Source organism: Aphelocoma coerulescens, chromosome 5 (genome assembly GCF_041296385.1).
Source record: "Aphelocoma coerulescens isolate FSJ_1873_10779 chromosome 5, UR_Acoe_1.0, whole genome shotgun sequence".
Classification (NCBI taxonomy): domain Eukaryota; kingdom Metazoa; phylum Chordata; class Aves; order Passeriformes; family Corvidae; genus Aphelocoma; species Aphelocoma coerulescens.
Window position 1 is genome coordinate 15742609 of NC_091019.1, and position 60948 is coordinate 15803556.

General features: G+C 46.3%; 1 protein-coding gene and 3 long non-coding RNA genes across 6 annotated transcripts; 2 read left to right on the forward strand and 2 right to left on the reverse strand.

Moving 5' to 3' along the window:
* The first annotated feature begins 5492 nt into the window (after positions 1 to 5492).
* Positions 5493 to 7256, forward strand: LOC138110745 (uncharacterized). The gene is made up of 3 exons (XR_011151035.1): positions 5493 to 5584; positions 6272 to 6362; positions 7172 to 7256. It is a non-coding gene; the product is annotated as an uncharacterized lncRNA (long non-coding RNA).
* A 23173-nt stretch (positions 7257 to 30429) lies between these two features.
* On the forward strand, positions 30430 to 46469 carry RIC3 (RIC3 acetylcholine receptor chaperone). Of its 2 annotated transcripts, none has more exons than XM_069016810.1 (6): positions 30430 to 30564; positions 36407 to 36630; positions 37194 to 37272; positions 39378 to 39471; positions 44706 to 44854; positions 45974 to 46469. In XM_069016810.1, the coding sequence occupies exons 1-6, from the start codon at positions 30435 to 30437 to the stop codon at positions 46459 to 46461; spliced, it is 1164 nt and encodes a 387-aa protein (XP_068872911.1). In that variant the 5' UTR covers positions 30430 to 30434; the 3' UTR covers positions 46462 to 46469. The 2 variants fall into 2 exon arrangements, with proteins under 2 accessions (XP_068872911.1, XP_068872912.1); XM_069016811.1 differs by having other exon boundaries at positions 44709 to 44854.
* LOC138111294 (uncharacterized) lies at positions 40951 to 46240 on the reverse strand. Its single transcript, XR_011151312.1, has 4 exons — positions 46155 to 46240; positions 43372 to 43416; positions 42008 to 42129; positions 40951 to 41414 (listed from the first exon to the last, which is right to left on the reverse strand). It is a non-coding gene; the product is annotated as an uncharacterized lncRNA (long non-coding RNA).
* A 1714-nt stretch (positions 46470 to 48183) lies between the features above and the next one.
* Positions 48184 to 50780, reverse strand: LOC138111293 (uncharacterized). 2 transcript variants are annotated; one of them, XR_011151311.1, is made up of 4 exons: positions 50683 to 50780; positions 50503 to 50577; positions 49910 to 49967; positions 48184 to 48242 (listed from the first exon to the last, which is right to left on the reverse strand). It is a non-coding gene; the product is annotated as an uncharacterized lncRNA (long non-coding RNA). The 2 variants fall into 2 exon arrangements; XR_011151310.1 differs by lacking the exon at positions 48184 to 48242 and adding an exon at positions 49285 to 49303.
* Positions 50781 to 60948: the final 10168 nt, after the last annotated feature.

Genomic DNA, 60948 nt, shown 5'->3' on the forward strand with positions numbered 1-60948 from the left:
TGGCAAATTACAGAACAGTCACCCTAGCAGCTCAACCACTCAGCTATTTTCTGTAGTGGCACTGCCATCTCCTGGAAAAACTGGAATTGTGCTTCCAAATTTTTCACCTTGAAAGAAACTTTTCAAGAGCAAGAGAGAGGTTAAGCACAAAAGCCAGCAAGCTCTTAAATTTGATGCTTTAGGTGTGGCTGAGACACCTGGTGTTGGTGTAGAAATGGCTGCACAGCTCTTTGTTATCAGGGGATTTTGCTGAGGAACAAGAATGGATGTGATGTGTGGAGAGTTGTGGGCTACTCCTGTCAAAAGGAGATGGTGGGAATGACAAGGTGCTCCAGTGGCTTGGTGTTTCTTTACAAAGCATAACCCTAAACACAAACTGGGTTGCCCACCAAGCAATTTTGCAGGATCACTTAATGAGTCCAGCAATCAGTTACCCAGGAACAGCTGCTTTCTGACCATGGGATTTTATCAGTAAAGAGGTTTCCATCTCAGCCTTCGTCTGAACGGAGAAGGCATCGTAGATTTTTGTCTGCTTTCTTGGCCTCTCCTGAGACACTGACCATCCTACCATCTTACTAAGCAGTGGTTCTGGCTGTGCTAAAGGATTTCCCCCACCTCCAGACATGCTTCCCATGCTTCTAGGTGCTGGGTTAGTTTTCTTAATCAAATTTTACATTTGTCCATGCCTTGTTTTCAGGATATTTTCTATCAAAACCAAGTAGGTTTTTATTACTCAAATTCCACTTCCAATTACTGTCCCTCTTCTGTGTAGAAGCTGTGTGTGAGCTATTCATGTTTTATCACCCACACTCAGCTGTAACGGTGACCCATTACTCCCACAGCTGCCTCAGCTGGGCCCATTCCCATCTCCACCGTGCTGGAATGCAGGTACATGGCTGCTCGGCCAGCCAGCCACACAGTGCAGCTCCAGCTGCACAGTTCCTGCTCCCACCACGCTCTGTATGCTGCAGGGATGCTGACCTCAGAGACATCCCAAAATTGCACAGCCTTTCACTAATCCTTTGGATTCAGAGTTTTTTTGCTGCCTGTGATGCATGTAAGATATCAGAGCTGCTGCAGAGGAAGTCGCTAGCACTCCGTTGCCCGGCCTGCTCATTTCTCACCGTGCTGTGGTGAATTGCTCTCTGAAATGATCCTGTGGATAACGGGATTTTGGAAAGTGGCAACCACTTTTTTGACTATGGTCAAACCAAAAGTCATGTATGGCCTTCCTTTTATTAGAAACACCTGATCTCCTCTACAAGATTTTTACATCACACTTTGTCATAGACCTTTCGCTTAGACAAGAGCAGTTTTCTTTTAGGCAAGAAAACTTTTTGCGTGGTTTTACGGGACATGTGTGTGCCAAGTTGGTTACTTGGCAGCCTCTTTCTGCAGCTGCACCACTGACAGATGAGGCACATTTGCATGTTTGCACAGAGAAGAGAGGCAACAGACTCGTCTCCATCCCTGAATACATCCCTTCCCTTCAGCCAGCAATACTTTTCTCTCATGCTTAGAACAATGTTTGATATTAGTTTCACAATAAGCCTATCTGGAGACCACATCAGCAGTGCAGAGATTTTACCCAAGACAGATTGTGAAACCACCCTGCTTCTGGTTTTCTAAGTATTCCGATAAGCATCTGCCAAGTTTCCTCAGTCACAAGCTACTGTGTGTGTAGCTTCAGCTGGCCTCGTAAACAGGGCCAGGAATCCCTACAGCACTTCAAAAATTTATTTCTGAAGAGCTCAGATTTTTCTAGTGAGTTGTTGTGCTCTCAGCTCTTTTGTATTGAGTAGTCAATAATGGCCTCGAAGCAGAAACACCAACCAGAAGGTTCTTCAGGTCTGGAAAAACAGCAGTCCACGCTGCTGGCCACCACAGCGCTCCCTTTCCTCAGCTCCCACAGCATTTCTGCAGCACTGCCAGGCCTAAAAATGCGCTTTCTGTCATAGCAGCAGAACCTCCCCGCAGTGCCATGTCTGTGTGTCTCAGGTACAGGACACTTACCTGCCAGTGCACTGGGGTTTTGCCACTAAAGGTACACTGAAAGGCTCAATAGTGCCTCCATGTTTAATTTCAGCCTGGAATCTTCAAGCTTAGCGATGGCTACCAGATAATATCCTGATTTCTTGATCCAATGGTTCAGCTTGCACAAAGATATCACCTTGATAAAACAAACTGATGGGAAATGGCACGCTTTTCAATATTCTCAGCATCAACATTTTTTCATATGGCAAATGTTTGTCATAAGCTGAAAGCTAAAGTTTGAGACCACTTGCAGTTCTTAGATAAAACTTGAGGCTTTCTTGGTACTTCTGATGCTGTTTTGAACTTATGCACTCATTTTATGATCAGCTTTTCCTGGTACCTTTTTTTAATTGAAATGCTTCTTTCAATCAGTGCTAATTTCACTCCAAAATTAATGATTTTTTCACAGTACATAAGTGACTCTCTTAGCAAAGAGGCTTCTATCAGGTGTTCTACATACAGGTTGTTGCTGAAACATAGTATTTCAATCATAGCACCATCTCCACGCTCTTTTCCTTCAGTCACTGCTACCTCACATGCCCAACAGGGGCAGATACACATTTATTCACCCTGACCCAAAATGCAGCACAGCATTACCACCTGCTCTCTTTGTTCATCAGCTGATTGCCTGCCCAAGGGGGCTGCAAGAGGGCTGAGCTCAGCAGGAGCTCTCTGGGCGCAAAGAACAGCTTCCTGTGGAAAACATCTGGGCACAAAGAATGGCTTCCCATGGAAAATGTGATGCTGGTGCTTCTGGTCTGTCAGCTCCATCAGACTCCTGAGGCACAGCAGCTGGGTCCATGGGAGAGGCCCAGAGAGCATTCACAGGGACACAGGCACCGATTTTCTACCAGACACTGCCACAGCCATCCTGCAAGGGGGTCTCGCTGTGGCACACACCAGGCTGCAGGGACAAAACCCAAAAGACTCTTCTGGCAATCAGATCATCCCCAAGCTGACACTGAGATCAGTCAAATACAGGTATGTCAAAACCAGTAGGGTCTCTTTGCACTAGGTGATGATTTGGCCCATTCCATGTAATCTATCTTTTTTTTCTAATCTTTCTTGTAGATGTAGATGATGATCCTTCTTAGAAAACAATGATTTGTTCCTCTATGAAATACATGTCTGTCTTTAGTCATAGGAGAACACACCATTGGCAAGTAGAGCCCACAAAACAGCTGACTGATTTTCCTTGAAGGCCTTTCTCTCTTGTCTGGCTTCCAGTAAAGCAAAGGCCCTGAAAGGTGCTGCAGCAGCTTTATAGCAGACATAAATGTTTATGTCACAGGGATCTGAAGGCAGCAACGTCAATCCACTTCTCCACTCTTTCCTGTGCAACTCCTAACTTGTTCTCCTTGGCTTCCCACAGTAAAAAATGCTCCCTCGAGGCAGTGTGGACTCAAAATAATTTTCCCCTTTGAACAGTGGCAGTCCTGCCAGTCGCTCTGCATGGAAAGTGCCTTTACAAGAGTACATTAGGAATGTTGATCCCAATTACAAACTCAGGAGATAATCCAAACTGGAGTTCTGCTGATGCCAGTGAGAATTTACATGCACCCCAAGCACGCTGGGGTCCATCCAGGTGTCCCCCAAAGACAGGGGAACTCATTGTACATGACTGTGCCTACAGCTTCAAGCAGAGACAGGCTTTGGGAGGCTGGCACCTTCCCCTGTACAACATCTTATCTAAGGCACACCGTGCATCACAACCAGCACAATGAACTCTCCCTAAATTATCTGTACCTGAGCCACAATGAAATCAATTCAGCATGAAGAACTTTTGTTTCTAAGCAAAGCGGAAGTTTAGCCTGGTAACGGGTAAAACTGCAGTTTAACTGGCCCAAAAGGTGGCTGGCATGTAGTAAAGAGGCCATGTTCTCTGGTTCCTACTGTACTAAATGCATCCTCTAGCTGAAAGAAAACAGTGATTATCAGAAAGTCAATTGTCATTCTGCCTCTTTAGAAAAATTCCCATTAAAGATAAAGCCAATTTTAATTAGATTAAGTATCCAATTACTGTAATTACATTTTTAAAAAATTCACATCATGAGGATGACCCTTTTAAAAAGGGTTACAAGAATAATTAGTGTATTCATATTAACCAAAATGTATTGGATAATATTTATACCCAGAAGGCAAAGTACATTACACATATTTCACCTTTGGGGAAAGCTTGCAAATGTTTTGGCAGTGGTATGAATATTTATAGGGAAGAGCGTGCTTTAGCAAGATTATATGAGAAAGCATTTATATGCTCACAAATTTTTACCCAAGGGTAAAGTATACATAAAATGTAGTGCAGAGATTATGGATATGCAAAGTACAATTTAAGCGTGGAATTTATATCAGTTTGTTTAATTAATTGGAGCAGAATACTACTCCCTTTATTTATTTATTTTTTTTTGCTGGTGACAGAATGGCCACAGAATTCATCTGAGCTTTCTTTCTGCTGATCAATAACACCAGAAAGGTGCCAGGAAAGGGTGCTCCCTCTGCAAGGCATCACCTTGCCCATGGGTTAAAGCATGCCCTTTAGTGTATTCCTGATCTCTCTGTGCCAGCAATCCCATCTGCTGCCGGATGCTACCTGAACACCTCACTACAGAGCTGGAAAACACACGGGCAGCCTCCAGTCAGCACTGCTCATTTAGGAGCACATCCTCCAGCTCTCACTGAGGGCAAGGCTTGAAGAGATGCCAAATAGGTTTGCTCACACACAGAGGACGAGAAACCACATCCTTGCTGCAGGCTGCCCCAGAAGGCACAGAGGATGTGACCCATTTTTGCTGCTGAGGTGCAGCACCAGCTCAGCACGAGGATGGCAGCTGTGCCAGCTCTTGTGCTGGGCACGAAGTTCCTGCTGCGGACCAGAGAGCTCAACACACCACGGAGACCTTCCCAGAGAACTCTGCCTGCACAGCCTAGCCAGCGATTTTTGCCTGCTCTGCAGCTAATCAATGGCTTTGGGAATTGCCAAGGAATTACATTCTGCCTCAGAAAACAAGCTCTCAGGCTCTTAAGTGGTGCTAGTGTTTACCTACTACTGCAGCATTTGGCCCTTTACTACTAAGATACTCCGCAGTGAGAACACTTGCAGCATGCACATAAGCACCTCCCTAATTTAGGTGAGAGGAGCTGTGATAGCCCAGCTTTTGACAAGACCTAGACAAATGAGGAAGCTCTTGTGTCATTTGTTAGCTTGATTAAGTTAAGGAATTTCTTCCTGATTTACATTTATATCAGAGATTGTTCATTTTTATAGCAATTTATATGTGGCCAGTCAAGAATGAGCAGACAAAAAAAAAGAGAAAAAGACAGGGTTTAAATGATTCGTTCAAGTTCTTTTGCATTAATTTTCTCTTCACAGAATTATCAGCAATCATTCTAGAGCACTCATGCCTTTCCTGTTTTTCAGAACAGCTGAATATTGCCTTACATAATCCAGAGTCTGGTATTCCTTCGGCTGTAAACTGTGGCTCGTGTAGATCCTTACCTACACATGTGGAAAAGGTTCTGCCTTCTGAAGATGATCCTTCCTTTATAAAAGGTAAAATTTAAAATAAGTTGCAAGTACTTGTGCAAAGGGATGGTTGCTTCAATGCTGATATTGCCAGCGTGGATAGCAGCATGAATGTTTACAATTTCCTCAACTCTCACTGTCATTTGGCTGGGTTTTGAGCTTTCTTGCAAAATAAAATAGCCCAAGAACATCCTTAAGGGAAAAGCATAAAAACAAGGGAAAACCCACCTCTGATTCATACTGGCTAAATTGCCTTTAAAGCTTTGTCCCACAGTAAGGAGACACTGGGCAAGTCAGTAAGCATGTGATGTGATAGCAGAGAGACAGGCAGGTGGGAAAACACGAGGATTAAATAAATAGGAATAAAATGAAATGAGTGTCTAACATTCCTGTCCAGAAGTTCAAAGTAAGTAATTTGTTGGAGATGTCTATTATTACCTGCTGAATATCTATTACACTGGCTGGAGGGTATTTTGCTACTGAAGTGTTGTTTCTGAATATTATAAATTGCCAGAGAACAACAATGTATCTTTCATGACAGAATGAAGGAATTATTTGCTGTTAGTGAACTGATGACACATTTCTGATCAAGGCAGTACTCCTTTTGATGCCACTACCTGTTAACTTGGCCTCTGGAGGCATCAAGAGCTGCTCACAAGTTTAGAAAAGAGGCTCAAACATTGAAACAACAGCTCTCACAATTCTTATTTCCAGGAACAGTGCAGGGACTCGCAGAAATCTACTGTGAGCAGCCGGAGACCTGGTGAATGAGCGATGGGTGAAGGAGCCGTGGCCAACCAGCCAGGTTGGTTTGTAAGGCTTGGTGGGGCCTGACCAAGGACTGCTGTCTCCCCAGGGTCGAGGTGCTCACTGAGAAGGATTTCTGGAATTGTCTGTCCAGTTCCAGCTGTTCAGACAGTGGATATCTCTTTTGAAGTCATTTAAGAGCCTGTGGCATTCTGCTGCCGTAGTGGTCTGCAGCGTTAGTCAAAGCAATTCTGCTCTCAGCTCAAGTCTAATTAAGGGTAGCTCTTGCGTAAAGTGAGTTAAATTCAGTAGTCACAGCCCAGACCCCATGGAAAATAGTCTAATTCAACTACAGTAATACAGTGTAATATAAATATAATGGAAATACAAAACCATATAATTTAATTTGACATGACTGGCAGTTTTTTGCTTAAGTCGGTGAAAATGAACAAGTACAAACACTGAACTTCCCTCTTCGATCTTTTATTGTTAGTGTAGAGGGAGCTGGTTTCAGGATGACTTTGCACAGCAGCACCCTAAACAAATGCACTGACAGGATGCATATTTCACACCCTCTGTCGAAACTATACGCACATTTTTAATTTTTGAATGTTCTAGATAGTTGGAGTAAATTGAATTAATTTTAAATATGGCCTGGACTATTCCACATCTTTCCCGTGTGCCCAAAGGAATGGGAACTGGGCCAGGGAGAATGGGAACCACATGGCCATGGATGCTCCAAGCTTTGGGTACCCTACGCTCACCTGCCCCGTCCTGCCACCACTGCCTCCAGCAAAGACCAGCTGAGATCGTGCAGAGCAGTGAAAAACAGGGCACAGTGTAGATTTTTTTCTTCTCTTCCCCTAGAAATTTCAAAGTGCTACAAGCAAGGAGGGACCAGAGCCTGAGAAACAGTTATGGAGGACAAGGAAGAATCACAGAATGGCATCGGTTGGAAGGGATCTTGAAGACCAAGATTTTACAAGCGCCCTGCCCTGAGTACTGAGAGGAAAGCTGATGTCTTTACAAAGAATGTGATGGGTGAAGGTATGGTGTTAACGTCTTTGAAATGGGGTTTAATGTCCCTACTGACTCTGGGCAGCAGGTTTGTGGCAGACCCGCACAGCTTGGCTCCTGAGACAGACACGGGTCTGCACAAGCCTGAACTTCTGCGCTTTGGGGTAAAACAGTAGGTTCCAGGGGGATAGATGGGGTGGGCGGTGCGGGAAGGCTGTACCTTCCCTGTACCCCAGCCCGTGGGGCAAGGAAGAGGGCACCACGCGGCCGGGAGCTCAGGATAGAAGGAAGCTGTGCCCTCTGAAACGTCGGGAGAGAGAAAACCCCGCGGCGTGTGCCCAGTGGAGTCTCCCTTTATTCGAATGAAGTTGCAGGGCTCCTCTGTCTCCTTTTTGGACATAAACCTCTGGCGTTTGTGGATGTTCCTGACAGCTGGGGGCTCGGTCCGGGATCCTTCTGGGATCGTCTGGGTCTGGCCCGCGGCAAGAGGAGCCAGAGGCGCGCCTTACCCGGTTCAGGTGAGCAGCTCCCTTCGGCGCTGGCCGGCACCGGGCGATTGACCGGGTACCCGAGACTGTCCAGGAGACAGACGAGAGGCGGACCGGGGCGGGCCGTGGAGAGTCCGTAGGAAAGGACAGGGATGCCCAGAGAGGGCAGTGAGGCAAAGTCGAGAAAGGCCTCGGCAAATCTCAGCGGTGAGTGCAACTTTGCGGAGTAAAACATGGCAGGACGCCCAGGGTGGGCAGCAGAGGAAAGTCGAACAAGGGTCTCGACTATAGGCATGGCGATCCCAAAACACCTCCGAAGGGTCCTCTGGGAGGATGTGCAAACCATCTCAACATTGTCCCAGAGGCAGGTATGGACGGGAACACCCAGAGGGGGCAATAAGAGGCGCCGAGAAAGGGTCTCGGCAACCCACGCCCAGAGCGGGCAGTATGGTGTTGGTTTGGGAAAGCGCTGCTTGAAGGGGAGTGTGCAGGAATATGGTTAAGGCAAACAGCAGCCGGAGGTGATGTGGTACGGAGGCTTCAAAATCTGCAGTCTGATACAGGGATCGGCTTTGGTCTTTTGTATTCCCGGCTTCCAGGAGAGGCAAATACAGGGAGGTGGTGTTCCTACAACCCCAGCCCTCCCCGGGCCATTATGGGAGCCAGGCTGGAGGGCTCGGGGTCGTGCACTTACTACTCAGGACATTAAGGGGGTTCCTCTGCGGTGAGGAGTGCCGAGGCCAGGTGTGGAAATGCAGGACCGGCAGCACAGGCTGGGGAGCTGCGGGGCAGGTGCGGGACCGAGCCGAGGCTGTGGGGCAGCCGGGGCTCCGCGCCGGGCGGTGCCCAACGCCGCCGCCCCCGCGGGCAGGGCCTGCGGAGACCCCCGGCCCCACGGGGCTGCAGCACGGCCCGGCCGCCTGCCCGTCCCTGCAGCACCGGCGGCTGCGCCCGCCCGTCGGGAGCTGGTGCTTTACAGAGCTTGGGGTGCGGGAGAGCGGCCCGGGGCCCTGGACGGGTGTGCTGGGCGGGGAGCATCTAAACTGCGGCTGGACGGGGAGCGGCTCTGGTGTACGGTGTGTGGTGAGGAGGGTGAGCACAAGGAGGAGGAGGAAGGAATATCTGGGAAATGCGGATTGGACGTGGAAGAATTAGGATCTTCTTTTACTGATTTTGTTTGGGTCACTGGAGAAAGGAGTGATTTTGAGCTGTGGGAGAATGAGTATCTACAGGCCGTAGCAGGGGTGGCTAGAGGAAGGGCAGAATAAATCCCGGGATGAACTGGTTAGAAAGATAAGCGTATGTAAGAAGGGATGAGGAAAAGGCAAAGGTGAAGGCAGAGGTATTACAGCCCCGGAGGAATAAACTACAGGGCCCAGGGGGGCTCCCGGGACAGAGGGGACAGGTTTGGCCACAAGGACGTGGCAGAGGCATTCCCTCCTCAGCAGGAGAGAGCCAACCCAAACAGCGGCTGGGAAGGAATCAGTGTGCTATCTGCAGGGCAGAGGGACTCTGGAATTGGGAATGTCTGCCGAAACGACTGGCTGCTCAGGAGGAGGAGGAAGTCCAGAGGATAATGGAGATGGATTGTTAGGGGTGTCAGGGGCTCCCATTATACCAGGGACCCACCACACTGGAGCCCTTGCTAACTTTTAAGGTTGGTCCAGATCAAGAGGAGGTGTGTCTCCTGATAGACACAGGGGCCTCTCGATCCACTTTGAATTTTATCCCTAAGGGGAAAAAATTGTCAAAAAGATCTTTGATTATTTAAGGGGTGAATGGAAAGGATGAGCAGGTGAGTTTTATTCAACCACTACTAGTGAATGTGTATGTGTTAATTTGTGTTTTGCCAGTGAAATCAGCTGGCAAAGGAACTGGAGAACTGGAGAAGCCAGCAGCTAAGAACTGCTGCATCCAGCCAGCAGCCAAGAATCGCTGCATCTAACAGCTGCATCCAACTCACTGTAAGTTTGTTCTGTGAACACTGACGACATGTGCCTCATGCCATGTTACTGAAACAGGCTAATGCTGTTCTGCAGACATTTGCTGGCAGCCCTGGTATGTCTCTGTTTCCCACACTAACTAACAATGTATCTGACTGTTGGCAGACCATCAAAGAGGCCTATTCCAGCAGACCAGACCTGAAGGATGTGCCAGCACAAGATCCAGGCTGGGAGCTGTATACAGACAAGAGCGGCTTCCTGTGAGATGGCAAGAGCCGCAGTGGTAGCCACGGACCAGATAAATGACACCAATGCTTTGCCATCAGATGTATCACCACAAAAAGCTGAACAGATTGCATCAATGAGAGATCTAGAACTGAGCAAAGTCATCTGGAAGGAAAGAGGATGGCCTGTTCAAGGTAATGGAATTGAACACACTGAACAGATCCGTGCATGCTGCAGAGTATTTGGAAGCCTAGAGGAACAGCCTGTAGGCATTGCAAAGTTCAGCAAAACAGGAAAACAACTCCTGAATTAGAGAATCATTCTGCTGATGAAATAGTAAAAGGGGCTGCAGAAAAAGGCGTCTTAACAGTGGTGCCACAGAGGGGAACTGATTTGTTAAGGTTTTCCCCAGGTGTTATCAGAAGGGCCATCAGTTTTCTAGCAGAGGAGCTGAAATCAAAGCAAGTGAATGGACTGCTCCAGCAGAGGGACAGATTGTAATCCCACTGCAGCAAGAACATGAAGGCACACAGAGGGGAACAGAGAACCTTTTGAAACATCTGAAGAAGGTAGTAATAGAAAGGGAAATGACTGATATTGTGCAGTCTGTAAAAAGCAAATGTAAAACCTGCTACAGAAACAAGCCAAACATGAGCAAAAGAGTTGTGCTAGAAATAACAGAGGCAGGCGATTTCCTGGAGATTATTGGCAAATCGATTCTGCTGAGTTACCAAGCAGAGAAGGAAACAGGTATGTGTTAGTTGACACCTTTAGTGGATGGTCTGAAGCTTACTCCTGTAACACCAACACAGCAAGGGAGGTGGTGAAAATTTTACTCAGTCATGTAATTCCAAAGTTTGGGGTTCCTTTAGGTGTGGGGGCCGGTGGGCTGGTGGTACAAGGGACAAAGAGAGTCCACTGGTGAGACAGTCTCTAGTATCAGAGATGCTCCCCAGGTTAGGGTGACCGAAAAGGCTTCCCCCAGCATGCTTTGCCCTGCTATGTTAATGTACCCCAGTTCTGCTTCCCTGGTTGGCCCCCCCACCCCTTGTTACCTTATATGTCCCTGCCCTAGAAAGTTCTCCACTCCAAGTTCCCCACACTGGCCCTTGCCCCTCGCCACGCCCTCAGAGCTTCCCCATTGGCTCCCATTCCCTAGCCTGCCTTTGTACCGCCCCTGCGCCCTCAGACCATTGGTCCCTGATGCTCTCTCCGCTCCCCTAGATAACCCTGAGCCCTCCGTTGTTCTCTGTCTTCATCCCTGGAGCCTTTCAGGAGTGTGGCTGCGTTAAAGTCATCCAATGGAACCCCATATGGAGACCCTTTCTGGCTCTTTACTGTCAGTTCATTCCTGGAGCTATCCCCGCATGTGTGTGTGGACGTGTGTGCAAGTGTGGTGGCTGCACTGAGCGGCTTCCTCCTGGAGATGCTTTTGGGAAGGTCATGGCGCTTTACCATCGAACACCGCATCACAACATTTGGGGTTGGTCCCACAGTGATTGGGGAAATGAGTCAACTTGTGGGGATTGTTTGGGATCTGTAAATTCCCTATACACGCCAGACCAGTGCTAAGGTGGAATGTATGAATAGAACTCTCAAAAACACAGATTAGTAAAATTTGTCAGAAACACCCATGACGTGGGTTCAGGCCTGTAGCCTTACTGAGAGGCCACATGCCACCAAGGTGAAGAGACAATCCAAGCCCTTCTGAAATATTGCATGGCAGGCCATGTTACATTGGGTCTGCTACGGGAGAAATGCATGGGAGGGGAACATTGACTTACTGAGGTATTTAACAGCTTTTCAGTTCCACTTTGCAGAAGCTCCAAAGATTCATCGTGTTGGCCAGACAGGTAAGAATGGATACACCGCTCATCTGTTCCAGCCCAGAGACTGAGTGTATGCTCAACAGAGACACAGTGACCCTTACAAGCTCAGAGGACCATTCCAAGTCCTGACTACGCTCACCAAAACCAGAGGTGCTGGCACAGAACCCTGAATTCACTGCTCCAGAGTTAAGAAGACCTCTGCTCCTACAACAACTGGAAAACAGAGACTGACACAAATCAGGATGATGTGGTTTACATTATTCTTTTGTGCCTGTTATCTGCACAGTTGGTAACCATGGCTCAGATCTGACCCCAAAATTTGCATGTCACTTTCGCCCAAAATGGATCCAAAAGCTCTTCATAAGAACAACTTGTCAGAGTAATATCGAATATGTGAGAATCTGGCCCGGTAAGTTTTGCCCCTAGGTAAAGATTGGGCCTGTGCCTGTGGGGCTGTAATTCCAAACGTAAGATTTGATTACTGAACATATTGAAAAGGAAAAGATGCCATTTTGGCCTTACAAGAAGCAGCCTGTGATTTGTGTGGTATATTTTTACAAAACAGAATGACTTAATTTCCTACTAGCTGCAAAACCATTAACACTGGTTGTTGTTCTTATGCAGATCAGAGGAAAACACTTAATAAAAACTGGGTTGAAATGGAAAAGGAAACTCAAATTCTACACCAGGTAGCTCTCAAAGGACCTCACTGAACCTTGAATATACCTTCAGCACACTCACTTCATGGTTACCAAACTGGGCCCGGATAAAAAAAGTGTTCCTAGAAGCAGTAGTTAGAGTTGACATCTGTATGATGGCCAGTGGGATAACTAGTTGTATAAACTGGTGGTGTGGTTAAATATGGAGTAGAGACTGGACAAAGCAGAGTCTTGTTAGTCTCTAAAAAAGGGGGGAACGATGCTGTTTTGGTTTTCACCTCTTTTTCTTTTAGAGATTCTCTATATTCTTTACACATGTATTTGTAACTCTGTAATCTGTTATTGTAGCTTAGCTTCAGTACTTTCCTAGGCAGAAAAACAAAACACATTCTGAGGCCCCTACGCTGTCTTAGCTCCCCTTAGAAGCCGAGGCTGAAAACCAGCTAGTAGCAAGGGGGGGGACTCCAGAAAAGGGTTGAACCACAAAGGGGAATTGCCTCACCACCTGTACTCAGAATTGCTGCTTTTTTTCAATTATGCTCGTTTACCAAACCTATAAAGCTGTGTGCACCCCTGTGGGGGTGGGCTCTTGTGGACATTTTCCCATGACTGCCCCTGCAGGCCTTCAATAAGGATCCATTTTTATATTAGCTCCTATACTACTATAATACTGGAAGTGTGTGTTGTTTCATTTCTGGGTTGAAAAAGGCATCACAGGCAAATAAGAGGAACACAGGGACATCCGTGAGAGTTTGCTGAATGTGTGAGGTGGGTTTGAAAAGCGTGGAGTTCTGATTATTCCTAGTTGTGATTGTGGTTTGCTGGGAGGGGATTTGATGACTGGAGCTGAGAATGCAAGTTAGTGTTGTAAGGGGTGAGGGGGAGGCTGGTGCTGTGAATCCTGGAGTGAACCCAGAGGTGTGGGCAGTCCCACAGGAATGTGGAAAAGTGGATCTGGAGCCTCTCCACATTAGTCGGAGGAAACCTGGACAAGTGGTGTCCAAAAAGCAATACCCTCTGTCTTGGTTTGAAAGACGGGTGTCTGCTAAGAAAGGCAGGAGCCTCCCTTGGAATGGAAAATGTAATCCTCTCCCCTCCAAATTATTATTAAATTTTGAAAGCAAGGGGCTTTCAGGCAAAAATATGAGAAACAGGAATAACAGTGCTTTACTAATATACATATAACAAGGCAATGATACAGGAACACTGGCTTCACCTGACAGAACCAGGATACGACCTGACACCCTGCCGGGCAGCGTGGTGGCCGCAGTCCCATTAAGGGGGGGCTGCAGTCCTCCTGAAGTGATAGACCCGGTTCTGTCAAAGCCGTGAGCCTGTAGAAGGGTCTGGTGCTGCTCTGAAGGTCCAGTGGTGGTTATGTAGCTCTTGGCCCCTGGGAACCAGTAGGTAAGGACTCCCTACGGTGTTCCAAACCTCAGATTATATCCAGGTAGGAATGCTTGGTTCCTGCCCCTGGGTGGGGCATCTCACAATGGGATGATGTAACTTTCTGAGTCACTCAGTGAGGCTGGATGGCCCATGAGCAGAAGATCTCCCCTGGAGGGAGTTATCAGGGCTGTGTCATGGCAGAGACAGAGAGCCCTGCCCCCCCTGGTTTGAACAGCTGGCGACAGACCCCACAGGGCTGGTTGCTTGTTACACTGTAGCCCCAGTCACCCTCTGTCCCGGGCAGGAAGGGAGGGAGGGAGGCTGGCAGCCTGCCACGGAACCCCTACTAGCGGCACAGCTGTTGGAGCCGTGTAGGGCTCCCGTAACACTCCTGTCCCGCCAGTCGTGGTGCAGGCCCTAGGAAGGGCGGGGGAGGGGGTGGAGCCCAGGCACTCCATGGTCCCAGGACCCTGCACCGCCCTCAGCTGGGCTCCCCCCTCAGACTGCTGAAGAGCACTCTGCCTTAGTGCGGGAATAAGAGGGAGGAGGGCTCCTTGGGGCAAGCGAGCAACCAGGGTTACTCCAGCCCTAGGAATCGGGGGCGGGCTGCGCGTGTGGGATGCGCCCCTGCCGGGAAAGAGGGAGCACAGTGGGAGGAAGCTACTCTGAAACGGGGCGGACGTCTGGCTGAGAGGGGTCACTTGAGGTCAGGGGAGACCCTGCTGGGGCCACTCGGGGTTATGTCAGATCATTTGAGATCACTTGAGGTCATTTGGGGGCCACTTGAGCTCATGTGGGGACACTTGAGGTCATTTGGGAGTCACTCAAGGTCATCTGAGGTCACTCAAGGTCATTTGGGGTTACTTGAGGTCATTCAGGGTCACTTGAGATTTTTTGGGGTTACTTGAGGTCATTGGAGGCCCTGGGAGGGATCACTTGAGGTCATTTTGAGGTCACTCAAGGTCACCTGGGGTTACTTGAGGTCATTCAGGATCACTTGAGATCCTGAGGGGTCACTTGAGGTCATTTGAGAGCCTCAGAGGGGTCACTTGAGGTCATCTGGGGGTCACTCAAGGTCATTTGGGGTTATTTGAGGTCATTCAGGGTCACTTGAGATCATCTGGGGTTACTTGAGGTCATTGGAGGCCCTGGGAGGGATCACTTGAGGTCATTTGGGGGTCACTTGAGGTCATTCAAGGTCACCTGAGGTCATTTTGGGGTCACTCAAGTTCATCTGGGGTCACTCAAGGTCACCTGGGGTTACTTGAGGTCATTCAGGATCACTTGAGATCCTGAGGGGTCACTTGAGGTCATTTGAGAGCCTCAGAGGGGTCACTTGAGGTCATTTGGGGGTCACTCAAGGTCATTTGGGGTTACTTGAGGTCATTCAGGGTCACTTGAGATCATCTGGGGTTACTTGAGGTCATTGGAGGCCCTGGGAGGGATCACTTGAGGTCATTTGGGGGTCACTTGAGGTCATTCAAGGTCACCTGAGGTCATTTTGGGGTCACTCAAGTTCATCTGGGGTCACTCAAGGTCATCTGGGGTTACTTGAGGTCATTCAGGATCACTTGCGAGTCTGAGGGGTCATTTGAGACCCTCAGAGGGGTCACTTGAGGTCATTTGGGGGTCACTCAAGTTCATCTGGGGTCACTCAAGGTCATTTGGGGTTACTTGAGGTCATTTGGGGTTACTTGAGATCATTCAGGATCTCTTGAGATCCTGAGGGGTCACTTGAGGTCATCTGAGAGCCTCAGAAGGGTCACTTGAGGTCATTTGGGGGTCACTCAAGGTCATCTGGGTTTACTCAAGGTCACTTTGGGGTCACTTGAGGTCATCTGGGGTCACTCAAGGTCATTTCGGGTCACTTGAGGTCATTCAGGGTCACTTGAGATCATCTGGGGTCACTTGAGGTCACTGGAGGCCCTGGGAGGGATCACTTGAGGTCATTTGGGGGTCACTTGAGGTCATCTGGAGGTCACTCAAGGTCATCTGGGGTCACTTGAGGTCATTTGGGGTTACTTGAGGTCATTCAGGGTCACTTGAGATCATCTGGGGTCACTTGAGGTCATTTGAGAGCCTCAGAGGGGTCACTTGAGGTCATTTGGGGGTCACTCCAGTTCATCTGGGGTCACTCAAGGTCATCTGGGGTTACTTGAGGTCATTCAGGATCACTTGCGATCATTTGGGGGTCACTCAAGGTCATTTTGGGGTCATTCAAGGTCATCTGGGGTTACTTGAGGTCATTTGGGGTTACTTGAGATCATTCAGGATCTCTTGAGATCCTGAGGGGTCACTTGAGGTCATCTGAGAGCCTCAGAGGGGTCACTTGAGGTCATTTGGGGGTCACTCAAGGTCATCTGGGGTCACTCAAGGTCATTTGGGGGTCACTTGAGGTCATTCAGGGCCACTTGAGATCATCTGGGGTTACTTGAGGTCACTGGAGGCCCTGGGAGGGATCACTTGAGGTCATTTGGGGTCACTTGAGGTCATCTGGAGGTCACTCAAGGTCATCTGGGGTCACTTGAGATCATTGGGGGTTACTTGAGGTCACTGGAGGCCCTGGGAGGTGTCACTTGAGATCCTGAGGGGTCACTTGAGGTCATTTGGGGGTCACTCAAGGTCATTTTGGGGTCATTCAAGGTCATCTGGGGTTACTTGAGGTCATTTGGGGTTACTTGAGGTCATTCAGGATCTCTTGAGTTCCTGAGGGGTCACTTGAGGTCATCTGAGAGCCTCAGAGGGGTCACTTGAGGTCATCTGGGGGTCACTCAATGTCACCTGGGTTTACTCAAGGTCATTTTGGGGTCACTCGAGGTCATCTGGGGTCACCCAAGGTCATTTCGGGTCACTTGAGGTCATTCAGGGTCACTTGAGATCATTTGGGGTTACTTGAGGTCACTGGAGGCCCTGGGAGGGATCACTTGAGGTCATTTGGGGTCACTTGAGGTCATTCAAGGTCACTTGAGGTCATTTGGGGGTCACTCCAGTTCATCTGGGGTCACTCAAGGTCATCTGGGGTTACTTGAGGTCATTCAGGATCACTTGCGATCATTTGGGGGTCACTCAAGGTCATTTTGGGGTCATTCAAGGTCATCTGGGGTCACTCAAGGTCATTTGGGGTTACTTGAGGTCATTCAGGATCACTTGAGATCATTTGGGGTTACTTGAAGTCACTGGAGGCCCTGGGAGGGATCACTTGAGGTCATTTGGGGGTCACTTGAGGTCATTCAAGGTCACTTGAGGTCATTTTGGGGTCACTCAAGGTCATCTGGGGTTACTTGAGGTCATTTGGGGTTACTTGAGGTCATTCAGGATCACTTGCGATCCTGAGGGGTCACTTGAGGTCATTTGAGAGCCTCAGAGGGGTCACTTGAGGTCATTTGGGGGTCACTCAATGTCATCTGGGTTTACTTGAGGTCATTTTGGGGTCACTCGAGGTCATCTGGGGTCACTCAAGGTCATTTGGGTCACTTGAGGTCATATGGGGTCACTTGAGGTCATTTGAGGGAATTTGGGGTCACTTTAGGTCATTTTGGGGTCACTCGAGGTCATTTGGGGTCACGAGGTCATTTTGGGGTTTCTTGAGGTCATTTGATGTAATTTGCGATCATTTAGGGTCACTTCAGTTCATTCGGGGTCACTTGAGGTTATTTGGGGTTACTTGAGGTCATCTGGGGTCCCTTGAGGTCATTTGGGGTCAACTGATGCCCTGGTGGGGTCACTTGAGGTCATTTGAGGGAAGTTGGGGTCACTTGAGGTAATTTTGGTATCATTTCAGGTCATTCAGGGTCACTTGAGGTCATTTGGCGTCAAGTAATTTGAGAGGCTGGGAGGGGTCACTTGAGGTCATCTGGGATCACTTGAAGTCACTCGAGGTCACTTGAGGTCATTCAGGGTCACCTGAGGCCATTCGGGGTCCCTTGCAGTTGCTGGTGTCCCTGGTAAGAGTTACTTGTGGTCACTGGAGTCCAGGAACATCCACAAACGCCAGAGGTTTATGTCCAAAAAGGAATCAGAGGAGTCCCTCAACCTTATTCGAATAAAGGGAGACTCCACTGGGCACACGCCGCGGGGTTTTCTCTCTCCCGACGTTTCACAGGGCACAGCCTCCTTCTATCCTGAGCTCCCGGCCGCGTGGTGCCCTCTTCCTTGCCCCACGGGCTGGGGTACAGGGAAGGTACAGCCTTCCCGCACCGCCCACCCCATGTATCCCCCTGGAACCTACTGTTTTACCCCAAAGCGCAGAAGTTCAGGCTTGTGCAGACCCGTGTCTGTCTCAGGAGCCAAGCTGTGCGGGCTCTGCCACAAACCTGCTGCCCAGAGTCAGTAGGGACATTAAACCCCATTTCAAAGACGTTAACACCATACCTTCACCCATCACATTCTTTGTAAAGACATCAGCACACAGCTTTCCTCTCAATCCCTCCTGTTCCTGTTTCTCAGTTTGTCTTTACAAACCTTAGTTGTTCCTAACTTAACCCTTTGTAACCACCCAGAACATCTGAACCCCCGCTCCTGCCTTTCCCATGGCTGGTCCCTGCACCAGGTGTGGAAGTAAATACAGAGAACAAAGGAGACAAGGACAACTCATCTGAGCCCATTAAGCACTAGAGGGCCCTGGCCGTGGCTCCTGCTAGCCGAGGTGTCCCATCCTTCTCTTCCAGCGGAGAAGTCCCAATCTCCAGGGCTTTGGAGGCCTTGACCCGAGTGTGACGGGTCCACCCGTGTGAGCTGTCCTGGCTACTGTCTCTGCTGTCCTGGCTGGCTGTGATGAACAGCAAAGTCCAAAGGCAGCGTCTGTGCTACCTGGGCTTCCTACCAAAGAGATCCCACGAGACACAGTACCTTGGCCACAGACTGGTTTAAGGATGTATCTTCACCTCCCCACCACACTGAAAATTAACAGGGCGAGAATCCCGAGCAATTCAAAGGAGAATAACTCAATATTCCCTCAGGTTTGACTCTTCTTGCCAAAGCTAATGGCAAAAGCCGTAGCCATGGCATCTTAGTTTGTGCCACCAGGTTCAAAAAGTGCTTCTTTATTCCTCCATTTATCCTTTCTACCTGACCTGAATTCTCAGGGTGCCGGGGATACGGAGGCCCCGCTGAATTCTCAAAGCAGCCAAAATCCCTTGAGGGATGCCCCTGTAAAATGAGTTCCTACATCTGAGTCCACTGCCTCCACAATCCCCTATTCAGAAATCATTTGTAAACTGCTCAAACTGCTGCTGAAGCAACCAGAAATGCCTCTGGCACCGTCTGGCCAGCACACCACCACCAGAGGATACCTAACCCTCTCGCCAGGGCATCTCAGCAAAATCCTCCCGCCATCCCAGGAAAAAGGACTACAGCGCAGGGCCACTGCCCCACCTTGCAATCTCCTTTGTAGTCTGCCTGTAAACCTTAGCCAGACACTCCTCGAGAGCTCTTTTTGCCAAAACAAAAGGACCCAAGGCAGAACATCTTGAGGAAGGTCTCTGCCAATCCCCAAAAGCCACAATGACTCCCCCCATGGAGTTGTTTGAACATGTGCAGGCTCAAGGGCATCCACTGTTTACTGTCCTTCAAAAATCACTTCTCCCCTCTTTCTTCTACCCCACCACCTTTAATTATCTCAGACTCCTCTGCTGGAAAAGACGGCACCACCACTTCCCCTCTCCCCCTGGCAACAGTGGTGTCACAGGGAGCAAAGGGAGGATCCCAGAGACCTCTGGCTAAAGTTCTGCTTTCTCAACATCTCCACTGGCCACCTGTTCTGAGCACCCTGCCTGATGTCCCCTAACAGGTCTCACTTCTACCTCTTTTGGTACATTCACCACCTCCAACAAGCGAGTAGTAGAGCTCTCCTGGGCGAACATTTTTCCCTGCAGGTTAACACACTTCTCCCAGCTTCCCAAACGCAGGTACCACCACACATGCATACTTCGAACCTGTAAATATTCACTGCCTTTCCTGGATACCCTTTGCAGGCTTTCTTTGAGGCATACAATTCTGAGGCTGGTGCTGACCATGGGCATGGTAGCTTCCCCCCCTCTTGCAATTCCCTTCCCTTTACTAGAGCATCTGTTACCTGGATGCAATCACGAGCCTCCTTTAAGGCTTGTTTATGGGGACCAGTTAAACAGGAGGCTGGGTTCTCAATTCTAAATCCTCCCATTCCATTAAACAGGTTTCACACTGTAACAGCCTAGTGCCGGTCATCCACCCAGAACTTGGTGCCAGACTTTAACAATCCTGCCATCAGTTATCATCAAAGCCATGGCTGCACAACTCTGCAGGCAACAGAGCAAACACTGGGGCCACCCCCTCGCTTTGCAAACATTTTGGCACTAGAATTCCATCGGCACAGCTCTGTTTAACATCCACATACAACTCCAATTCCTTTTCTGGGCCTGGGAGAGCTAAAGCTGGGGCATTAATCACCCTCTCTTTTAATCTTCTTCCGTTCTGCTTTCCTTCTGGTGTCTATACAACAACACTGGGACTATGTTGGGTTAAAAAGCCACAGAATAAAGTCCTTAATCCAGTTCTGGCAATACCCTATTAGTCCTAAAACTTGTCACAGCTCCCCTTCAGTCCTGGGCAACAGCACCTCCAAGATTCCCTTGACCCCCTCTGGGCCAACACACCCCAGACCTTCAGTCAAAATATGCCCCAAACATTCATCCTTTCTCTCCATCACCTGTGCCTTCCCTTCGGACACTCCAAGCCTCCTTCCAGCCAGAAAACCGAACAATTTCACCGTGGCTTTCCCTGTCACCTCCTCCCATTCTCCTGATAGGAGCAAGTCCTTCACATATGGCAATAGCCTAATTCCTAGGGAATTGGTTATTGTCAAAATGGAGTAAATTAACCTCTTTCCCAAATAACCCCTTCTCCCTCTTGTTCCCACTCAAAGGCAAAATACTGTTTAGTGTGTGAGGAGGGAACCCGGCTCAAGATGGTACAAGCACCTGGCACCATCGAGTGCCCAGGTTTAATAATCTTGCACCCTTCTGCAAGTTCCATCTGATTTCCTAACCAGCAAGATAGGAGTGTCATAAGGAGACATCCATGGCTCCAAAAGCCCTGCTGTCTTGGTTTGAAAGACAGGTGTCTGCTAAGGAAGGCAGGAGCCTCCCTGGGAATGGCAGATGCAACTCCCCTTCAACCCCCCTTCCCTCCAAATTATTATAATTTTGAAATCAGGGGGCTTTCAGGAAAAGATACGGGAAATAGGAATAACAGCTCTTATATATATATATATATATATATATATATATATATATATAAAACAAGGATATATATATATAAAACAAGGCAGGAAAAAAACCCAACTGATTTAAACTGACAGAGACAGATACAACCTGACCCTGTTAGTCAGGGTGCCAGCAGCAGTCTGATAAGGTGGTGGCTGCAGTCCTCCTGAAGTGAATGGATGTGGTTCTGTTGAAGCGGTGATCCTGTGTAGAAAGATCTGGTCTTCCTCAGAAGGTCCAGTGGTAGGCATGTAGCTCTTGTCCTCTGGAAATCCAGTGGGAAAGGCTGCCTGTGGTCTTCAAAAATCCCAGTTTATATGCAGGATGGGATGCTTGGTTTCTCCCTCTGGGTGGAGCATCTCACAGTGGAATGATGAGTCATGAGATAAGGCACTGATGGGCCATTAACAGGACATAGTCTTGAGGGAGGAGGCAGGGAGCACTGCCCCACCTGGTTTTAACAGCTCATGAAGATGGTGATAGAATACATGCTTGTGGGCACACCTTACACTGTAACCTAGGACATAACTCACCCCGTACTCTATTACCATCTACATCACACCCAAATCAATACCCTCTTACAGATATATATACATACATACACAATAACACCTTCCCTGCAGTTCTCACTCAGAATTAGGTCTCCTTGTGGTACACAATGGGTTTCCCCATCTTTCTGCATCACCCACCAGATGCAACCTGGTCCCTGAGCGAAGACAACCCCACGGATGGGTCTGTCTTTGCTTGAGGCAGAGTTAACCCAGACAGTTTTTCCAAGCATACATCTCACGTGCACCACTGGAACCTTATCCCCATCTGTTGTTTGTTTGTAGGGGTTCGGATTGGGCAGGGCCTGCTCGGCTGGTGGAGCCTCGGGTGTTAACTAACCAGGTGGCTCTTGCTGAATGTACCTCCCAGTTTTTGAAAGTCCCCTCACCCAGTGCCTTCAAGGTGGTTTTAAGCAGTCCATTACACCGCTCAACCTTCCCAGCTGCTGGTGCATGGTAAGGGATGTGGTACACCCACTCAATGCCATGTTCTCTGGCCCAGGTGTTTATAAGGCTGTTCTTGAAATGAGTCCCATTGTCAGACTCGATTCTCTCAGGGGTACCATGCCTCCAAAGGACTTGCTTTTCAAGGCCCAGGATGGTGTTACAGGCTGTAGCATGAGGCACAGGGTAGGTCTCCAGCCATCCTGTGGTGGCTTCTACCATTGTGAGCACATGGCGCTTGCCTTGGCGGGTTTGAGGCAGTGTGATGTAATCAACCTGCCAGGCCTCCCCATACTTGTATTTGGACCACCGCCCACCATACCACAGGGGCTTCACCCGCTTGGCCTGCTTGATCGCAGCGCATGTCTCACAATCATGGATAACCTGGGAGATACTGTCCATGGTCAGATCCACCCCTCGGTCTTGTGCCCACTTATAGGTGGCATCTCTGCCCTGATGGCCTGAGGCATCATGGGCCCATCGAGCTAGGAACAACTCTCCCTTGGGTTTCCAATCTAAGTCAATCTGGGACACCTCTATTTTTGCAGCCTGATCTACCTGCTTGTTATTACGATGTTCTTCATTAGCCTGGCTCTTGGGGACGTGAGCATCTACATGACGGGCCTTCACAGATAGCTTCTCTACCCAAGTGGCAATGCCTTTCCACTCCTCAGCAGCCCAGACTGGTTTTCCTCTGCGCTGCCAGTTTGCCTTCTTCCACCTTTCCAGCCAACCCCACAGAGCATTGGCTACCATCCATGAATCAGTGTAGAGGTAGAACTTTGGCCACTTCTCTCTTTCAGCTATGTCCAGAGCTAATTGAACGGCTTTGAGTTCAGCAAATTGGCTCGATCCACCTTCTCCTTCAGTAGCCTGTGCAACTTGTCGTGTGGGGCTCCATACAGCAGCTTTCCATTTCCGGCTAGAGCCTACAATTCGGCAGGAACCATCAGTGAAGAGGGCATATTGTCTTTCACTCTCTGGTAGCTTGTTATATGGTGGAGCTTCTTCAGCATGTGTCACCTGCTCCTCTTCTTCTTCAGAAGATAACCCAAAAGTCTCACCTTCCGGTCAGTTCATAAGTATTTCCAAGATCCCAGGGCTACTTGGGTTTCCAATTCGGGCGTGCTGCGTGATGAGGGCGATCCATTTGCTCCAAGTAGTGTCGGTGGCATGATGAGTAGAAGGAACCTTTCCTTTGAACATCCACCCCAGCACCGGCAGTCGGGGGGAGTTGGGGGGCCAGGAGGAGTTGTGCCTCTGTGCCAATTACTTCTGAGGCAGCTTGGACTCCTTCACAGGCAGCCAAGATTTCCTTCTCTGTGGGAGTGTAGTTGGCTTCAGACCCTCTGTAACTTCGGCTCCAGAATCCCAGTGGTCAGCCCCGAGTCTCACCAGGCACCTTCTGCCAGAGGCTCCAGGACAGGCCATTGTTCCTGGCTGCAGAGTAGAGCACGTTCTTCACCTCTGGTCCTGTCCTGACTGGGCCAAGGGCTACGGCTTGAGCGATTTCCTGCTTGATCTGGGCGAAGGCTTGCTGCTGTTCAGGGCCCCAGTGGAAATCGTTCTTCTTGCGGGTAACCAGGTAGAGAGGGCTCACAATCTGGCTGTACTCAGGAATGTGCATTCTCCAGAAACCTATGGCGCCTAGGAAAGCTTGTGTTTCCTTCTTGCTGGTCGGTGGAGACATTGCAGTGATCTTGTTGATGACCTCAGTGGGAATCTGACGCCGTCCATCTTGCCACTTTACTCCCAGGAACTGGATCTCTCGGGCAGGTCCCTTGACTTTGCTCTTCTTGATGGTGAAACCAGCTTCCAGGAGAATTCGGATGATTCTCTCTCCTTTCTCAAACACTTCTGCTGCAGTGTTCCCCCACACAATGATGTCATCAATGTACTGCAGATGTTCTGGGGCCTCATCCTTTTCCAGTGCAGCCTGGTGGGATGGTGGGAGTGTGCTTCCACCCCTGGGGCAGTCGGTTCCAGGTATACTGCACACCCCTCCAGGTGAAGGCAAACTGAGGCCTGCACTCCACTGCCAGAGGAATGGAGAAAAATGCATTGGCAATGTCAATAGTGGCGTACCACTTCACTGCTTTGGACTCCAGCTCATACTGGAGCTCCAACATGCCCGGCACAGTAGCGCTCAGCGGTGGAGTCACTTCATTCAAGCCACGATAGTCCACAGTCAATCTCCATTCCCCATCAGACTTGTGCACAGGCCAAATGGGGCTGTTGAAGGGTGAGTGGGTCTTGCTGACCACCCCTTGGCTCTCCAGCTCACGGATCATCTTGTGGATGGGGATCACAGCATCTCGATTTGTCCAATACTGCCAGCAGTGCACTGTCAAGGTGGCAATTGGCACTCGTTGCTCTTCCACTTTCAGGAGCCCAACTGCAGAAGGATTCTCTGATAGTCCAGGCAGGGTGTTCAATTGCCTGATGCCCTCTGCCTCCAGAGCAGCAATCCCAAATGCCCACCTGAGTCCTTTCGGGTCTTTGTAATAGCCATTGCGGAGGAAGTCTGCCCAGGATACACGGGACCTCTGGGCCGGTCACAATCGGATGCTTTTGCCACTCCTTCCCAGTCAGGCTCACCTCAGCTTCCAAAAGGGTCAACTGCTGTGATCCCCCGGTCACCCCAGCGATGGATACAGGTTCTGCCCCCACATGTCCCGATGGCATTAAAGTACACTGTGCCCCAGTATCAACCAATGCATCATATTTTTGTGGCTCTGATGTGCCAGGCCATCGGATCCACACCGTCCAGAAAATCCGGTTTTCCTGTGCCTCTCCCTGGCTAGAGGCAGGGCCCCTTTAGCTCTGGTTATCATTCTTTCCCTGGGCATACATGCTTGAGGTACCTTCAAGGGGATCCGACATATCATCCTCCCTTCTGTAATACCTGGCAGCTCGGTCACGGGAGGCTGAGGCTACTTTCACTTTAGCAGAACCCCTGCGGTTAGTGTCTTCCCCTTTGAGTTCAGGCACCTGCTCTGCCAAGACAGAAGTGGGTTTCCCATCTCACCTTCTCATGTCTTCCCCATGCTCACATAGGACAAACCACGGCTCAGCTTGTGGGGTGTACCCTCTCTCTCTAGCAGGGGGACGATGGGCTCTGACTTGGGGGCCTGTGACTCGCACTGGTGCCACACTGACCTTCCTCATCTCCTCCCTCCTCTCCTTCATCTCCTCTTTGAGGTCCTGGACCACAGCAGAGACATGAGCTTTCAGCGGGCCATTGACCATACTGTCATAATTCCTGAGCTTGTTGGCAACAGAGCCCACTGTTTCTCGGGTATTGTCAGCATCAATGGTTGCAATGAAGGTGGTGTATTGCGATGGCCCTAGCCTTGCCAGGTTCCACATCATCTGTCCTGTGCACCTGACCTTATCGGGGTCATTACCGTGCTGTCCATCCCTCCCAAAGAGTACCTCTAATACTGCCACCTCTCTTAGCTGCTGGATCCCTTCCTCGAGTGTCTTCCACTGCATTCTATGATGGTACTCCTGCATTCTTCCTTTGTGAATGAACCTTTCTCTCACACTCATTAAGAGCCGCTCCCAGAGAGAAAGGGGCCCTGTCTCCCTCACAAACATCTGGTCCACACCTGGGTCCTGGGTCAATGATCCCAGATATCTTGCCTCACCACTATCCAGTTGCACACTTTGTGCCCATAAGGTCCCAAACCCGAAGCAGACAGGTTGTATAAGGCTCACACCCCCTTCGCACAATGTCGTCTCGCATACCACAGAGACTGTCGTACGACAGGGACTCAGTGATGATTTCTGGCTCTGGCTCTCCTGCTGGTTCTGAGGGCCCTGGTTCCCCATCATCATTAACTGGTCGTACTGATTTGGTCTTACACTTCCTCCTTTGCACAGGGGCGACTGCTGCTGGCTGTGGTTGTCCTTGTGGTTCAGCTGAAACCTGGATGGTTGTAAAATCTGTGGGTTCTGCTGCTGCACCATTGGACTCACCCTCTTTGGGGCAGGGAGAGGGTTTTTCACTAGCTGAGGAGGTGTATTCCTTTAGCACTTGGCATATCCCCTGGCGCAACTCCTGCATCCTCTTCACCAGTACCCCCACCCAGTTCAGGTAGTCCATTTCTGAGGTGGGCTGTTGGGCAGGATCAGGCTCTGGATGTCTAGTCTCTGGGGCCAGATCTCTAGTCTCTGGGGCCATGTCAGCTTCTGGGACAGCATCCCTAGACTCTGGGGCAGGTGCCTGGGTAGTTATCCAAGTAAATTTTACCTTACCCCTGAGTGCTAAATAGAGTAGAACTATCAACAACACCAGACAGAGTAAACCTATCAACACTTGGCTAGTAGCTAGGGGAAATCTAAACCCTTTGAAGATTGGTGGGGCAGGCCCAAAGAACTGCTTGAAGGGTTGGGAGAAAATTTCCCTCGGGGTTATTTCCTCACAGAAGGTACCATTGTTAATGTAACCCCAAAAACATATGCTTAGTGATAGCTTTTTATCCATGTACCCACATTCAAGACAAAATTAAAAACCCAGGAATTCCTCACCTTATCAACCCATAGCTCCAACAGGATAACAGCCACAGTAGCCTTAGTCAGAGGACCCACGTTTAGATAAGGAGATGGAAAGGGAAGAAATATAGCCACGAACACGTGACACCTGAACCAGGGTAAGCTAGCCCACATGGTGCCGCCTAATGAGGTTTCTATATTCAGCACACAAAATTAGGTTACCCTGGAACTGTTATTCCTTCTCACCCTTTTCTCTCGATGCCCTCAGGCCCCACATTGGGTGCCAAGATCTGTCTTGGTTTGAAAGACAGGTGTCTGCTAAGGAAGGCAGGAGCCTCCCTGGGAATGGCAGATGCAACCCCCCTTCCCTCCAAATTATTATAATTTTGAAATCAAGGAGCTTTCAGGAAAAGATACGGGAAATAGGAATAACAGTTCTTATATATATATAACAAGGCAGGGAAAAACCAACTGATTTAAACTGACAGAGTCAGATACAACCTGACCCTGTTAGTCAGGGTGGCAGCAGCAGTCTGATAAGGTGGTGGCTGCATCCTCCTGGAGTGAATGGATGTGGTTCTGTTGAAGCGGTGATCCTGTGTAGAAAGATCTGGTCTTCCTCAGAAGGTCCAGTGGTAGGCATGTAGCTCTTGTCCTCTGGAAATCCAGTGGGAAAGGCTGCCTGTGGTCTTCAAAAATCCCAGTTTATATGCAGGATGGGATGCTTGGTTTCTCCCTCTGGGTGGAGCATCTCACAGTGGAATGATGAGTCATGAGATAAGGCACTGATGGGCCATTAACAGGACATAGTCTTGAGGGAGGAGGCAGGGAGCACTGCCCCACCTGGTTTTAACAGCTCATGAAGATGGTGATAGAATACATGCTTGTGGGCACACCTTACACTGTAACCTAGGACACCTGCCTTCAACAGAGACTCAGCAACAGGCTGTAACCCCTTCCCTCCCTCCCTCCCTTGAAATAAGGTATTGGTTTTTTTAGACACCACTTGTCCAGGTTTCCTCCGATTAACGTGGAGAGGCTCCAGATCCAGTTTTCCACATTCCTGTGGGACTGCCCACACCTCTAGGTTCACTCCAGGATTCACAACAGCACCAGCCTCCCCATTCACCCCTTACAACACTAACTTGCATTCTCAGCTCCAGTCATCAAATCCCCTCCCAGCAAACCACAATCACAACTAGGAATAATCAGAACCTCACACTTTTCAAACCCATCTCACACATTCAGCAAACTCTCAGGGGCATCCCCGTGTTACTTTTATTTGCTGGCAAAACTCGAATTAACACACACCTTTCCCACTTACGAAAAGATCATTTGAACAATTGTTCCCCTTTTGGCATAAAATTCAAATTACAACAGCAGATCCTGACACCCTTAACAATCCATTTCTAATGTTTCATTCCTTCCCAGTCGCTGTCCTGATGGCCATTCCCTTCCCTTTGGTCCTGGGGCTCCCTGCACTTTTTCCCGTCGGGTGTTGTAAAAACTGCCATTATCCTTGCCTGTACCTTTACTTTTTCCTCATTATCCCTTCTTTCCTATCATTCTAACCAGTTCAACCCGGGATTTATTCTGCCCTTCCTCTAGCCACCCCTGCTACGGCCTGTAGATACTCATTCTCCCACAGCTCAAAATCACTCCTTTCTCCAGTGACCCAAACAAAATCAGTAAAAGAAGATCCTAATTCTTCCACGTCCAATCCGCATTTCCCAGATATTCCTTCCTCCTCCTCCTTGTGCTCACCCTCCTCACCACACACCGTACACCAGAGCCGCTCCCCGTCCAGCCGCAGTTTAGATGCTCCCCGCCCAGCACACCCGTCCAGGGCCCCGGGCCGCTCTCCCGCACCCCAAGCTCTGTAAAGCACCAGCTCCCGACGGGCGGGCGCAGCCGCCGGTGCCGCAGGGACGGGCAGGCGGCCGGGCCGTGCTGCAGCCCCGTGGGGCCGGGGGTCTCCGCAGGCCCTGCCCGCGGGGGCGGCGGCGTTGGGCACCGCCCGGCGCGGAGCCCCGGCTGCCCCACAGCCTCGGCTCGGTCCCGCACCTGCCCCGCAGCTCCCCAGCCTGTGCTGCCGGTCCTGCATTTCCACACCTGGCCTCGGCACTCCTCACCGCAGAGGAACCCCCTTAATGTCCTGAGTAGTAAGTGCACGACCCCGAGCCCTCCAGCCTGGCTCCCATAATGGCCCGGGGAGGGCTGGGGCTCTAGGAACACCACCTCCCTGTATTTGCCTCTCCTGGAAGCCGGGAATACAAAAGACCAAAGCCGATCCCTGTATTAGACTGCAGATTTCGAAGCTTCCGTACCACATAGCCTCCGGCTGCTGTTTGCCTTAACCATATTCCTGCACACTCCCCTTCAAGCAGCGCTTTCCCAAACCAACACCATACTGCCCGCTCTGGGCGTGGGTTGCCGAGACCCTTTCTCGGCGCCTCTTATTGCCCCCTCTGGGTGTTCCCGTCCATACCTGCCTCTGGGACAATGTTGAGATGGTTTGCACATCCTCCCAGAGGACCCTTCGGAGGTGTTTTGGGATCGCCATGCCTATAGTCGAGACCCTTGTTCGACTTTCCTCTGCTGCCCACCCTGGGCGTCCTGCCATGTTTTACTCCGCGAAGTTGCACTCACCGCTGAGATTTGCCGAGGCCTTTCTCGACTTTGCCTCACTGCCCTCTCTGGGCATCCCTGTCCTTTCCTACGGACTCTCCACGGCCCGCCCCGGTCCGCCTCTCGTCTGTCTCCTGGACAGTCTCGGGTACCCGGTCAATCGCCCGGTGCCGGCCAGCGCCGAAGGGAGCTGCTCACCTAAACCGGGTAAGGCGCGCCTCTGGCTCCTCTTGCCGCGGGCCGGACCCAGACGATCCCAGAAGGATCCCGGACCGAGCCCCCAGCTGTCAGGAACATCCACAAACGCCAGAGGTTTATGTCCAAAAAGGAGACAGAGGAGCCCTGCAACTTCATTCGAATAAAGGGAGACTCCACTGGGCACACGCTGCGGGGTTTTCTCTCTCCCGACATTTCACAGGGCACAGCCTCCTTCTATCCTGAGCTCCCGGCCGCGTGGTGCCCTCTTCCTTGCCCCACGGGCTGGGGTACAGGGAAGGTACAGCCTTCCCGCACCGCCCACCCCATCTATCCCCCTGGAACCTACTGTTTTACCCCAAAGCGCAGAAGTTCAGGCTTGTGCAGACCCGTGTCTGTCTCAGGAGCCAAGCTGTGCGGGCTCTGCCACAAACCTGCTGCCCAGAGTCAGTAGACATTAAACCCCATTTCAAAGACGTTAACACCATACCTTCACCCATCACATTCTTTGTAAAGACATCAGCTTTCCTCTTAGGTGCTTGTGGATTTTCCTGACAGCAGAGACACCTTTCCCATAGGCCAAGTTACTCAGAGCTCCATCCAACCTGGCCTTGAACCTTTCCAGGGATGGGGCACCCACAACTTCCCTCGGCAGCCTGCTCCAGTACCTCACGCCCCTCACAGTGAAGAATTTTTTTCCTAATATCTAATCTAAGCCTACTCTCTTTCAGTTTGAAGCCATTCCCCCTGGTCTTGTTACCACACGTAAACAATCCCCCTCCATCTTTCTTGCAGGTTCCCTTCAGGCACTGGAAGGACAAGAAGGGAACCCTGTGTCCGCTTCGCCCCTGTTCTGCCTGTCTGAGGCTGAGGGCTTTTCCTCGCGGCCCCGGCCCGGCCCAGGCCCTGCAATCCCAACGCGTTTCCAAGGCGTTCCCCTCCGGCCCCCCGCGCTCCCCTCAGGCTCCCGCGCGGCGCCTGCGCGCGCCTGCGCACAGCCCGCGGGCGGGTGGCGCGCGACCCCGCCATGGCGGCTTGGACGTGCTGCCGGGTGGCCGCCGTGTCCTGCCTGGTGCTCTGCGTCTCCCTCCTCCTGCCGCGCACCTTCCTGCCCCGGGCCGGCGGCAGGCAGGAGCCCGGCGCCGCGCCGCCCGAGGGTAAGAGGCCGCTCCTCGCCACCGCCCCCCTTGTCCCTCCCCGGCCCGGCAGGGCGCGGTCCCGCTCGGGCAGCGTCTCGGGGTGAGGCCGGGGCGGGCGCGCTGTGGGGGCTCCGTGAGGGGCCGGGGCCGCACGCAGGGAGCTCCGCCGCCTGGTATGGAAACGTAGCCTAGTTCCCCCTTCGCGCGTCACTCCCCCGCGCTCCTCCCTTAGCGACGTGTGGAGTGGCGGAGGATTCATCCGTGGTTACCGCTGTGATCTACTTTCTTTTTTTTTTTTTTTTTTTTTAATAGTTTAAAATCTTCCAATTTTATTTATGTGTGGGGTATTAAAGCTTCCGAAAAGTGACCTACTCATTCCGCTTATTTTGTTTGTTCTGTTTTTCTTGGCAATACATCCCTTCATTATTTTGTTACTTTCTGTACGGAATGCTTTTGTTGTTGCATATGAAATAAAAATTCATTTGAATCGCCTTCATTGTTCCGTTTCCTAACGCCAACGTTTTAAACTTTTGTTTTCATGCACCAGATTCTCATAATGTTGTGGGCATGTGATGGCTCATTTTAGGCTCATGTCCTGTCCGTGCAGCCCCCCAGCTGTGTCCTTCCTGCCTGCCCTCCCACTCTGCATGTCCTATCTTAAGTTCTTAAGGAACGGGTTCATACAAGCATCTCCCATCCTTTTTATGCCCATTGCCTTTTACTGTAGGGCTTTCTTTCCCCAAGGCACTTCACAAAAGTAGCTGGTCTCATAACCCCAAGTCTTGGTAGAGAAGGAGTTTTGCCCAGGGCTGCCTGCACACCACAGATGAGGCTGGTGGAAGCACGGAGAGCTTACAGGTTCTTCTGGATGCTGTCCCACAGGGACTCGTGTTCAGTGACAGTGTTCTGTGCATCCCTCCAACAGCCTGCTTCTCCCATGTCTGCACACTTCAGTGACATGGATTTCATTTAGTATTTCATTTCAGGGTTTTCTAAGGACGTTCAGGCTGAAGTCACTGCTAAAACAATGTTACGTTGAAGCCAAATATAGGATTTCCATGCCACAACAGCACTTTCATGGTTACCATGTGTATTTTTGGTCTTTAAGAACTTGAAAATACCTTGGTCAGCACTGCAGATCTACAGGTTTATAGTTCCATTGCAGAATGTCCTCACACTGAAAACCTGAAATGGAGCTGAGTTTTTGGCAGCACATCAAGAGCAGTACTGTGAGGGCACAGTGCAGGGCCCCATAAAAGCCCAGCAGCCATCCGGGATGGGAGCAGATATCGTGGGAGGTGGTACCTGGCTCCCCATTAGCTCTGCCCCTGCTCAGCTCCCAGCTGATCGCACAGTGGTACAGGATGCTGGAATTTCACACACTTTTCCCACAGCAGTGCAGGCCTTGGCAGTTGTCAGTGTTGTGGTGCTCCTCTCTTTGGCTGCAGGTTGATCTGACAGAGAAACTAGCTTGGAAAAACCCAGCAACAAATTTTTGTCCCGGTTATTTTCAGTGCCGTCTGGCTAATGAATGATGCTTGTACCTGTTGTAGCACAGCTGGCCTTGAGCAGTGCTGTGATAGGGTGTTTAATCACAGCTGCAGTTAAATGCTTAGAATAGGGAGCATTTCTCTTTCCATGCTCAGTATTATAAATACTTTCCATCATTCTTGCAGAGATCACAGGACAGCACAGATCAGTGTGTGCCTGGTGCAGCACGAGCACCCAGCACTGCTTCCCTGTTGGACTGCAGCACCTGTCTTTGGCTGAGGATGTAACAACTCTCCTCAGCTGATCAGTTCCAGATGAGAGTTTATAGTCCATATTTTTAGCTTGATAGCAAGGATTTCATTACACCTGCTCTGTAGACCAAAATTTATTTCACCTGAAGTTATTTTTTTTTTACTGGAAGAATAAATCTTGATTGAACTGCTCAATTCATGTCTGTCATAGTCATCCTCTTTGGTGCACTGATTACTGCAGTTACCTGACAGGAGTTTCAGGGGCTTGAGGTAATCATGTCATTCTTGAAGTTAATAAAGTGTTTATTGTAGTCTTGGGGGCAAAATGTCTCTGAATAAAACATGCTTAAAGTTTAGTACCATTTGTTAGAACTCAGTGTTACCAGAAGGCTTTTTATCGAAACAGGCTTTAAGCATGGAAATGGCACTTTCTCTAATAAAGCCATTTTCAGATGTCTCTTTTAGGGAAATGGTGACCACAGAACTATAGAAGTTAATATTATCTTCCAGGCAGGAATGCTGTTCTTTTTCACAGTAATAATTTCAAGTATATGACAAAGCTTACTTAAAGAACTTACTGTGTTTGTATCACATTCCTTGCTGACTTCATAGACAGGCATTAGAAGGTTTATCTTTTGTTAAAGAGGAACAAAAAGGGGACCTACTTGCTGTTTAAAAGGTACATTTTAAGTCTAGTGTTCATAAATACATGCCACGCATTTTGTAAAGCTACTCTCTAAGCCGGCAGTTTCAGAAAAACCTTACAGCTCCATGGCAGTAGCAAGCCCTGCATTCTTGTGAACAGTCAAGTTTCATCAGCTTTGCAAAAAAAAAAAAAAAAATATATGGCACTTCAGGTAACTCCTCTGCTCAGCTTCAATTTGTGCAATGCACACATCAGTTGCCTGCTGGTGTCTTGAAGAAAATGAAGATTTTTCCTCCAGACCCTTCGCCATGCTCGTGGCCCTCCTTTGGGCACTCTCTGATAGCCTAATGTCTTTTTTATATTGTGGTGCATAAAACTGAGCTGGTAGTGTTAGAAAAGGGGATAATTACTTGGGCTTTCTGTGGGCAGACGTGTTGGAGAAATTAGGGGGTGGAGAATAGCAGTAGAATATAGTGTATAAGGTGAATTATAGACTGGCTTGAAAGAGAATTTGGTTAAATGTCAAGAAAACAGTTTCTGTACAGATTATTCTAAGCTGTTACACCAAACACGCAAGTAAACCCAGAAGGACATTTTGTCTAGACAACATAAAGTTGCATCATCATGGAGTCACTGTGTCTTGCTGTATGTTGCTGCTTGCAGCTTCAGAACTTACAGGTAACTCGTCTAATTGGACAGAGAGAGGGAGGAAATAAATAGTTTATGAAAATGCACTGCTGAGAGGGGCTAAAGATTGACTCAAGTGTCCTGAAGTGAAGGCAGCAGTATGAATGAGTCTTTATTGGCTTTCACCAGAGGGGGAGGTCCTGCAGAGCCTACTTAGCAAAAGCTTTCCTTAGAGGACACATCTCCTTTAAATAGCAAGTCCAGCACAGCAGGGGAGAAAAACGTGCAAAATTTCTGAGTTTTGGATTGCACAGAAGTGAATTTCACTTCTGATTCCTATGATTATCTGAAAAAGGGGTGGTTTTATCAGGAAAATGTAAATAGCACCTAAACATCCCTAAATGTGGGAGTCAGAGTAGTTTAAAGATAGGTTGGAGGACTGGAATTTACATTTCTGAGGCAGTAGGATAGTTCTGTATCCCACTGTCACGTTTGTCTGTTCTTGGGGCTTTCTGTTTGGTTTATTATGAGCACAGAGTAAGGGCCCTTCTGTGCTCATCAAGTGTCACTTGATTTTCTTGATGGAGAGTGTGTTGTTGTCTCCATTTGAAAGTGGTTTGTTTCATCCTTGGAAATGTGGAATGTTGTTCAAGTCGAGTCACGGTGGCACCCAAATCGTTACATTTTCCATTTATGTACCATGCATTTAAGAGCTTTGTGTGTATGTTGCTTTCAAGTTGCCTGTGCCCTCCATTTCCTCTGTAATTTGCATGGGTTCTTCACAATAAAAAACTATGGAAGATAGTATTTGTTTATTAAGGAAATAATTATAGAAGTGTAAAATCAACAGGGTTGGTTTATAAGTAGGAGCCATGAAATTCCCCTTTGAAATTATTTTGGTAATGAAATGTCTAGTGTCTGTCCCCTTGGCCTGATTATATTTAATTGAATTGAATATTTTAAAGCACAATCGAGGCCTTGTGGATAATTTAGAAAACTATTCACCTTAAATGCAGTTTCACCTTTGTCAATTATTTTCTGCTCTCTTAATATCTCTTTTTTTTCTTCAATAAATAATATTTGCATAAGATGTTTTACAAATGTTTACCTACCCTGCTGCTTCATCCCCACCTCAGTGATACTGCTCTCTGCACGACATCACGCTCGTTTCCACAGTGACCTACTGCTACAGGGCATTGCTGCTAGAGCAGGGGGACTTTCTTGTAAATAAGATGCTTGCTTTCCATGACAGACTTTGAATAATTCACTAAAATTTAAGTGCATGATAACAGCTTCCTCGAAGTTAAGCTAATCTGGGAGTGGGTTTGGTCAGTGGTGCCGTACCCTGGCAGTTAACACTAAAGAACTCACGGAATGTGTGCTATCATCTGCTAAGAAAAATGTGTTTTTAATAGTGGAACTTCATGAATTATTGATAGCACATCCTAATAAGTGTTTACTGCAATTTTCTGTGCTCAGGAATTTAGCTGCCTATGATGGTGTTTCCTAGCAAGACCAAATGTTAATTCAGTGGTTCTCTTGTGTCTTATAAAAGTATTTGCAGCTGTGTACTCGCAGAAGTAAAGTTAGTTCTTTTCAGTGCTGCTTCAAACCTGCTTTTCTTTTTCTTTCTGCAAGCACAGGCAGCAGCATGTGTACCAGGGAGGGGGAGTTTTCCAGCTGGGATCAGGGAGTGAGCTGCAGGCCAGCCTGGCAACTGCTGACTCTGGTGCTTCCACCAGCGCCTCTTGCCACCAGATTCCCTGGCAGAGTAACTGAGTAATTCAGCTCAGCACCAGTCTGTGGAAGGGAGTGCAGGTGCATGTCCAAGCTGGATATGGAGATGGAAAGCAGGATGTCAACTACACAAAGGAGTAAAATAGTGAATTTCACAGCAAAATTGTTGAATCGATGGCAGCAAGAAAATGGAATCATGCATGAGCTTACATTTATTGAGGTTCTTGCACCTTTCAGTTGCATGAAATCATCTGCAGCACTGTTTCAGGCTCTCTGCAGTCTTCCTCTAGCATCTGTACATCCATTTATGCTTGCTCTCCTTTCTTGTGTTAAATTAGCTCTGCCTAGAAAGGTTAGAAACCTCTAATTTTTTTTCCCTATAAAATGCCAAAGATAATATGTCCTGGGCTATATTCAATCTCCTTTCTTACATTACTTTACCTTAGACATTTTAAGGAGAACAGCTTGAGGTAACACCACTTTTCTTAATCTTTCATTACTGGCTTGGTAAAATCAGATAAAATACTATTTCTTATGGCAATAGCCAAAAGTCTCTGCTGGGCAAACACTGCAGTCGTGCGTCAGAGTGTTAAGTGGATAATGATTTAGACATTAATACATTTACACATTTATATGCCTTTGAGCAAAATTGAAAGATGAGGCTCACAGTGGAAAAAATGATATGTTTTAGGGGGGCTTTGAGGAGAGAAACAAGCAGGAATTTGGCATTTCATCCTGCTGGAGATGCTGATCCATCAGCTATTTGGACAAGAATATGCCTGTTAAAGTCCATGTTTTATTAATTGTCCTGCCAGCTCTTCCTCTGCTTAAAATCAAGAGATTTTAATTGTGTGATTCTACTCTTAATGGTGTAGGAATAAAATTGCTAGGAGTAAATGGCCTTAAGTAAAACCTGACTCTCAGCACTGCACATCACAAGAGACTGAGGACTGAGTTTACAGATTTAGTCCAACAAGTTACTTATTCATCAGTGGTGGTGAATTTACAAGCAGAGAAAAGAGGTCACTTGCACTGCTGCAGGTTTATGCTACGTGTAAAAGGGTGGAAAGTACCTGGAGGGAAATGATCATTGTGGGTTTTTTTGCAGGGAAGCTCGGTCGCTTTCCTCCGAGGATGCATTCCCACGCCATTCCCGACAGCCGAGCTGTTCCTCATTTTCCAAGGTCTCACCTTACTGAAGCAGTTGCCAAAGCCAAGGCAGGTGGAGGTGGTAGTGGAAGCACTGGTGGAACTGGGAGAGGTCTTGTGGGACAGATTATCCCTATATATGGATTTGGCATCTTCTTATATATCCTGTACATTTTATTTAAGGTAAGACCAACATAAAGTGAAAAGTCACTTTGGGGAAAAAAAAATTATGCTCTCATTTCAGTACCTTGTTCCATTTCAGCTCTGCTCAAAAAAATGCTTATGCTGAACCTTTGCCTGGTGGCCAAAAGATTGGCATATGCTGTGAGTTTTGCTGTTGCAAAGACTGTAGCTAAGAATGCAGAGAAGGATTTCTCTGATCCTGCATTGGCCTCTGACCTCTTACAGTTTTTTAAAGGATTTTTTTTTCCCTGGGAAAATGTGCATATCTAGAGCAATGTTAGATTAATTTTGGACATAAGCATAGTATTCTTTTCCCTGTTTTAAGTGGCTACATATTATATGTGCTATATATGTCACATGCTGTCATTTGTTCCAAGAGTCTTATAGGAGTTTTCAGCTGGCAAAATCTCCCGGGCATCTGTCATGGTTTTGCAGCTGGGTGTGCTTTTCTGGGGCTGCCTTCTGGCATACTTCAGTTTTCTGTATTTTTTTCCATTGCCTCTGGGGCTTACCTATTACTGTTGTTGTAACTCATAGAAGGGCCATGTTTTCTTCCTCATCAGCTGGCTTCCAAGGGAAGAACCACTCCTGCAGAGCGGAAATGCCCTACTGCTACACCTGGGAACATGAAGAGGAAAATCAGTGAGTGTGACTCTGAGTTGTATCTGTGCACCTGTTGACTCTGTAAGGGGCCAACAGGGTTCTTCAAGTTCTGGGTGCACTGTAAAAAAACTGATGTTCTCTCCCCCCAAAAAAAACCAAAAAACCTGCATGATCTTCTGTGCTGGAATGAGCAAGAGTTAAAAAGACTATTGCACTGTCACTTTCTCATCTCATTCAGCCAGCGAGGCTGTGATAGCAGCCTGATCCCAAGCCCCTCTGGAAGGAATGGCTTTTCGTGAGGTTTGCTGAATTAACTGCACGGATTTGCTGAAAAGCTGTATCGCTGATGATTAAAAATGGATAATAGCATGTCCAGCTGAAATTATTCTATAATCCCTAATAGTCTAGTAAGAGCATAGAAAGATACCATAAAAGCTAGTTTCAGTTTTTTGAATTGGTGAATTCTTAGCCATCATCAGGCACTTCCCTAATTTGTCCTTTTCCTTGTTCTGCAATGCACAGTTCTCATGCATGCAATAAAGAGAGCAAATAATATTCTGAAATGTTAATTTGATTTTACCTAAACATTGTTGAGATAGATTCAAGTATTTGTAGGCACTTATTAGATAAATTAATAAGCTTATTACTGAGAATTGGAAGAGTAGTTACCATTACAGCATTTAAATGTGTTGTGTTTAGCTGGCTAAACTGTAATAGGAAAGAAAAGTACTTAGGGCTTTATAGAAAGTGGTAGCAGGAAGGTAATTCTCTTAACATAGCTGCAATTATCTTGACATTAATGCACGCATTAGGAATACCTAATGTACTCAGTGCTGTAGATTGTGTCTCCAGTGCACTTGTACTGCATTGTGCCTGGCAATTTTGGGCAATATATTAGCAATGGTAATTGTATTTTTTTCTCTGATGCTTGGTAAGAGAAAGTAACTTTGCAGTAAGTTAATTTTGCCATCATTATATCCCAAGGAACTAACGGTGAAAATTCTTGTGCCTTTTCCTAGAGCTCTTAATTTATATTCCTAAAGCATTCATGGCAAGCTGTAGCAGAGCAGGGGACAGGTCACTACATTTGGAACCTGGAGATTGAGTCACCATTTACACAGTGACTTGGAGGAAATAACTTCCTTTCTCTTTGCCAGTTTCCCTTCCTTTAAAGTCTCAGACATGCAAAATAATGACATCAGTGTTGCAGAATAGAGATCTTTCTAAAACCAGGATGTTTGTGGATGGATTTCTCCATTCCTACTTCGGTGAAGTTCCATTGTGCCTTTGTGCTGCTCAAATGGGTGTGCCTGAAGCAGCTGAATATTTCATTCACCTAGGCTGGTTTCATTTTGTCCTGCAGTGGGGAGCAATGGAGTCTCAGCTGTAGGATTTTGAGCACGAGCTACAGAAGCCCAACAAGGAGTTCAAGCATTTTTTTTGGCATCCATGCTGCTGCACCTTGACTGTCAATGCTTTCAAAAAGCCAGTTTGGGTGTTCCTGCATTGTGTCTGCTATTGTACTGTGGCCACAATAGTCTGGCCACATTTTTAAAGAAAGGTGCAAGCACAGCTTTGCTCCCCAGGCGGACACCATGGGCTCACTGTTAATCATCCCAGCAAGCCTGGCACACCTGGGCAGGGCTGGATTCAAGCCATCAAGCCCATGAACTTCATTCTCTTTGAGAGAGAAGTGGCTTCTCAAACATTGGACTCATTAGAAAATGTTCAAATGACCTCTTGTTTCTGCTTCCATGTCTTAAGAGGGAAATTCCATGTGAACTATTAATTCTGCAGGAGACAGGAAAAAAACAGCCAACCAAACACACAAAAACCCCCACGGTGTTTTCTTTCCTTAAACTGTAATCTCCAGGGCATTTCCAGTGGCCCACTCACTCTGCTTATTGGGAGATAGGTTGGGAACATTTGAAAGAAGGTTCTTTCTGTGTGTCCTATCACCACTGGTAATATTCTTCACCTTCTTAGGCCAGGAAAAGTAGGTAGAACTCCCTCAGCTGAATGTTTTAGTTTCCTCACAGCCAGTTTGGTTTGGTACAGCATTTGCTACCTGTGATAATGGGACAGGGATACATTTTCAAAGCTCCTACTGACAGATCTTGGGATTTTTTTTGTTTGTTTTACAGCTGACTATGAACTCACTCAGCTCCAGGAAAGACTCAGAGAGACAGAAGAAGCTATGGAAAAATTAATCAACAGAGTAGGACCTATGTATGACAGGTGTGTTTCAAATTACAGCATTTAAAAAAGAGATTCTACTCTGATTAGAAATTAACCTTTCTTGCATTCTCTATATTAAAATAGCATTATTGTTGCTACTTCAAATTATAGAAGTTTGATTCTACACGTCACAATTCTTGTTCTGCAGTTTTTCTCTTTTCAGCATCTATATATAAAATAAATAATTTTTTCGAACTTCATTTTCCTTAAGCAGAAAAGCAACTATCTCTATTTCCTCCCTTTGTACCGAGTGTTATTTGGAAGAAAATGACAGGTATGTGTAAACAGAAGATAAACCATCTACATTAAAGTACATAAAACAACCTGTTTTACGTGACCAAAGTAATATCCTGAATCATTCTTTTCCAGTTCTATGGATTATTTTCCTAAATTGAAATTCTGTTATAATCTATGTCAATTCCTGTTAGAATAACCATAAAATATTTCTTTAAGGCAGAATTGCATGATAATTTGATTACATAACTTAGTTCCACCCTGTGAGCAGTAAATTCATGCATTTGCTTCTAAGTATAAAAGACAAAGGGTTGTAAAATTGGCATTCAAAATTTTATTATGTTTATAAATGTTTCCTACAAATCTGATATCACCAGTCTACATTACAAAGAAGCACTGGGAACACATCTATGTTTTTCATAAGGAGTAAAAAGAACAGATCCACTGCACAACTGCAGTGTTTGAAAACTGAAATACCATAAATATGAAGGTGAGAGCTGCTGTGGTTGTAAATCATGTTAACTTTGTCTGGATCAGCCAAGTCCTGTTTCAACCCACCCTGTAGGAATTCTGTGCTGAATGTGCACATTTTGTTCATTTATGCCTCAAAGGACTTCTCTCTCAGTGTAGTTTTGCCCACTTTGTGCTGTGCCCTGTATTGTCTTGGGCAGACAAGGTGACAAGGTGCCCAACTTGCCCATGTTCAGCCAGGTTCCAGGGGGAGAGCCCCTAAACTGCCCTGGTTTTGTTAATGGAACAGAAGGATCCTGCTTCAACTGCTACTCATCTCTGTTCTGGAGAGCTGACACAATGCCCTACACGTACCTCTAAGCTGACAGAAACAGGCTTATGAGCTGCCTAGATATTGTGCTGACTCTCAGGATGGGATATTTTTTTTTACTGAGAAAATCGGTTTAGGGTCTCATCCAGTATTTGTTCCACTCTGTGTTACTGGCCCAAAGCCTCTATTTAGTAGAACTTCCCTTCTTTGTTCAACCAGACTATTTATATAGATGGGTCTAAAGGTCTCAGGGGAAATGAGAATCTGAATCCAATGAAGAATTTTGTATGTTGCTTCTTTGAAGAGGAGGGGAAAAGCACTTCTTGATAGAGCAAATAGCTGTTTTCAAACACTTTGAAGCTTTCTTAATCTACTCATTAATTTCACTAATACTGGATAAATCTATTAAAATAAAACCTCTGGTTAGGAAGTGTAGTTAGACCAGAGTACTGAGCTAGGCTTATTCAATCTGGATATTGATAGATTTAAATAAAAAGGAAAGAGTAAGAGAGTAAAAATGGCCTGAGCTTCATTTATTGATATGCAGTTAAACAGAAACCCTTACACAGAAAAGTAGAGACAGAAATCACTGGTATCAAGTCTAAAATAATGCTGGAACACCCCAGGTGAGACCATGGCCTGTTACACCAGGTATGGCAAAGCAACAGCCAGCTGGACAAGTGGAGCTTTAGTGACCGAAGGTCATATTCTGCACTGTCACAAAACCTGATGTGGCACCATAACACACAGTGCTTGTCAGAGTGCTGAGGGCTGGGCTCGTGCCTCAGTGTCCTCTCACTGTACCTCAGGAGCATTCTCCCAGCTGAACTGCTCCCGAATTCATCCTGGATTTCTTCTGCAGCAGATTCTTAGAATCCAAAGACATTCTAGTCTTGGAAATTTTCTTCCAAAAAATTGCTTTTGAAATCTGGATGAATTTGAAAGGATTGTTAATTCTCAGAGAATGCTGTACCATGGAAAGAAATCCTGTTTCAAAGGAATAATACAACTGTGCTGTGTGATTTTATTCTGCTTTCTTTTGTAGCAAGCGTACATGTTGTTTTCTTGCTATGACTTACCCTGCTCCATTTCTTTGCCTTTCAAATTCATTTGAGTGAAGTGAGGCTGGAAGACCTCTCAATACTATGAGCTGGTTTTCTCAGATGGGATAGCTACTGTTACCCAGCCCTGTGTTATAGAAGGTAGAAACTTGGATTTGCTTTTTGTTTTAAAGGAGGCTTGAAGACCAACCTCCAAACCAGCTGAGGAGACCTCCTTCCAAACTAGCACACCAGCTGGAATTGCTACACCTTTAAGTAGACAAACACCTTTCCAGAAACGCAAAACTATCAAAAAGTACAAGTACAGATACTTCTAATAAGGCCTAGCATGTTGTAGGAAGAGGCAAGGTAAAGAAAGCAACAGGAAGAAAGAACTGCCTTGCCAGGTCCTCAACAACGTAACCAAAATTTTCTATTCCTGGTATTTAGGTAAGAGGTAGAAATAATGCAGCTCACTTACCTGTTTTTAAAGTCCTGTTTACCATGCTGTCAACTGGAAAAACTTTCCTTTTTATCATAAGCTGAGCAAAGGTGATATGGAAGAGTGAGAGGCTCCATGGGGTACCAGTTTTTGGGATGTAGCTGCATATTAATAGTGATTATTTTAAGATCATGAAGTTAAAAAAATACCAGTTAACATGTCTGAGGTGCCATTTTAGATTATTTTCCCTGCAGTCATGATGGCTCTTTAGAAAATGTTCTAATCTCAGGGTAAGAATAAGAAACCTTTACTTTACCTGTTAGTGAGCACTTCGGGACTCTACAAAGTGTAAGTATTGCCATTATGAAAAGTAATAGTTGTGTTGGAGCTACCAATACAGAGAGCAAAAATAATGACCTTTTCTTACACTGTAAACCTTCTGCATCTGTTATCCTCTTAGTATTCCTAAGCTCATGATATCCTGGTAAATCTCCCTCATGCAGGCAGCCAGATGTCTTATACACTGCCAGCATCCTACAGTAAGTCATCCCAGAGGCCTTAAATGAAGTCACAATAAAACATGGCCTTTAGTCTCTCCCTCTCTGCAGGGAAATTTGCCTTTTAAGGGAGGTATTTGGGGGAGGGCTCTGAAATGCAGAGCCCTTGTGTTGCAATAAGACAGTAGTGTTTTCTAATGAGGGTATCCCACATATTAGGCATTTTCCTGTATGAAATGCCACAGTGATGCAGCTGATTGATTGATCCTGTTATCTGAGCTGGCTTATCTGCCCAATGTGCTAAAGAGATAGGCCTCTCTGTCTTCATCCAAGTGATATATATTCAAATTGGGTACAGTTTTGTCTGTAAAAGGAGGATTAGTTTGGCAGTGCTGTCGCAGCTTTGGTCAAAGGCTGATGAAACCATTCCTTTTTGTGGGCCTCTTAGTTCACATCTCAGATTCCACATCTGCATAAGCCAGGCTTTTGGGAAGATGCTGCCTCACACATTCAGTTGTTTGTGGAAGAGATTGCCAGCACAACTTGGGGGCACTCAGTGCAACCTACATGTAGTGTTGGGATATCAACTTTTCACACCGTGGGGCAAAGTGCTCCTTGGTGGAAATGCAGAGAAGTGATGTTTTGCCTTGTGATCTCAGTGAAACAGTTTAATCTGAGTAGGTGCTAGTGAAACCAGCTCCTAAGTTCAGCTACACACACACACCCACCTGTGTTTGCCTCTGTGCACAAAATCCAGCCCAGGATCAGTACTTCCACCACCATCACACCAACCAGCAGGAGGAAGCTAATCTTGGCTTTAACCCAGGGTGACTTTGCTGCCCTTGGTGGAGTAGCCATCGTGTCACCATCCTTCCCATATAGGCAGAGTGGCACCAGAGTACCTACCTCTTGAAGTGCTGCTCCAGTCCCAGCAGTTGGTAAGAGGAAAACCTGAAGATGGACATGGCAAGCTTATTAGAATTCCGATGACTACAATGAGGTTCACATAGATACTGACCACCTGGAGCCAAACTCTGTTTCTTCATCCCTACGATTCACTGAGCAGCCTACTCAGTGAATCTGCTCTTGGAGATTATCTGTCTGCTTTCCAGACCAGAGACCACCAGAGACCATCTGTCTGACCTCACATACAACCTACAGTTCAGCATTCTGTGCATGCCAGGGCCACCCTTTCCAAGTAACTGGGGGCAACAGATCCTGACTGAAACCCAGATGCAAAAGGGCGCCGAAGGAGTGGCTTGAACTGGCATTACTGCTCAAGAACAACTTAAACCTCAAGATAGCATGATTCTAAACTCAGGGTGAAACAAGCACCATCGGTCAGAACCATTTGCACCCCTGGTGGCCACCAGTGTCTTTCTTATTCCGACTTACTGAGTTAGCAGACCGCAGAGCACCCCCCCCAAACACTACTTTTTTTGTCCCTAAGATTTTTAGGAGTCTTTTTTTCTTTTCAGAGAAAATAACATGTAATGACAACATGATCTTATCTATTGGAAGCATTTTTGTTACAGCAACAATTGTATTGCCTAAGCAGTATTACTAGATTCAGCAGTGTAGAACCAGTCAAAAGTTTGCTTTGAATCTGATAAAAATCTCAGTCCTCTCCCTCTAATTCTAAAGGGCAAGTTACAGTTAAATGTAACACCTTCTTTGCATTTTTAAATCTTCCTTCCTATTTTTCCCCGCCGTCTCCCCACCAGGCTGCATTGTTGACTGTGTATAATGACAGGATGATCTGTCCAGCTTGCAGATTTAGTGGTCATAATGAGGGATCATCAGAGTCTTGAGGCTAATGACTGTGAGAAATTTTGATCAGCCCCACAAGCTACACATGTAGCACAGATTCAGAATTCCATTTCCTTATAAAACTTCACACCAGGCACTGCACCCTAATTCTTACCTAACACACTTTTATAGGCAAGAAATTTCTGTAGTGTCTTTTGTACCATAACTCTTTTGTGTGTGTCACTTTCATCTTGCTCTCACATTGGCTTTACCTGCCTTCCTTTAGCTGTTTAAAGTCGCAGGCTTTTTGGATGAAGGGATAAATTATACCCAGGTGAATTGCAGAGCACAAGCAGATGTTGAGGATGGGTCACACTCCTCAACAGGTTTCTCCAGACTGTGCTGCTGGCACGGACCAAACAGTTGGGTTCAAACTGTTTTCATAGCTTGTAGTAACAGTGGACTAAATTCTGGTGTCTAATGTTTGCTAGCAGGACCCAAAATGTTACAACAGACCAGGAAAAAATGTTACTTCAACAACTCAGAGAAATTACTAGAGTTATGAAAGAAGGAAAATTCATCGATGACATCTCTCCCGAGAAGGAAGCTGAGGAAGCTCCTTACATGGCGGATTGGGAAGGTAAGTGAGAGCCTTTCTTATTACCCTTACAAGAGAAATTGATTAAGGATTCCTCACAGTCCCAGATCCTTTGAAAGCATTGGTTAACTTTATCCTTCCTTTCCAGAAGCCAGTGTTCAAAACTTTGCAAGAGGTTGCTTGGCTTTTTTTTTTTTTTCCCCAACCATAATAGAAAAAAATAGATTTTGAGGTATCTGGCATTTCTTTTAGTGTAAACACTGCACTATCTGCTGCCCAAAGTGCCATATGAATATTCACATATGCTCCATGTGCTGCTGGGGCTTGGCAGCTCTAGGTTTGTATCTGTCCTTGTCTTTGCTGGGCTGGATTTCTTGACAGTCATAAAACCCCTGGCAATCAGAATCAGTATGCTTTAGATAAGTTACAGTTTTCACTTTTGATTAGCCATTCTTTGTTTGCTCCAGTGTTGTAAAAGTCAACTCTGGGAAGTCTGTCTTATAAAAATTATTTATTTTAATGTCCTTTCCATTCTGTGGTGTTTACCTGCTACATAAACGTGTTTTCAAGATATCTTGAGCTGCTCGCTGTCATAATTTTAAATGCAGACTTAATTTCTTGCTTTTTAAAAAGCTTTCAAAAATGATCCAAAATATGAAGCATAAACAGTGGCCTTGAGCTCTGTTCATAAAGTCAAGTTTATGATGTTATTTCTAAAATGAAATGCACAAAGTCAGTGATGTATCTGTCTTTTCAGCTGTCTAAGTAATGCTGTTTATAGCAAGTGTTCAAACCATGCATCAGTCAATCTGTAGGCAAAAAAAAAAACCCCAAAGGATCCATTTAAAGATATAAGACACACCATTTTTACCTGTTAGCCCCCACAGCTTCCAGCAAAGCTCAGCTTTCACTCCTGAAAGTCAGGGCTGATATCCTGGCTCCCTAAAAATAAGTGAATTTTTTCCATCATCTCCCAAGAAGACATGCTTTGCACATTCTTGCCATGGATTCAATACTGTGATGTGCACATGGCAGTAAAGAGCTGACATGTGCACTGGCAGTAGAAAAACCAACTGTCCTGGCCAACTTTGCATCCCCCACTGAAGTCAGGACTATTAAATGCTGGTAATACTCCAAGCTGCATATCCCTTTTTTCCTAAGGTTATCCAGAAGAGACCTATCCTGTCTACGACAATTCTGATTGCTTCAAGCGCAAGCAGGACACAATCCTTGTAGATTACCCTGACCTGAGCCAGCCCTCTCCAGAAGAGCTGGCAGAAAGAATGGAGGGCATGGAAGACGAGGAGTATCCTTATGATGAAACCCTGCTAAGTGATCTCACCATGGGAATGGGTGGTCAGGATTTAATGCAGACAAAGGATGAGGTAACTCTCATCAGTGAGGAGAAGAGCGACCTTCCTCACAGCCAGAGTGCTGGGGAGTGCTGCTGTTGCTGTGACGATGATCCTGCTGTCGTAGCAGAGAATGCTGGATTCCACTCAGAGAGCTGCAGTGAAGTAGAAGAGACAAGCCAAGAGGACCTGTCTGTGGAGTCAGAAAATGAAAATGCAGCACTGGAAAAGCAAAAAGTCAGTGATTCAGAGGAGACAGGCACACTGAGAAAGCGCAACACCAAAGTACTGGATTGATAGGGACAACAGTGGATGCTATCCAGCTGGTAAAGGTAGAGGTCATAAACTGCCATCCATGTGGTTTTTGTTCCCAGTGAAGACTTCTCTGTGTTCATCTCCTTGTACATATTGCATTCTCATGGTACCAGTCACATCATCTGCCTGAACTGGAAGCCAATGCCTGCTTTCATGCGCTCATCATGGGTTACCATGATGTTGCCAACAGTGCTTTGTTCTTGATGTTTGAAACGTTGTATTTTGGAGCAGATATTTGTGACTCGTTCCTTTTCCATTCTGAAGGAGCTGTCCTTGGTTTTGCCCTTTGTCATCCCAGAGTTAGCCAAATATCTCTTCTGACTTTTTCAAAAACATCTGCGTGCTATCAGTTAGGAGAGTTAATCAAATCCTTATATATGCATGAGTTTACTGGGATGCTGAAGGACAAAATATGCCTTCTTTCTCTTAGCTGAATGTTAACTGGTCGGCAGAGCAGGTCATAGTCACACACGTGACTCTCTCAGCTCTGTCATTGCTCTCTACACTTGAGAAACTGCTATCACTACAATCCACAAAGCTCCTATGCTACCCCACAGCCCCTTTCCCAGCTATTCCATGTTGTTGGAATGGTAGTCTCATCCATGTTGTGTTACTTGTGTGAGCAAGACTGAAGCTCTGTGAGTTGTGCTTTAACTTTGCCTTAGCTGTGGTGAAATTCCCAGATGACTGCAGGAAGTGGACCACAACATGTGAGAGCACTAAAAATATCCCTAGAGACTAAAACCAAAAAACTGTTGTTAAGGTTTGTCTGTAAAGGGGAGAACAGTGTGAGGGGGACCCTCAGACTGAAGGTAGCAGGTAGGCTTTTCCTTCTTCCTGGAAACCTGCAGGTTTTTGTGCTCCTGGAATGTTATTGGCACCATCTTGTTGAGGCAACCCCAGGTATGGGATGAGGAGGGTGCTGGAGCCAAGGGCTCCTGAGGGGAGGTGGTCGGCGGTCCCTGTGCCCAAGGGACAGCCTTCCTTGTACAAGCAGCATGGCAGGCAGGATGAGCCCCAGGAAAGGGGCCCTCAGCCCCCATGACCCTCCTCCTTGTCCTGTATCTGGGCGTTTTTCAGGCCACAGGCCCACATAACCCCATGTATTAGGCCACTCTCCATGGCCCAGCCACACTGGCTGTTTGTGATGTCACCAGTCCCTGAGTGCCCCGGCACTACAGAAGCAGGGCCTTCTGCAGCTGCTCCCCTCCCCACCCAGCTCCAAGGCCCTTGATGAATGTCTGGAAGGAAGAACAGCCGGAGCAGCGAGGCGGGTGGCAGCCCACCTTTGTAAGGGACGACAGCTGGGCCCCTTCCAGTGATGGCTGAAGAGGAAGGCATGAGCCAGGAGGAGACTAAGGAGACAGTGGAAGAGGAGGAACACAACCACCCCTCTGCCATGAGTGGCACCACCCTCAGTTCCCTGGTCATGGCCATGCAGAGCTTGGCTCTGTGCCCACCAGGGAACACTGTGCAGCCCAGGGACATCGGCCTGCCAGGGAGCAGCCGGAGCAGTGAGCTGGCTGGCCGCCCACCCTTGCCTGGGACAGCACAGAGACGTGTCTGGCAGCGGCCAAACAGGGAGTCGCTTTCCCTGGGCCTGAGAAATGGCAATCGACAGTGCAGGAGGAAGAGGAGGAGGAGGAGAAGGAGGAGGAGGAGCATCAGCCCTTGCACCATGAGAACCATTACCAACATGGAAGGGACAGCATCCCGCGCTTGCTTCCAGGAATTCTGGTGGCTCAAAATCCGTGCCTGCATGACTGAAAAATAAGCAACAAGACAAGGATGAAAACGCCGTCATCCTCCTTATTTGGTACTTTGGTGACAGCATCTGTGCTCCCGTGACCCCTTAAGTAGGAACATGCTTTAGAAACTTTAGAAACTTTCCTTTTTAGAAGCTTTCATGCCCACATCCTGCTTTGCTGGTGCCACCTTACATCCTGGGGTTTTTTAGGCTATAACATCAACAATTTGAGACTAGGTTTTTTAAAAAGTAAAATGATCTTAATGAAGGCATGGAGCCCTAGGAATTTCTTCTTTGCATATGTGCTAGGTAATATTATGGGTCCCAGCCTCCACATGGGGCCTGTCCTGCTGGCTCACCTGCTCCATCTCCCAGCATCAACAATTGTTTTGTTGATTGCCATGCATGATACGAGCCCTTCCTTCCTATCTCCTACCCCCACCCTTCCTGGATCTCCTCTGCTCTGAGCCAGAGGGAAAGGACATGAACTGACTTGGCTTCCACCAGGCTGCTGCGCTGAGGCGATAGGAGTTGTCCCCAAGAGGGCCACTGAGGTTCCTGGGGTCTGGAGGTGGGGTTATTTCAGTCTGAGGACAACAACATTCCCTGATGGAGAGTGAAGTCAGCCTTGCATGACGAATATTAGCAGACCAAGGCAAGAATGTAGACAGCTGTGTCCTTGGAGGAGCAGCAGATGCCAGTTCGGCCAGGAAGAAGTGCTGGCCTTCACATGGAGGTCCCTTCTAGCTGCTTCATAAGAAATTCCTTTCAATGTTGGGAAATAAATTTAAAAAAAACAAACCAATAAACCAAAAAAATAACAGCAAAACTTCTTTCTTCCTCTGTTTTTTGGAATTTTGGTGAGTGTTTATGGTTTCCTCTGTCCCCTCTTGGTCTCCACGGCCCAGGAAAGATACTGATGTGTGGGGTATGGGCCAACCCAGGCCTTGGAGATGGTGAGGAGCTGGGGCCCACGGCACACAAGGGCAGGCTGTGGGAGCTGCCTCTGGTCATGAGGGTGGAGAAGTGCTGGAGCAGGTGGCCCAGAGAACGTGTGGACGTGTGGACGCTCCACCCCTGTAAACATTCTAGGTCAGGTTGGTTGGGGCTTTGACCAATCTGATCTAGTGTCAGCCACACCCCAGTGTTCAGCCAAGCCCTTAAATCATTCCCCAGTAATCCCAAGGAAATGGTAGGAGACGTGCTGGTGACCTTGAAGAGCTCCTGTGGATATGGGCACAGTGCAGAGTGAGACTGACACCCTTCCCCTGGATTGTCACAGGCTCATGAGTGCTCACTGGGTGTCGCTGCAACCGTGACGAGGCACAAACCCAGGAGCACAGGGCAGGCATCCCACTGCATCTACACCCACCACAGGGCTCTGGGACACTCTGCTCTAATGAAATTAATTGGATTCCCCTGGTCTGCACCAGCTCTAAGCCATGCTGGGCACCACAAGGTGGGGTGCTGGCCTGGGGCCACCCCCACAGAACTGCTCACATCTGGCCCTCGGTGCTGGGGTGGGGGAGATGCCCATGGCAATGCCACCCACCACAGCTGGGGCAGCCCATGGGACGGGCCTGTGTCACATCCAGAGTCACCACCCAGCCCTGTTTCGTGTCCCAGCCCAATCAACCCAGCCCTCAGAAGCAGCTGGAGCCCCGATTACGGGTCTGGCCTCACCACTGTTGTTCCAATGTGCCAGGTGCAGTCGTTCCAAACGTACCAATAATCCACATCACTGCAGGAGAGTGAATTTCTGTTCATCAGGAGCTCCTCATGCTGGCCATTGCTCTGCCGAGCTGCCAGTCCAGGTGGGAGCTGCCCAATCCCCTTGGCACAGCGTTACTGTGTGCCCTTGGAATACCTGTTTTGTACCAGACATTTTCTCCCAGATTGCAAAACCTCAGCCAAAGGGGTCCCCTTTTCAATACCAGGTCTATTTCCAATTGTTTCAAGCACTAAGAGTAACTTGAACTCCCTTTTTACATGAAAAACAAGGGCTGAACTCCCCTTTTACCTGTGCCTTGCAAGGACTCTAATCCCTTGCACCTTAGGAGTTATTAGGGCTCCTTTTAACACCTGTGACAGAGCTAAAGGCTTCAGATTTCTTTGCAGCACTGACAGGAGAGAATGATACCAATGCAGGTTGGTTGGGTGGTGTCAGAGAGCCTCAAGAGCTCAGCCCTGAGGTGTCGATGGCCTTGGCAGCCCCTCCCCAGGGACCAGTAAGTGCTCTCTGAATGTAGCCAGCCATGCCTCGTGCAGCAGCTCACCAGCAGCCTTCAAACGGGGATTCCTCTTGTTTATATAACATTTCCTTTTCTCTCTTTGCCTCAGCTTTACCCCCTCTGAAACAGAAATGTCATTTTAGAAAAGGACCATCACATGTGTGTCCAGGTTTATTAACTGCTCCCTTCTAATAGAGATCATTCATAATTTGAAGTAGAGTTTACCTGAACAAAATTAGGATTCTCTGAGAACTGCTATTAAGTGAATCAAAATCATAGGTCAGAACATCAGCAAAGCTGGGAATTTGAAACAAAGCCATAGAAGCTCAGGTGGATGCCCACTGGAAGATTTAATCAGGCTGATTAAAAGCACGTGCTCCTTTACTTGTGATGCTTCCCACCTGGCAAATGAAATGGCTGTACTTTTTGTTAAAGCTAAAAGAAACAGCACATGTTGTTAAATGAAATATTATGATAAAATTAGATTTTAAAACCCACAAATGGGCTTTGAGAATCGTTACAGATCGTTTTGGGCATTCCATGGCATCAGGAAAAAAGCAAAAAGTAAGATCACTGCTGGCCCCAAAAATGCTCTAAAGAACTTTAGTTATCAAATAGTAGTTGGGAAACAAATAAATATCTAAGAAGTTTATGACCTAACTCCTTCCCTTAGCAATTAGTGTCTATATGTTGGATTTTTAATTTTCCAGCTATAAGAAAATTATGCTTACCTTTGAGAACACTGAGCAATCCAGTGCAATAATCTTCTATTTACATTATATTTACTTGCACATGCTAATAAAAATACTGTTTCTAACCTCATGTATCACAAACACTGGAGAAGAGAACCCAGGTAAGAGTTAGAAAACCATCTATATTTCAATGGTTTTATACTGGCCACGTATTTCAAAGCAAATGAATGCAACACCAGATCAGAGAGACTGAGGGTCCCAAACACAGCTGGAAAGGTTGGTCTGGTCAAGTGATTTTTCTCAACTTTGGAGCTTCACCAGTTTTTTGGCGGGCACAGATTCCTAAAGAGCAAATAGACACCTCTCCTTTTTCTTGTGATTTTCCTGGGATGGCTCAGATACTGCTCAGAGACCACTCCTCCTCTCTGTTGTGATCAAACACCTGCCGAAGTGCAAGATTACCCAAAGTATATTGTTCCTGACAGAGGAAATGGTGAAAAATACAGCTCGAATGGTACTGGAAACTCCTTATGTTAAATAACTCCATAGTCAGTGGAAGTAATTTATTGAGGTGTTTCTGACCTTGGGTAGGGAAAGACATCGTTGTTTCAAACAAGTTTAATATTTCTGCACAGTGTTCTGTATTCACAAACACTGGAGCCTCTATAACATACACCAGGTAAATTATGTGAGAATACAAAAATCAGTCATTGCACATACTGGTAAATAAACACATTTACTCCAGAATACCAAAGAGTTTCTTTAAAAAATTTAATTTGTAAAAGCACATTCCTGCAGGTTTATCTAAAACTCTCTAAAGGTCTGAACAAAAAGGAGATGCCTGACTACTCGAAACAGGCCACGACAGTCTTGTGTGCAAACAAGCCTGACATGTTACAGCTATGGTGAAAAAACATGTCAGGTTAAATGTCAGTTCTCATGATTAGGTCATTTTTTGTCAATTTTGGTATATTCCATTTTTTAAACCCCATATAATAGAAAGAAAATATAGACCATAACATATCCAAATTCTACTGTATAACATCGGTTTATTTAAGAAAGGCAAAGAGATGAATCAGAAAATGTTTACTGTGGGAATAAAAAGAATCTAATTAATCTGCTTTTTCATTTTCTAGGGACAGAAACATTAATGTAGCACATTTTCTACTTCTTGAAGCTTAAGTAAACAAGTCAGAAACAAAGGTTATTTTTCTTTACAGGCAGATACAGTCTCACCATATTCTAAAATGGGTATTTATTTCTACAGCTGCTCCCAAACACTGGATCTTTCAGGCTGTCGTTAGCTTGATGAAGACAGTGTGGGAAAGCACAAAATCAGCTCAGTGTCCACTTGGAACTCTCAGAAATGAACCACCTCAAGAGTATTTACTTTGTGAGATACTTCTAGAAGTGCAACAAATTACAAAACATCCTCCACAGATATTTTTTGTTTTGTTTCCCTGCTCTGGAGTATAAGAAATTGTTCAAAAAGGAGAAACAAAAGCCCTGGTCTTGCAATTGTGGGGTAGAGATTGGCTTACTGCATGGATCAATCCCACTGAAAAGGCAGCTCAAAAGAAAAGCAGATGGCTCTCTGTACTAGGTACAGACACTTACATAGAAAGCATGAGAGAGAACAACTTTTCTTAATCTTTTCAACAGAAAAAAAAAATCACTTGTTCAGAATTATTTTAGAAGAGGTTTCAAGTAACTGACTCTTTCAGAGATATTTTGCAATAATTAACACCAAGGCAAATTAATATCGTGGTTTATGCTGTCACTGTGAACAGAGGGGAAAGAAGATATCACCAATGGAGTTTTTTAAAGACTCTATCAATATTTGTATCTGTGTGTGCACAAATGCTTGCACATCTAAACCTGGAAAATGTTGGGAAAGTCATAAATTAAACCCACCCCACCCTTAATACTGAGAATCCTGCTGGGCATATATGTATGTCCCCTTTAGGCTTTGCATACAACTGTCAAAGGACCTGATTTTCCTGTCACTGAGCACAGGGTTCTAATTTGAAATAAACTTAGTTTCAATCACCAGAAAAGATGTTTACACTTTTAAGATACTAAAAATTATTAAAGCTCCAATATTTGTGTTTTTCATATGCGTTTTTCAGTAAGCCACTCTAAGAGGTTTGTTTCTTGCAGACCTTGTTTCTTAGGGAAACTCCCTGTATGATTTGCTAGTTCTTGTGCAGGTTCAGCTATCCCCTATTTCATCCCTTAAATCATGGGCAAGGTTTTGCTTTTCTAAATGCCCTGTGGAGTTGCAGTAATGATATCACTGAATTTGGCAGCACATTTAATGGAAAAGGTGAACCTTTTTCATCAACAGATACTCTAGATCCCCCTTCGAGTGTCAGCAAGTCTTCTTGGGATGTGTGTAAGAGCAGACTTTGGCCTCCCTTCCAAATCCAGTTTTCTGAAGTGTTCATGCCAGCAATGCCCATTTTTTGCAATCCAGCTAAGCCCACATTTAAACAAAGACAGACAAGAAGACATTTGGACTCTGGCAGGGACACACAAGCGGGGCATAACGGAGACACAACAGACGATAGACATTTGTTACACCACAGGCTTGGGATTAGGCCTGACGTGGAAATAAATGGGTGAAAACGACATAATGGAGAAATCTGTGCAGAAGTGGAGCAGTTTAGGTGAGAAACAAATGGTGTGGGCAGAGTTCTTACCGATATAACACAACACAATCAGTGATCATCAGTCTATCACTGCACACTGAAATCCATGGCTCCCTGTAAGCAGTGCCAAGCAGTGTGCCCATTCTCTGGCAGGAAATCACCCTCCTGCCATTCCCAGCACATCCCCCTGCCAGGCCTGCTGCTGGACTTCCTCCACATCTGCAAACGGAGCTTGTTCGCACTTTGGGTTGCTTCTCTGCAACTGCACTCCTTGGATTCTGTGCTGCCTTTTTCTGGGCTCAGGGCTCAAAATAGTGCAAGTATAACAAAAAGGTGTTATCTTCTTAAATGCAATGCGAGCACAAGGAAAGTTCAAGGAACTTAAAGAGCCTCAGGTCCCAGTTTTTGCCTTCAGGAGGAGCTCTTTCTTCAGGATTGGGAGAGCTGTAATTTAATGGCTTCGGTTCAGCATTTTCTGTGCTAAGCTTCCATGCATGTCTCTGCAGCCGTGTCCTCTGACTGGTGACAGACACACAAGGTAGGGGACAGCACACGGGGACAAACACGCACTGTGACAGAGCAGGGTGACAGCGAGCATGTGAGAGCTGCACTGCTCCATGACAAACCCGCTGTGTGTGCTTTTCTGACATGGTGGCTGCTTGCATGAATGCTAAGAGGGGCTCTCATCCTCCAGATCCAGGCAGATAGAAATGAAGAAGAAAAAGAGAAAGGAAGATTATTTTCTGAGAAACAAGCATACCCTCTAATGGGCCCTGTAAAATAAATCCAGCTCTATTGGCATCCTTTCCCACTCCTAGAGTCAAGCTGTGCTACACTAGTAAAGCATCCTGGCAGCCACAAAATCCCAAGTACAAAGCACACTGTTGTTAGGAAGCTTAAATTCATCATACAGGTGGCAATAAATCAGAGACTGCTGAAAACTACTGCAGTAGGAAAACAGGACTTGGGAAGCGTGGGCTCTACTGTGCAGGTGCTGAGCTTTGATGTACAGTTCAAGAAGCCAAGAAACGTGGCACACTTCCTAAGTGCCACCCTGAGAGTGCAGAGGGGTGAAACCCTTTACATATGTTCACCAGGGTCTTGCTCAGAAACCTGTTCAGCACTTTAAAATTCCCCAACAACCTTGAACTGCCCAACTTGATAAATACCCAGGTGGAGGATTATGCAATCAGAATTGAAGGCCACCCTACTTCGAAATGAGAACATATACACAGGGATTTAACACACTTTAATTCACAGATACTGAATTTATAGAGCTTCCACTGACTTTGTGTTCTGGGGTGTCCCCATATAGAAAAACCTGCACATATTTGAAAGAAGAGGAGGTGGGGGGAAAAAAATCAGGGAGCTTAATGCAAAACAAGGAATTGCAGTAACACAGATTACCGAGAAGCTGAAAAGCAGCTACCACCTGCAAGAAAGTATTTGAAGTGATACCAAATGGGAATTCAATCTCATGGACTTGTGCAATGTAGTCCAAAAGAAAGAATAACTGGTGCTTTTGAAAACAGGAGTTTGGAGGTTTTTTGGACAGAAAAGAAAACCAACAAAAAACCTTGTCATGGTGTCACTGAATTCAGTAACTCTTGAGAATTCATCAGTTAGAGCTATATCCCACAATCAGCTTTTTGAGATGATACTGTTACAAATCTTTAAGAGTACACATCACTGCTGCAGCCCTACTTTAAACCAGAAGTTAGAATTAACAGTACACAGAACTTCTGTCTTTTCAGCCTACATTATAAAACATCGAATCCCCAAGTAAATACAGTTAGGAACGAAATAGAACCTCACTGGTTCTTTTCACTTAGGAAAACTCAGTGGGCTTGATTTAAATATTTTGCTGAGCAACTTTTCAGTTCCTGACACTTGCTCAGCATTCTCGTGTTTGTTTGGGGTCTTTCTCATGAATTAACTTGCATGAAACTCCATTTCAGTGCAACTCCACAGCCTGATGGGAACTCTGTAGTTACATGGTTTGGTTTTCCAGTATTCTAAAGTGAAACAGTTTAGTCTTCAGGATGGAATTCAAAATGGAGACCCTCTGTCTCCTCATGCTCACCCATGGCAACAGCTGGAACAATAAGGAATAATAACATTCCTGGTTGGCAAAGAAAGCCTTCTACCAATCCAGGCATACAGCACTAAGTGTCAGCGATTTTGTCTAGAAACCCCGTTTTTTTCTTAGATGAAAAGCTTATATTTTTAGCATCAAATACCAAATCTCCATGTGTAAGGCAGCAGGAAATGAGGCAGAGACTTTACTAGAAAACACTGCTCTACTTGTGTTTAGCACTGGAAGTCCTGCCCTTCAGAAAGAAATGTAGTGGTGCACAAGCCAGCAGCATCATAAGGCAAAACCCATTATTATTATTATTATATAATATGCTGATATATATATATATAAAAGTATATATATATATATATATAAAATATAATAGCTATGTTATGTTTTTCCAGCAGGACTGTGAAGCTCTGCTCATACGACAACTGAGGAAATTGCTGGAAACAGCAGCTGCCTCTCAACTAAGCCAGCTTGGTATACCTCTAACTACTTCAAAGACCATTTTATTTGAGCTTAAACCACACCTTTGAAAACGTTTTTAAAATAGCTAAAAAATGCTGTAATGTTTAAAGACACATCAGGATCAACACAGTTCTAATTCTAGAAGGACGGGACATTTTCCCTAGGGAAGAGAGCAGGATGGTAATAATTGGGTTATCTTCTGCTAGCCCAGACTGGATGAAGACCTCCTGCTACGAGGTGCCAGGGCTCATAAACTTGTTTGAACACTGAACTTTAGAGGCTGGACTTGGTGATCTTGGAAGTCTTTTCCAGCTCTACTGATTCCATGAGCACTGCCCAGAGCCCAGCCAGCACACTCTGGTTTTGTGTACTGGTGAGATTTTCTGCACTGGCAAAATAAGGGATCTCAGGATGTAATTTTCCAGCACATCAAGACTAAATGCCAAGATTACACTTACCTAGATAGTAGGCCTTAAATTAAAATTCAAGGAGAGTGAAAATATTCCTGCTGTTACTTGGTAAGTCAACATAGGAAAGGTACACAATTTCTTACGTGATGTTCAAGAGTGCCTAAGAGAATTAGGAAGTGCACTCTTGCCAGGACTTTGGAATTCTCCTCACTTGGTGTGTCCTCATCACACTGACAGATTGCTGCAGTCACAGTCTGGCAGCCTGCATGGAGCTGCAGGATCAGAAGCTTACTAAAGCTTACTAAAATCTCCTAAATGCGAGCTCAAGCTTCAAACCAAGCTTAAGGAAAGAAAATTTTGAACAAATAATCTCCTTGCAATTTCATCCAAACTGTAAGCATTAAACTTAGCTAGATTTTAATGTTAAAATTTATAAAAATGTTTATAAATTACCTTCTGTTACTTTTAGAGAGTTCACTTCATAAATTACTGACACTTCTAATGGCATTGTGCCAACTGGGACAGCCTCAGTAAGGAGCCACAGATACCGGGTGAAATGTGAGAAACACTGTAAACATCCCAGCTCAGTATAAAGGTAGTCATAAATCATGAGGCTCACTGTTTTTAAAATCAGATGTGCGTGACAAAGTGGGCAGTAATGAGTTTTGAACAACTGAGTCACATCCAAGGGAAAGAAAAAAACAACAAAAAAATACAAAAAGGCAATTTGCAGCACAATTGCCAGGTGTCTCAGTTTGCTACATAAAAGCATAAATAGGTGGTTGCATTAACTGAACCTCTGCAACGTGTTCAGGAATAATAGTTTTAAAACAACTGAGGCTGCAAAGTAAAACACAACCAACAACACATCACTGTCAGAAGGAAAAGCGTATCAGATGGTTTGTCCTTGCTAGTTTTTCTGCACTTTTAGTAACCAAAAATAGCACAAGGTAAAAAAATTGAAGCCTCAGTGAAATCATTGACAAGATTTCCATAGAATTCAACAGCATCAAGATTTTATCCTAAGGGACTGGTTAGTGACATGGTTTCTACAGAGGTGGCAGAAAACTTCATCTTTTGGTTGGTTTGGGGAGCATTAAATTGGGTTCTGAGCACGGCAGCACCACCTGTCATCCACCAGCCTCAAAGCACTGCTGGCAGTCCTCTCAGCAGAACAGAGATGGACACAGCCAGGCCAAAAACCAGGAGTTCCGTTCAATTCATTGCAACAGAGGCACAAAGATCTGCACAAAGTCAGACACTCAGCTGGGATTAAAGCCCAGGTGACCTGATCCCCAGGCCTATGCTGAATCGGCCTAGAGGCCTGTGTTGATTTTAACACAGATTTTGACTCTTTGGGACTTTTTTTGCCTGTGCCCGAGCACAGAATAGATCATGAGTATTCAGGGTACCTGTGAGGTTCTGACTCTCAAGTAGGACTTTGTTACACTTCAGGTGCTTAACAAGCTTTTGTCAGAGTAATTTTCAAACTGCCATCACAGACTGAAACAAAACCATGATAAGCTTCCAGTGTTATTGTATAATCCAATTATGATGTGAGGAGGAAAGGTTTTTTCTCAAAAATGTAAGCATCATTTTTCTGAACAGTGTCCTCTTCCTAGAGCCATTTAGCAAACCAGAGCAGTGGTTCCATTAAAGAGTTTCTGGAAAGCCAGTTAATTCAAGTCTTCTCAGTGAAGGTATAGATAAACATACCCTTACTGAAAAAGGGGAATCGAAAATGTATAGGCAGCTAAATAAAATACAACATACAAAATAAGTTTTAATGCATTTTCATCCAATATACAGGCATTTGTGAGTATCAGCTACTGAGCTACAGTTCATAGCAAAACACCAAAGCATTGAGATAGTTGTGCAAATTCTTTTCTTAGTTCCTTGGCGAGCAACAAAAGGAAATGAAAAATATCTACACAATTAATTTCGAGCACTTACAGAGCAGAACCCTGGAAGGTACTTTTTGTACATGAGGAATGACAGGAACCTGATTTCATTAAGTAGCACGTACAAGAGAAGCCTGCACCTACAGTTAGATTAACTCTACTGCAAGATTTATAGGTATAAAACTACTTTATTCTAGTAATCCAAATGAGGCCTTTTGAGAAATCTGAGTCATCAGCCCATAATTCTAATAAAGGTGACTGCTGTGCTGTCCTTAATTGCCAAGCAAAGATATCTGATTGGTGAGCACAGGCTTCTGTAAAACCAGGAAAAGTCTCACAACTTATGTTTTAGGAGAGCAATGAGGTAGTATGGGGCAAAGAGTTAGACTGCCACAGGATCAAACCCAAAATCTTCCCTCTGGCACCTGCAACACATTAGGAGAAACTTTCTCTGCCCAGAACACCAGGCAACCCCCTGTCCTGTCCTAGTACAATAAACAAAGACAAAATATTCTGATACTGGTCTAGATTCATCATCCCTTCAGGGCAAAAACTCTTGTTTCCCCATCCTTGTTTTAGTCTTATGTGAGATCACAAATTAATTGATAATAAAATTTGTAAAAAGCTATGATACAAGAACTAGGAATGGTTTTCCATAGTAAGGACAGGATTGATTTTCTGATTTTTTAATGGGCATCACCCATTAGGGTAGGGTAAGATTTTTATAGCAGAAAAGTAGGTCTAGTGCCCAATACTTTTAGAGACCTCACTGGTGTCTCTGCTTGTTTAAAGGCCCTCCTTTGTTCATCACAAGGGAGCAAAACCTCAGAAAGTTTGAATTGATGGCATTGGTTCACCATGACCGATACAACTGTGGTGTCATTTGACTCCACAATGATATTTTTCAATTGTGCAGCCACCAGTTTTCATTACAGAGCCCTTTTCACTCCAGCTCCTTCAGGGCTAGGGCCTCATGAGGACAGCCAGCTGGGAACTCCAGCACTATTGTAAGGCAACTTGAATAGCAAGAGATTTGCCCAGTAATTATTACAAAACCATTCTCACTGATTTCTTAACAGCAGAATTTATAACAAGAGCCTATGACATAACTATTTTATGTGCCATATATTATCCTACAAAAGGAGCAGAGTGATGCCTAGCTTCTAAAATATAAACTGTTTTAGGCCACCAACACACTTCAGCTCACAAAATCACTTTCAACCTTTAGGAAAAAACAAAATAAGGAAAAATAAGGCAGCACTACAAAGGGAATCTAACAGCCTGCCTCCAGGCTTGTGGACAGCTCTGCTCATTGATTTGCAACCAATGGTTTGGAAACGGAATGTTTACTGAGAAAAATTCTGATTACATTTTAGGCAAGTTTTTTTATCTGCTACCTTTTAATGTGTTAATTTACTCTACTGAAAAGCCAAAGGGCCAAATTCACCCCTCTGATAAGGCTTCTATTGTAGGAGCATCACTGAATGTGCACCAAAGGCATTATTCATCTGTGGAGAGATCACTGAGCAGTATTGTCAAACACTTCTGAGTTGTACATCCTTGAAGAGCAGATAAAGGAATTGTGAAGAGAATGAGAAGGAACAGAACATCAGAGATGAAGAAAATTAGATAAAGGGCCAGGAAGAAACTGTTTGATGTAAACAGAGTGACAAGTTAGATTAAGAACTCTCATTAAAGCATGCAGTATTTGCCCATAAGCAATTCAGGCAAGGAATTTGTTTACAACTCTGCCAAAATCAACAGCAGATGCAAAGAATCATCAATATTGGGATTTTAAATAACACTAAATCTACTGTATCCAAACACTCACTAAGACTGTGTGAAGGAAATACACAGCTCAGGGCCATTCTGTTCTTTGTCACATTGGGTAAACAAGGTTATGCCCTGTTGCACACTGAATGCAGGCCCAGCAGAAGTTACTAAGAGGAGTGTACCATTAACTACTCCTTGGTTACTTTAGCGTGCACATGTCTCTGAAAATACCTACTGGTACCAAGATTTTATTACTGGTGTGGAAGAAAATGTAAATTTGTGAGGAAAATGCAATTTCATTTAGACTGTATGCTGAGACAGAACCTGGTTTGACTTTACCAAGTCAGGAGAATAAAATTTAGAGATGTGCTGGAAAACTTGTGGTATCACCTTGCACATGACCTTCACCAGAAAATATCCAGCAAAAATTATCCATCAGAAATTATATAGATTCGAAACTAATCTTTGAAACTGCTTCCACAGCAGAAGGTGAAGGCCAAGTGAATCAAACACAGT

What these genes read in the sequence shown, in the direction of transcription:
- RIC3 (XM_069016810.1), top strand. Translation starts at nt 30,435, where the DNA reads ATGGCGGCTTGGACGTGCTGCCGGGTGGCCGCCGTGTCCTGCCTGGTG. An exon ending in CGGCGCCGCGCCGCCCGAGG is followed by an intron (nt 30,565 to 36,406) that starts GTAAGAGGCCGC and finishes GTTTTTTTGCAG; the next exon opens with GGAAGCTCGGTCGCTTTCCT. An exon ending in TTACATGGCGGATTGGGAAG is followed by an intron (nt 44,855 to 45,973) that starts GTAAGTGAGAGC and finishes TTTTTTCCTAAG; the next exon opens with GTTATCCAGAAGAGACCTAT.